Genomic DNA, 72089 nt, shown 5'->3' on the forward strand with positions numbered 1-72089 from the left:
GGTAGGTGTAGGAAGAGGCCAGAGGTCATCTGTGGAACAAAAAGCAGGCTGCCGAAAGGAAGGTATGGGTGTGTCAGATAGAAGCAAGAAACACGACCCATTTTATTGGGGGTAATTTAACAGTGGTGGTTCCAGCAACTTCTGAATCTATACAGCTCACCACAAAAAAAGCTGTCGATTATCCAAGTCAGAGTTCTAATCGGAAAAACTGGCCCAGAAAGGTACAGGGACTTTCCTAAAACAACGAAACAGGTGACCGAGCAGGATCTCCACCTTGCCTTGAGTGAGTTGGTGTCCTGGTCTGGGTAGACCACAACTCCCATTCTTCCCTTCTGGAGCCCCAGAAGACCTTACTCTGGAGTTCAGACCATCTTCTGAGTTCTACAAAATCTAGTCAACACTTTTTGTCCTGCACACAATTCTACATGTAGCAACAGATAACGTAGCTGCTCCTAACTGCTTACCTTAGTGAAGAGAAGAATAAAAATAAATAAAGTCAGTAGAAAGGCAGGGATACTGAGGCAGGAGGCTCCTTCAAAGAGGACTTGGGGGCGTCTCTGTGCTTTGAGTTGGGTACCTAAGCAATTTAAAGAGTCAGAGCTGGGGAGATGGTGGCTCGGATTCCTAGATGGCGCGTGAGGCAGCCCACAACCGCCTGCACCTCTAGCACGGGAGTTTCAAGCGGCCTCTGCAGGCACCTGCACGCGTGTGCACATACCCAAACACGCACACATGACTTAATACAGAAATAAGCACAGAAATACAGAAACAGGCTTGAAGACTCCAGGGAATCGTATCCTAAACTGGGCAAACAGGAAGTTCAAGGGCCCTGGGGCAGTCACGAGCTGGAAGCGAGACACGAGGCAGCTGGGTGCCATGCTCAGCCTCAAGTCAGCAGCGCAGCAGCGAGGGGGCCTTGCCCTCTGGGAGGAGTGGATGGGGGATGGCTGGGGAGGGGCAGAAGGGGTGGGAGGTGAGGCAACCCCTCCCTCCCCTGTTCTTCCCACTGCAGCTGCCACTTGCACGACTCTACACGACAGACCTGTCCTAGCCCAACAGTTTATCCCCAGCGGTTCCTGCACCAGCCTGACCCCAGCAAAGGGAGAGACACATCAAACCCAACCAAGGAAAGTCCACCAGCCCAGCCAAACCCCCAAGCCAAAAGCATCGCAAAGGACCAAGAACCCACTGGTCCTGTGGGAGTGTTCTCGGATGAGAGCTGCCTAGATGAAGCCTGGAACACAGGAATTTTGAACACAGGAATTAAAAAAAAACTGTTATAAAATTTTATCAAAGAATTCAAGGAAGGCTGGGCGGTGGTGGCGCACGCCTTTATTCCCAGCACTTAGCGGCAGAGGCAGGCGGATCTCTGTGAGTTCGAGACCAGCCTGGTCTACCAAGTGAGTTCAAGGACAGTCTCCAAAGCCACAGAGAAACCCTGTCTCGAAAAAAAAAAATCAAGGAATTTAAAGAGGACATAAACACTTCACTGGACTCAGTGATGTTCAAGGTAATACAAGTATATGGCAAATGTTTTGTTTATTTATCATTTTCACTATGCCCTCCAGGAAGTGATTTTACTTAGAGTATGTAGAAAAGAAAATTGAAATAATTGATTTTTACTTATATCTTGAGTAGAGAAAATTGAAATAATTGATTTTTACTTATATCTGAAAAGTGTAAGAATTAGAGTTTGGATCTTCAACCCTGGCGCTTTTCAGAAATGGCGGCCTTTCTAACCCTGCAGGGTCCATAAAGCGTGCTTTCTGTTCTGCCTCAGGTGTAACAGGGCCAGGAGAAAACTCCACAGTATTTAGGGTGTCTGTTAACTATATGATAACTTGCTACACTATAGAAGCCATTTTATAATCTCCATGTTCCCTAGAACACCATGTGGTAACCCTCAGATATACACAATCAAATGTATTTAGGAATAAGAAATAAAAGTGTGCATAAGAAATGCCTGAAGGAATGCATTAAATAGAATAAAATAAAGAAATCTGAGGAGGGCAGTCCTGCTCAGTATTAGAGTACTCACCTAGTATGTATGAGGCCCTGTGTCCAGCCTCCAGTGCCATTCACCCAGAAAATAAATAAGATGTATAGAAGAAAATAAGTACAAAGCATAGTAATAAATATCAAGGTCTGAGTACATGCAATGCTGCATAGCCTCTTTCATCTACAGCTTGTCTCCTACTATTCCCTCAAATTCATCCTTTGTTAGTGTTTCAGGGTGAAGTGTCCAGGAGGTATGCTTGTGTGAGTGTGTGTGTGTGTGTGTGTGTGTGTGTGTGTGTGTGTCTACCACTTCACTCACCCATGTTGTTAAGTACAGAGAGGAAAGCAAGCTAGGGGAGAGAGGGGGGGAATGTTGAAGGAAACTGGTGAAATTAATATTAAAAAGCTGGTAACTGCTGAGAAAGAGGGTCCCCAGTACAACCAACCCTGCATATTCCTGGAAAATATTGGCACAGATTTTGGGAACACTTGTTGTTGAGGAGAGAGTTTTCAATGACAAGAAAATACCACTTTATTAATTTGCTATACCTTGAGAATGTATATTGCTACTACTCCTACTACACCAATCACACATACCCAAGCTTCCAATATTTTCAATATTTTTTTTAGTTTTACATCATACTAGGTTGACCTAATTCATGTTACCAAATGGCAGGAACAAAAGAGACAATCTCTGTTCAGATATTCTGCATTGAAAGAAATGAGTGGTTCCTAATTTTAAGATTAAATTAAAAACACGTAAAAAACTAAGGGGAGACATGCTGGAGCTTTAGTCATCTCGGGAAACTCTGAACCTTCATCATTGCCATCCCAGGGTTCCCTGAAATCAGCAGCAGCTCTTTCTACGTGTTTCCTGTAGCTGTTAGTATACTTACTGATGGGGAAGTCCTGTGTATATGTCAATAAAGCACTGTTGGCCAATAGGAAAGCAAGATAGGTGGGACTAGGAGTCCAGGCGGACTCTGGGTAGGAGAAACACAGGGAGTCAAGATGTAACCCGCCAGAGAAGTAAATGTCCGGAACTCTTCTCCGGTAAGAGACATACTTAGATTAGCAATTATGGGATAAATACTTAAGTCAGAGCTAGCCAGTAAGAAAAAGCAAGGCCAACAGCTTCATAATTAATATAGCCTCCTGTGTGTTTATTTGGGACTGATGCGGCTCTGGAACCAGGCTGGCGGGAAGGCTTCTCTTTACAACTTACCTAGTGTATTTGCCTTCTTTTTTTCCTAAGAACTTTCTTGTTATTGAATCTATACTGCCTAGGGTTCCTCCATCCCCCTGGTACTTGGGATCAAACCTGGGCGTCTTGAATCGCTGGTAGAGTTATTCTAGCAGTGACTTTCATGCCCAGCCCCAGCTCTTGTGTGCTGGAAGCTCAAAGGTGACAGAGAAGATATTGTGTCTCTAGAGCAACACTGTGAGGAACAGCAGAGGCCTTTCCTGGAGCCAAACACACTTATTTCCAGCCTTGAGTTGGGCAATTTCTAAGTTAAAATTAGTGAAAAAAGAGAGCACAGATTTGAAAAAGAGCATGGAAGGGCATATAGGAGGGCTTGGAAGGAAGAAAAAAGGAGGAAGAAATGATGTGATTATATTATTACACTCAAAAACAACGGAAGGGGAAGCAGTTGACTGTGAGATGTCTCAACAGCTACCCCTCACATTTGTCTTCTGAACCCCACACACAATCCATGCCCCAATGTAATAAAACTTTGAAATAGTTCTGTGTGTATGTGAGAGGGAGGGGTGATTTCACCCTGTTTAGCCCCGACGCTTACATCTGTAAACTGAAGTAATAATGCCTTTTTCCCCCTCAGAGAAGTTGCAAACACTATATGAGGAAAATATGGGAAAGCGTTTATCCCGATGACTGGTATACACAGTTTTAAGCCAGGAGTAACCATTATCATATGCCACACTATGAAGCCCAGAAGGATCTTTGCTGAGCAAATAATATCTACAAGGAGAAAAGAAAAGTTTAGGGGAACCCAGGGGCAATCACCCTTGACTTATTTTAAGGTTCTTCTTTATGTTTACTTCTGTGTATATATGTATGTGCGTGCTACATATGCACTAGTGCCCAGAAAAGGGTGTCAGATCCCCTGAAACCGGACTCACATGTGATTGTGAGCCAGCCAACAAGGGTTAGGAACTCATTCGAGGCTGCTGGGGGAGCATCAAGTGCCCTTAACCTCTAAGCCGTCTCCCTTGACTTACTAGGCCTGTATTTTCCCCAATAGCTCAAGATTTGTAGCCAGTGGGGTTGCTATGGAGCTCAATGGCATTATCCTACACCAAAGGAGCCTCCCTGGGGTGGGAGGGGGAAGCCTCAGTCCCAGGGTTCTCTGGAAGCCCCACTCCTCCCACGGAGATTCCTACTCTGTCCTCACAGTTCCTCTGTGCTCAGCCGCCCCTTCTCTCGGTCATGATGGCTTCGGAGAATCACCTGGGATGAGAAATCTTCTCCACTAACCTCCACCTGCATGGGGTCCCTGGGAGTTAGCCACCCTCTTCAACGCCCTCTCCTACAAGAAGCATTTCCCTGTTTCCCTGGGTGTCTCTCCTGCAATAACTTCAATAACTTGCAGCACCTACTGCCTTGCTCCAGCTACCTGCTGCGTGTCACTTCGCCCGGGGTACTGTAAAGTGTCTGGGAGCAAAGTCTGGCTCAGCTTCCTGTTTGGTCGGTACCAGGAGCACCTGTGATCCTCGGTACCAGGAGCACCTGTGATCCTAGGTAATGGAGCTGCGGGACTGCGTTCCTCTGAGGCCGGTCCCGAGGCTGCAGCCTAGAGAGTGACTCTAAACTCAGTCTACTTGCAGAACCCTCCTCTGAGCAACTGATCTGAAGTTGTTTAAGACTCTGTGTGTGTGTGTGTGTGTGTTTGTGTGTGTGTGAGAGAGAGAGAGAGAGAATATGATCAGTGTACATTGTATGAAATGCTCAAAGAATAAAAAATATATTTTAAAAAAGACTCGCTGAAGGAAGTTACCAGAAATAGATTTCAAAACGCTGGCAGGCTTGGGGGTGGGGTGGAGGGGCTCTGTTTAGAAAGCAAAGATTTTCAAGAGGGCAACATCAACCTTTGCCTCGCTACATTTTAATCGTTTTCTCACCACTCACTTATTACCCAGGAACAGGGTAGAAATTCAACACCTGTAACAGTGCAACAGCTGGGAACCATTTGAAAGACTCCTGACTGTATAGCAGACAGGTATTGCTCTAACAGTCATATAAAATTAGTGAACATTTATCCGGCTCAAAACATGACTTTCAAATCATCCAACACGTTAACCTTTTCAAAAGATAAATTCTTCCATCTCAATGACCATTACCCCATAGTTTGCTATAAAGTTCCTTCTTTAGCTGGACGGAGTGAAGTTAACCTCCGGAATAGTTTAGTAACTCAGTAACTCACTTTTTCACAGTACGTGGGAAATAAGACAGAAGTCATCATTGTCTTTCTGAGGCTGAGACGGCTCCGCAGCCTCATTTCTGCTTGAAGAACGCTAAAGTGTCCCTCGTCTTCAGGTGGCTTTTCACAAACTCGGTTAATTTCCTGAAGCCGGCATCCAGCCCTTCCCCGGTGACTGCACAGCAGGGCTGCACGTACCAGTTTCGGTCGCAGCAAAGCTTCTTCACCTTGAACATCCTGGTGATGTCCTCGGCGCTCAGAGCGCCGGGCAAGTCTTGTTTGTTGGCTAATATGACGACCGGCGCGTTTTTGATGTGTTCATTCTTCAGAATGTGCTGGAACTCTTTGCGGGAATCCTCGAGCCGCTGCTTGCCTTCGGAACAGTCCACCACGTACACCAGCCCGTCCGCGTTCTCACAGTAGCAGTCCCAGACAGTCCGCATCTTCTCCTGTCCTCCAACATCCCACACGGTGAGCGGAAGACCGCTGGCCAGCTGGACCATCTCCACGTTGAAGCCGATCGTTGGGATGGTTGTGAAAGTCTCAGCAAGCTTTAGCCTGTACAGCAGGGTAGATTTCCCAGCTGAGTCGAGTCCCAGAAGAAGAATGTGGGCTTGCTGGCCTATGGGATTTTTAGAACTCTGCAATCCCATTTTGGCCTTTTCCTCCTTAAAGATCTTTTCTGGCCAGAGACAACGGGCCCTTCCCAGGTCTTTCATGAAAATGTTTAGGAAGAAAGAGAGTAAGTGCCACAGTTGTAGCCTGAGAACAGGTGCCTGTTTATACTGTACCTTATCGACTTGATTGAAGGCAAACAGTGTTTTATTTGCAGTCCCAGCCAATCCTGAGGAATCTGTGGGAGTAACCAGCAGGTATCACAGTGGCTCAAAGGGGACATTCTTCGTGAGTGAGTAGGATTAGGAGTGGCCTGCTGCTGCAGCCTTAGTCTCTCAGGTGCATACATTTGGAGGAAATCAAAGACTGAGACCTTCACAGGACCACCCCAGCACTGCAGGACCGACACGACCGTTTGTGTTAGCTAGCTAACTAAACCTTTTTGTAGAGCTGTCTTATCTAGCTGTAAATAAGTATCGGGCTGTCTAAAGGCCAGGAGAGTTTATCTCCCCCTTGCTATCTCCATGCCGCTTCCTCTTACCAGATTACTCAGCAGGAAACTTTGAGCCCTCCAAGCTCCGTCTCCTAAGCAGAGCATCACTTCTTGACTCTCCCAGGTAGGGAGTTTACACTATTCACAAAACCAAACTGACCGGGGAAATGTTTCAGCCATACACTTTTCAATAAAGCAGACCTCTCCTTCCCAGCACGTCACCAGAGTCAGGGTAAAGGGAAAAGGGAGCAGGCAAAGTCATCAGAGAGTCCATGGGAGGGCAGCATGGTAACAGATCCCAGAAGACGGAAAATGGGCCGAAGACCACAGATAACTAACTGGCCCAGTGGGTAGAGCTGAGACTTGGGGGCTGGGGCACTGGGGAAAGGCAACAGGAAGAGAAAAAAAATTACTCGTGAAGTAAGAAACTGATAAGATAAAAAGGAACTCAGAAAACAAAGACCAAGTCCTGAAAACTAATTTTGAAAAGTAGATATTTTAAAGCCGGTTGGTGGTGGCTCAGCCTTTAATTCCAGCACCCGGGAGGTGGAGTCAGGTGGATCTCTGAGTTCAAGGTCAGTCTGCTCTACAGAGTGAGTTCCAGGACACCCAAAGTTACACAGAAGAAACCCTGTCTCAGGAAAAAGAAAAGCAAAAGCTGTATTAGAAACTGTATGATAGGTTAAAAGCAGACATCAGAGGAATGTCATAGCATAAAGTAAGAATGAAAACAGGGTGAGGGTCAGCCTCAGTCACAGCCCAGTGACAGGGCCTTATTCCTCAGAAGACAGAAGCAGCCAGCAGAACACTAACAAGTAAACAATATGCAAGTGTTTCCCAGGGCTGAAGAATGGACTCTGGGCTGGCTTGCTCAGTGGGTGACTTCATTTGCCACACAAAAGTCTCTGTGACCTGAGCATGGCCCCAGAACCCACGCAGAGAGAACAACTCCAGTTTCCCCTGGTACCCACAAGTGCATGGTGGCAAGTGTACGCTCACATGCACACACACACTCACACACACACACACACACACTCACACATACAAACTCACACACACAATTTAAGAGCCCCCTCAATGCTTAACAATACAACCTTTATGAAAGGACTTTCTTGGGGTATATCACATACATTAATCTTACTAAAACGTAAAAAAGAAAAAGAAAAAATTTGAGGTAGACTACTGTGTGCACAAAAAATATACCTGTAAAGAAAAAGGGACCTGGAGAGATGGCCCGGGAGTTAAGAATATTTGCTGCAAGCCGGGCTGTGGTGGCGCATGCCTTTAATCCCAGCACTCGGGAGGCAGAGGCAGGCGGGTCTCTGTGAGTTCGAGGCTGGACCGACAGCCTCCAAAACAATACAGAGAAACCCTGTCTTGTAAAACCAAAAAAAAAAAAAAAAAAAACAGAATACTTGCTGCTTTTTTTTTCTTTTTGGTTTTTTGAGACAGGGTTTCTCTGTATTGTTTTGGAGGCTGTCCTGGAACTCGCTCTGTAGACCAGGCTGGCCTCAAACTCACAGAGATCTGCCTGCCTCTGCCTCCCGAGTGCTGGGATTAAAGGCGTGTGCCACCAACACCCGGCTAGAATACTTGCTGCTCTTGCAAAGGAATGGCTTGGTTCCCACCACGTCCTTGGACAGCTCACAAACTGACTGTAACTCCAGCTCCAGAGGATTGGCTGCCCTCATCTGGCCTCTCCCAGCACGCATGCACGTGGCACACACATTCACATAAATAAAAATACAAAGAAAACAAAGTTATGTAATTGGCTTTACAATTTCACTTTTTGACCAACTCACTATGTCGGCAGACAAATATGAAGGCAGCCCACAAAGACAAATTAGACCTGCCTTGAAATGCCTTTCATTGGAGAGAAGACAAAGGAAACATAGATAAATGCGAGGCACATCAACAGGAAAACAAGACACTCCGTAAGAAAAGCTAAGCATCTGCATCTTCGGGGATTGTTCCGGGGTGGAAGGCAGCAGAGAACGGTGAGGTGAATTTCGAACGTGGAAAACCTTGGGATAGAGAGAGAAAAACAACAGTTTATTCACAGGTTGGTGTGGCTGTTCTAGAAACCTGTGTCATAAGAAACCCAGCTAAATCTAACCTGTTGGGCATGAAGTAAGACGTCAGGTCCAGAGTTTACAGTTATGTTCAGGTCATGTCAGAAGTAGAAGAAAAGGAGGAGGGGAAGACATTAAAAGTTCAGCGTGTGATCCTCTAAAAGATACTCTACAAAAAAAAAAAAATACTGATTAAAAAAATTAACCAGTGAAGCAACACCAGAAAGGCAGGTGGATGTCTGTTAGTTTGAGGCCAGTCTGGTCTGCATAGCAAGTTCCTGGGCCAGCTAGAGAGACTCATTTTAAAAAGAGGAAAAATAAATAAGCAGAAATTATCTTGAAAAATAAAGTGGACATGGGTAGAGGAAGACATCCAAAATCAGTCTCCGGCCTGTGCATGCATATACCCAGAGACACCCACAGGGCACTGGTCATCAATGATAAATTCCTTGAGAGCAATGGTGGAGTTGTGGGCATGAAACAGGACACCCTTGTTTTAGGAAGATCCTAAGAGTGATGGCAGCAGTTGAGTCGCAAACACAGGTACATTGCAGATATGCATCTGTGTAAGGGAGGGGTGCATGTAAACAGGGTCATGGTATGCAGCCTGTGGCTTAACTGACCAGTATCTGATTCTTTGTGCTCTTGTTGATGGTTTGTTTCTTCCCCCAAACTTCCTCCCAGCCTTAAAAGCTTTCAGAAACACATGTTGAAAAGAACTGAATTGGAATAAACTGATCAGATTAGGCGGCATTCACGGAAAAATAATCCAGGTCCAGGATGTGAGCAGACTGCTCTTCCTAAGGCAAACGTGGGGACTCTGCTCGCCACTCAAGCTCTCCTCCACCCATATTCCAAATGAGTTAAATGTATCAGGAAAGTTAGAGGTTTTCTTCACATCAGACTCACTGATGTGATAGTGTGTGATTTACTGCTGGTGTTGTGGCATCGACCTCTAGTTTATCCAGACACAGCGAGGATGCTGCTGTGTCCATGTCTCTAAGCTCATTCACACCAAAGCACAGGTCCCTTTTTAGTGTAGTTAAAGAAAAGGGCACTGGAACACTTCCCTCTGTTAACTGCCTTGAACTTTGATCCTTTAATTCTCTCCCAAAATGTGTATGGAGTCTCTTGTCCCAGATAACCCAAGGATGATTGTGTGCAAGTTGTTCTTAAATGATACAAATAAATGGAGGATTGTGAGCAAGTCATTGGCCCACTCTGTGATGTCAGAAATTTGGGGACCCGCGAGATGGCTAAGAAAGTAAAGGCATTTCCCACCAATCCTGGCATTCTGTGTTCAGTCCCTGCATCCACACAACAAAAGAAAGAGCCAACTCCAGAATTGACCCTGGCCTCCAGACACACATCACTGTACACACAGAAATAAAAAGTAAGCAAAGGGCCGGGCATTGGTGGCACACGCCTTTAATCCCAGAACTAGGGAGGCAGAGGCAGGTGGATCTCTGAGTTCAAGGCCAGCCTGGTCTACAAGAGCGAGTTCCGGGACAGCCTCCAAAGCCACAGAGAAACACTGTATGGAAAAACAAACAAAACAAAAAAGTAAATTAACACATTTTTTAATGTTTGTTAAATTTCAGGCATAAAAACATTTTTTTGAAAGTTTCTCTTAGCTTGGGAGGAGAAACAAAAGGTCATAAGCGAGGAGGTCACCTTGTAGTGTACACGCTGTGTGGGCTAACCAAATGAAAAGAAATTTACTTCTTGAGAGAAAATGCCACTTGCCAATTATCCCCTCCACACACTCACAGGTGAAGAGCCTTAATCTGTGGATCTTAGCTTTTGTATACTTAGAGCATTGACTGCTTCTTTTTCCTTTATGGAAAATGACACGTAGAATGCACAACCGACTAAATCATCACAACTGAAAATATCCATGAGCCACTGTTACAAGCAACAGCAAGTTCAGTCTTCCATTTGTTTAGTTTACCTGGTTTAGTTTCTTCCTCCCTTCCTTCCTTCCTTCCTCCCTCCCTCCCTCCCTCCCTCCCTTCCTCCCTCCCTCCCTTCCTTCCTTTCTTTTTAAAACAAAAGTTTCATGTATCCCAGGATAGCCTCGAATTTGCTGGGCAGCTGAAGTTGACCTTGAATTATTTTTATTCGGTTGGATGATTGATTGATTGATTGATTGATTGATTGATTGATGATTGGACACGGGCTCTCACTATATTGTCCTGGCTGGCCTGAAACTTCTTATGTAGACCAGGCTGGTCTCCAACTCACAGAGCTCTGCCTCCTTCGCCCCCTGAGCTGGAATTATGGATCTCTGTGGAGCTGGGGATGGATCCCAGAGTTTCATGCACACTAGGCAAGTACTCTACCAACCAAGCTACCTCCTTAACCCCATTTTTCTTCTTTTTTGGGTTTGGAATCAGGATCTCACTGTGTAGCTCATGATGTTGCCATGTAGCTCAGGCTGCTCTGGAATCTCCCATGGTATTTCTGCTGTAGCCTCCCAGGGGTTGGAGTTTGGAATCAGGATCTCACTGTGTAGCTCATGATGTCACCGTGTAGCTCAGGCTCCTCTGGAATCTCCCATGGTCTTTCCACTGTAGCCTCCCAGGGGTTGGAGCTACATATATGAGTCACCACAGCTGTCTCTCTCAAGGCCCCATTTTATAGAAAGCAAAACGTTCACCCACCCAGTGTTTTCACACCTAGTTCTTGCAGTCTGGTCCAGAGCCCCAGACACTCAGGACCCAGTGAAGAATGGCAGAGTCCAATCTGTGAACTGTCTTCTCAGTGCCAAGTCCTCTGCCAGAACCAACACTTCACCACCCACATCCCTAAAGGTCCACATGGGGAGACTGGCGGATCTAAGTTCATATCTGCTTCTTGGACTCACTAAGCAATGCCTGGTGTAAACCGAGGGATGCCAAAATAATTGTACACTAAATAAATGTGAAAAGATACTCTATAGAGCCTGCTACATAGTTGATATGCTTACCCCTCATTTATGATGACTTTTAAAATATTAGCTAACATTTAAAAACACCCAAGAGGCTGGAGAGATGGCTCAGCAGTTAAGAACACCATTGTGCTCTTCCAGCAGACAAGAGTTCAGTTCCCAGCACCCCTGTCAGGTACTCATAACCACCTGTAACTCCAGCTACAGAGAAATCCAACACCGGGGCCTCTTCCAGTACCTAGACTCACTTTCACAAGCCCACATACATAACCAATAAACAACAATTATGAGCTAGGCGTGGTGGCTACATCTTTAATCCTGACATGCAGGATGCAGAGGCAGGTGGATCTCTGTGAGACCAGCCTGGTCTACAGAGTGAGTCCCAGGATAGCCTGGGCTACACAGAGAAACCCTGTCTCAAAAACAAACAACAACAAAAAATAAATGTGAAACATTTTGAAAATAAATAAAAATAGTGGTGATTTTAGGCTTTTCCAAGAGAGGAACAAGTTGATGATTACCATGAGAGTGTTTCATCCTTGAGAAAATAAATCACTGTACACTGACCCTCCACTCCATCATCTTACACACATGTGGTGATGTGAATGTAATTGGCCCCCATAATCTCATAAAGAGTGGCCTTGTTGGAGGAAGTGTGTCACTATGGGAGTGGGCTTTGTTGGAGGAAGTGTGTCACTGTGGGAGTGGGCTTTGTTGGAGGAAGTGTGTCACTGTGGGAGTGGGCTTTGTTGGAGGAAGTGTGTCACTGTGGGAGTGGGCTTTGTTGGAGGAAGTGTGTCACTGTGGGAGTGGGCTTTGTTGGAGGAAGTGTGTCACTGTGGGAGTGGCTTTGTTGGAGGAAGTGTGTCACTATGGGAGTGGGCTTTGTTGGAGGAAGTGTGTCACTGTGGGAGTGGGCTTTGTTGGAGGAAGTGTGTCACTGTGGGAGTGGGCTTTGTTGGAGGAAGTGTGTCACTGTGGGAGTGGGCTTTGTTGGAGGAAGTGTGTCACTGTGGGAGTGGGCTTTGTTGGAGGAAGTGTGTCACTGTGGGAGTGGGCTTTGTTGGAGGAAGTGTGTCACTATGGGAGTGGGCTTTGTTGGAGGAAGTGTGTCACTGTGGGAGTGGCTTTGTTGGAGGAAGTGTGTCACTATGGGAGTGGGCTTTGTTGGAGGAAGTGTGTCACTGTGGGAGTGGGCTTTGTTGGAGGAAGTGTGTCACTGTGGGAGTGGCTTTGTTGGAGGAAGTGTGTCACTGTGGGAGTGGCTTTGTTGGAGGAAGTGTGTCACTGTGGGAGTGGGCTTTGTTGGAGGAAGTGTGTCACTGTGGGAGTGGGCTTTGTGGGCTCCTTTGCTCAAGTTACCCTCAGTGTGGAACACAGTTCACTTCCTGCTGCCTGCGGATCCAGAGGTAGAACGCTCAGCTCCCTCTCCAGCACAGTGTCTGCCTGCACGCTGCCATGTACCGCCATGATGATACTGTACTAAACCTCTGAAACTATAAGCCAGCCCGGTTAAATGCTTTCCTTGATAAGAGTTGTGTGGTCACGGTGTCCTTCACAGCAATAGAAACCCTATCTAAGACCCCACCCTCCCAATGAAGTAAAAATAACACGGGAAATGCCGCACAAGAGAGGTGGTCTGCAGGCTGTGGCTGGAACCTGAGCGAGGCGGAAGCAACTTTACCCTGATGAAGGATTTATACAAGGACAGTGGTTCAGGCGTCTTTGGCCCCTGCAATACGTGAAGTCTGGCCAGCCAGCAAGCAGCAGGGGGCAACAAAAACAAGAAAGCAGGGTTCTGTAACCCAGGCCACCATTAACCCAGCTGAAGGTCTCCGTTGCTTTAGAGCTCTTCATCTCTACAATCCAAGTTAACTCTAGTGAGCACTGGTGTCTGCTGTTTTCCAAACAGGCAACGGTCCATCCCTTAAGAAGTAACTGAAGGTTGCACTACATTTTGTAATCTTTGAAAAGGGGGCTGGAAGGGGAGAGCTTGGTCCTGCCTCAACTTGAAGGTCTTGCGTTGCTGATTCCTTACCCCTTCTGAATGCGTGTGGAGGAGTGGATGGGGGCGGGGAGAAGAGGGATGGGAAGAGGGAGCAGGAGGAGAGAGGCATGGGAAACTGTGGTTGGTGTGTGAGATAAATTTTAAACGATGAATATAAAAAGGGGTGCTGGAGAGATGGTTCAGCAGTTAAGAGTGCCTGCTGCTCTTCCAGCAGACAAGAGTTCAGTTCCCAGCACCCCTTTTAAACGATGATTATAAGAAGGGGTGCTGGAGAGATGGTTCAGCAGTTAAGAGTGCCTGCTGCTCTTCCAACACCCATTGTGGACAGCTACAACAGCCTCTAACTCCCGCTGTAAATGAGCTGGCCTCCTCTCCAGGTGTCTGTAGGTGCTTGTACACACGTGGCACACGCACACACACACAAACAAAAAGGAACAACTATTTAAAACCTTGGAAATTTGTTTTATTTGTAGTTTTGCTCTTTTGGAAGAGAATTTTTTTTACCTTAAAAACATCTTTAAATCATCTAAACCTTTAAAACTCGGTGTGATTATGAACTGCACTCTTGTCTGTTTTCCTCCAGGTGCACATACAATTTTACATGCTTTAGTCACGTGTCATGAAACATATTGAAGTTGGACTTGGCAGTATACACCTGTAATCCTAGCACCGGGAGACTGAGGTTAAGAAGCCTGAGCTATATAGCAAGACTGTTACAAAAAGCAATTAGCAAGCAACAAAACTCTTGTTGTACTGGACACGCAGCGTTTCTGCACCGCACACTGAACACCGACAGAGTGGATGTACTGCGAAGGATCCCCACTCTCAGGCAACTACCTCTAGGGCTGGGCAGGAGTAAAGATGGGAACAGGAACGTAAGGGAGCAGAGAGGTCGTAAAGAGGAGGGTCAGAGGACGCCTGTGTCCAGCTGAGTGAGAACAGCTGCGGGTCCGGGATCCGAGCCGAGTAAACCTGGGCCCTCACGGGGCTCACCTCATCTCCCAGCCCGAACCTGGACACGTTGGAAAGCCGAAGGCATGCTGAAAACGAGCAGGTGGGGAACACGTGCGAACGGAACTGACCTGCGGAAAATGGCTCACGATCTCTCAAGACACTTGAGACTGGCCTGGCCCGAGAGCAAGGCCGAGTCAGATCCGCGATCAACGCTTAGCGGGTGAGCGACTCCTAAGGCGAAGGACTTAGCCTTCTAGAGAAGAGCCATAAGAGGGCAGCGCGGGGTCACAGCGTGCTGGGTGGCCTGTCGCCGCTTCATGGAGGTAACACGGGAGGGTCAAGGTCAAAGCATGTCACCGCTTCCACTTTCCTCCTTTCCCCGTCTTCTTCCCAGCTAAGGGTGCATGAGTAGTGGCCAGGAATAATAATAATTTTTAAACATTGGATCACTAGACTGTATTACAGGCTAAATAAACATGGTTTTTCCAGCTGGGCAGTGGCGGTGCACGCCTATAGAGGCAGCGGTAGATGGGTCTCTGTGAGTTCAAGGCTAGCCTGGTCTATAGAACGGGTTCCAGAATGACTAGGGCTACACAGAGGAACCCTGTATGAAAACAAAACAAAACAAAACAAAAGGAAAAAACAAAAGGAAACATGTTTTCACCCCGTAAGTTGGGTTTGAGCTTTATTTTTGTTTTATGATATATTTTCTTGAAAGCAGGCCTACTCCTCCCAGATGAGTTGTCTTGTCCCCTGATGCCAGCTTCCTGGTTGTGACATAGTGTCAGTATGCTGATTAGCTTAAAAGTAATTCCAGCCTGGATGACTTAAGCCTCTAGCCCCAGCACTGGGGAGGCAGAAGGAGGAAAATGGTAAGTCTGACTGTATGAAGACTTAGATTCTGTCTCAAAACAAACAAACAAACAAACAAAAAGCCCACAAACATGCAAGCCAACAAAAGTGAACATTTCTGCTCAAAATTACAGTGGTGGGGGGAAATGTATTTATTTATTTACATATCGGCTTTTTTGCTTCGCTGAGTTATCATCTGTGCTCTGTGTGGATAAGTACCTGTGAGTGCAATGCGCGCAGAGACATCAGGTGTCCTGGAGCTGTAGGTGTCAGGAACTGAACTCGAGGCCTGTCCTCAGCAAGTGCGTCCTAACTGCTGAGCCATCTCTCCAGGCCCTACATTATGTCTAAGGAGCATCAAGATATTAGTTGGGAAAAAAAAAGAAACAAAAACAAAACTACATTTCTCTCATGCCCCTATAATTTTCATTAAAATCTGTATTTCTCAGCAACATGGATGTGGAAGCTATGAACTATCACTGACACCTGCCATCAAATACAAGCAATGACGTTTAAGAACTAAAATTACACAAAAGAAATAGCTGTCAGGTTTTCATAAAGACATCTATATGGTCAGGAGAGTTAACTTTTAAATTCTTAGTTTACTAGAACAAAAACTTAGGTGATAGCTTGCTGGCCCAGCTGAAGTTTACCCTGTAGTTTTCTTTCCCAGGACTCTGCTACTATAAGCCAAAAGACATTAGCTCATGTTGTTAGCATTTTCTGTTTTATTTCTTTTGAGAACTTTTGAGTAAAAGGAAATCTAAAACTTAAAAAATGTCTTAGTCGATATCCATCTAAATCTCAAAGCTCCATCATGAAAGAAAAATGCAAATTTGCTCACATGATCGTGCAGGGAAAACACGTCTTTAGCCATCTAAATGTATTCTTATTAAATGATTTAAAAGCACCAAGGAGGCCTGGAGAGATGGTTCACAGGTTAAGAGTATTGGCTGCTCTTCCAGGGGTCCTGAGTTCAATTCCCAGCAACCACATGGTGGTTCACAACTGTCTATAATGAGATCTGGTGCCCTCTTCTGGCCTGCAGGGATACACTCAAGCAGAGCATTATATACATAATTAAAAATAAATCTTTTTTAAAAAGTATTAAGGAGCCGGGCGTTGGTGGCACACGCCTTTAGTCCCAGCACTCAGGAGGCAGAGGCAGGCGGATCTCTGTGTGTTCAAGGCCAGCCTGGTCTACAGAGCGAGTCCCAGGACAGCCTCCAAAACAATACAGAGAAACCCTGTCTCAAAAAAACAAAACAACAACAACAAAAAAGTATTAAGGAAAGGTAATTATATCTGAGTGAAAGCTAGAACTTGCAGAAACAAAGATGCTATTATTCTTCTGGTCTTTCCTATACCTTCAAAAAGTCCTATGATAAGCATAAAAGTAGCAATAACAGTCATAAAAAGGTTGCTATGATGAATATTCTTTAGTCCTCAAAGTCCTTAAAGAATATGCCAAAGTACACAACCAAGTTAAACACTTATGTAAACAATTATCCATGTACTAACACACCCAGAGGAAGGTTCTGATAAGAATTTCAAAGGGAACTTTAAAGTAACTAGTAGTAAAGGAAATGGTTAAGTGAGATGGAAAAGCAATGTTATTACAGTTAAAGAGACATGGATCCAGTAAGTCAGGCCCCCCAGGCATTGCGGGGCTGGGAAGGTGGCCCAGTGGTAAGATCACTTGGGCTCTTGCAGAGGACAGAAGTGATTTCCCAGCATCCACACAGGGCAGCTCACAGCCACCATAACTCCAGCTCGGCATCCACTGCCCTATTCTGGCCCCTGAGAGCACCCATAGACAAAGACACAGATGTGCACATACACAAAAGTAAATCGTTAAAGAAATAGGCAGCCCCTAGGCCCTATGCCATTGCTACAGGATCTCAGGTTTGTTTGCTTTTTTTTCCAGCAATATGAAGCAAGGGTCAGATGAGACGATTATTTCATCAGAGATTCTGAACTTACTTTTTCTTCTGTATTAGAGGCCATCTTACCTCAGTGCAGCCAGAAATTCATGATAAGTTTAAGAAAATAGTTAAGTCTAACTGAAGCATGAGAACTTTCAGCGTTTGGATCAAACACTCTAGAAGTAAATGAGAGTCCCAGATTTGGTGTGGGAAAGCACTGGGCTTCTCAGGCGTTTAAGTCAAGCACAGACTTCAGCTCAGTCTTGGTGTCCAGTCACAACTGCACCTTTTTTTTAAGGCACAAATCTGCACAAGCTGTCTGTCTGCCCCTGGGATTACAATAAAGAGTAAGTGTGATATGAACCAGCCGAGTAAATGTCTTGTCGGTAAAGGTCGGAGCTAGACTCATATCCGCTGGCCAGATAAGGTGCACTGCCAGGCTGTTCTGAGAGTCTAAAGTTATCTCCGTTCCACAGGGCAGAGACACAGCTTCAAGAAGGACTCACTGCGGCACAGTTTCATGGTATCTCAGTCTATCAAGGTGGGGAGGAGAGTGGCTTAGTCCATGTCAGCAGGGGTATGATGCTGCTGTCCACACCACTAAGATAGTAAGCAGCCAAGGATGCTATTCTCCCAAGAGTCTGTCACCAATATCCTACTTCCTCTGCAGATTACAACCTCCCCAAACAGCTCACTAGCTGGAGACCAAGTGTTCAGACATCTGAGCCTACAGGGACTTTCCACACCTAGCACAGAACTCGGTTCCACCTGCTGTAAATGCTGGAGCCGGCTTGCTATAAACTCACTGTCAGATGACACTTCCCAAGTCTATTGCCCCTCCCCACAGCTGAGGCCAACTGATCCTTTTTTTTTATACTCAATCATGATCTGAGAAGACAAGCAATTAATCAGCTCCAATATTGTAGACCAACAGAATTACCCCACTCATTAGTCCAACACAACATGGTATTCTATTTCCATTTTTTTTTAAAGATAGAATCTTTCTGTGTAGCCCAGTGGTTCTCAACCTTCCCAATGCTGGGACCCTTTAATACGGTTCCTCAGGCCGTGGTGACCCCAACCATAAAATTATTTTGTTGCTGCTTCATAACTGTAACTTTGCTACTGTTATGAATCATAATGCAAATATCTGATATGTGACCTCCAAAGGGGTCACAACCCTCATGTTGAGAGCATCTGATATAGCCCTAGCTATCTTGGAACTTGCTATGCAGATCAAGCTGACCTTGAATTTAAAGACATCCAACTATGTCTGCCTCCAAAGCACTGGAATTACAGGAACACACTACCATCCCTGGCATTTTTCATTTTGTAAATGATGCTAGACTTTGTCTCCAAGGGGGTGAAAGGTTCTCTCTCTCTCTCTCTCTCTCTCTCTCTCTCTCTCTCTCTCTCTCTCTCTCTCTGTCAATCTCTGTCTCTCTCTGTGTCTCTCTCTGTCTCTGTGTATGTGTGTCTCTCTCTGTGTCTCTGTGTCTTTCTTTCTGTCTCTCTGTCTCTCTCTGTCTCTCTCTGTCTCTGTCTTTGTCTCTTTCTGTCTCTCTCTCTGTCTCTCTCTCCATCTCTCTGTCTCTGTGTGTGTCTCTGTCTCTCTGTGTCACTGTGTCTTTCTGTCTCTCTATGTCTCTCTATGTCTCTCTCTCTCTCTCTCTCTCTCACACACACACACACACACACACATTATGATGGTTTGAAAGAAAATGTCCCTCAAAGGGAGTGGCATTATTAGGAGGTGTGGCCTTGTTGAAGGAAGTGTGTCACTGTGGGGGTGGGCTTTGAGGCCTCTATGCTCAAGCTACACTCAGTACGGTATACAGTTCACAACCTGTTCCCTGTAGATCAATATGTAGAACTCTCAGCTCTTTCTTCAGTACCATATCTGCCTGCATTTTGCCAGTCAAGATGATAATGGACTAAATCTCTGAAACAGTCAGTCACCCCAAAGAGAGGCTATGGTCATGATGTCTCTTCACACAATAGAAATTCTAAGACACACACACACTCAAATTCTAATGTGATGAAAATGTTTTTGTAATCCTAGTCCTAATGTTCAGTCCTCTACTTGATAATAGGCTCCATGTACTCCAATACCTGACCAACACAAGTGACCCCAAACTATCATTGTCATCCCTAAAACCCCTTCAGGATAAACACTTACTAGCTAACAGTTAACCACAATTTTTGTGAGACAGGTTAACTCTATAGTCCTGGTTGTCCTCAAACTCACTGTGTAGCACCCAGGCTAGGCTAGAACTCACAGAGATGTACCTGCCTCTGCTTCCCAGATGCTGGGATTGAAGGAGTGTGCCACTTATTCTCAGCACCAAGAACTTCTTATCTGTTGCCCACACTGGCTCCTCCATCCTTTTTCTGTATAGCAATGCCTTACTCAGTACTTCTCAATAAAACAAATACATAGAGCTTACTATGAAAATATTTACATTGATTCTGCTGTAACCAGCTTTGTTTGTTTTGTTGAATAGAATCTATGCAGCCTGAAAGACACTCTAGAGTCAAGGATGTCCTGCTTCGTCTGCCTCTCATGAGTTGGGCTCACAGTCTTCACACCCACAGGGCTGAAAGTGCACGCATTTACAAGGGAGAGCTGAAGGTCATAGAAAGTTTGTTTCATAGGATTGTCTCTCAGCTCCATTGTTGACAGTTTCATCTGTTTAGTTCCAAGGGTTGGCAGAAATCACTATTCATTAAGAAAATACCTTTATTCCAGAAATTGGGCAGATATTTATTATTAATCGCTATGTGCCAGGACCTAGGACAGTGGGCACTGTGACTAAGAGAGCCTTGTGGAGAATCTGTGGCTCAGTCTCAGGTCAAGGGAACCTTTCTTAGAACTGTGCTAGTGCCAGATCTGAGGCCAGCAAACATGCGGCAGAGAGGCACAGGGAAATTCAATACCTTTGTGATGACTTGGCCCTGTGTGGAGGCTTCTCCCAGCCCACAGCTCTCCTTACATAGGGAATATTCCTCCTGTGAAGCTCCTTGGGGGTTTGCACAGAAAGGCCCTGCAGGCATCTTAACACCTTTTCTGCTTCAAGCAGATTCTCATCTGTGGGTGAAGGGTTCCCCTGCTCTCTGGGTTATGTGCAGGGATCAGAAAGATGACCTAACCATGATTCCCTCCACTTGGACTGTTAACTCATTGCACTTCCTCATCTCCTTACTGATGGTGGCTTGCTCACTCACCTACGTGGTCTCGGAATCATGCCCTCCAGACGTCCCCAACCCCCCGTCTGTGGCACAGCCTAAACAGACAGCAGACCTGGTTCTCACAGAGGGAGGACAAGAAACTTAGCCACCCAGCCGTAAGCCAGAACATCAAACAAACACAAATTTATAACACTTAATAGTAAATTTTAATTAATATATTATTATATCAAATTTAGTAATACCACTGGGCCCAAAACTGTTAGGGAGTCATCAAAAGGTCTATGTCTAAGTAAAAAACAAAAAAATTACAGATGGCAGCTGGGTGGTGGTGGCGCACGACTTTAATCCTAGGCAGAGGCAGGTGGACCGCTCTGAGTTCAAGCGGCCAGCCTGGTCTACAGAGTGAGTTCCAGAATAGCCAGAGCCACACAGAGACACCCTGACCCAGAAAAAAAAAGAAAACTACAGATGGCATGTCTATCTAGAAAAACACAGACATTGGAATGACTAGCCAGCCACACCCATCAGTATAGAAAGTAGCATTCCTCTTAGTCGACAATAAGGAGGAAGGTTTCCACCCACAGCAGTGATAATAACTATAAATTACGGAGACATATTTTCACTAATACATGCAGAGGATCTGTATGAAGGATATAACACATCTTTATAGCTGTTCTTAAAAATAACTGAATACCAGAGGAGGCATAGCATGAAAAAAAATGAGCTTGCTGCTAATTTATGGGTTAAATTCAATCCTAATAAGAAAGCAATTGGTTGTAAAATATTTATAGAACATTTAATCATCCAAGTTCCCAAGCTGTGGAGATGTGAGGAGCCCCACCTGTCAAGGGTAAGCAGGAAGCGGGAGAGGAAACACACCAAGTGTATCGTATCTGATGATCGAAAGTGCTGCTGGGAGAGTGGTTGACTAAGAGGAGACGGGACTCTCCAGTGACTAGCGTCCTGGGGAGGCGGCAGGCAAAGTCAAGTGTGGTTTGTGACAAAGAACAGAAGTGAGGGCAAAGGTCCTAATGCTACCATGATCACAGCCAGCTAAGACACAGAAGATCAGGCTGTGGCCAGAACCTTGTCAAGCAAGGGAATTCTGGGAGAGATGAGACAGCGTTATTAGAAAGGTCGGTTGTGCAGGAACTGTAGGTCATAAGGAGAAGTTGGGGTTTATTCCAGATTCTTCTGGGAAACCACCGTGACAGTTGTGAGCAGGGAAACATCTACTAAGGACTATCCTGATTGCTGTGTGGCAAGCAGGTAGTGTGTGTGTGTATGTGTGTGTATGTGTATGTGTGTGTATGTGTGTGTGTGTGTGTAGGGGGGGAGACAGAGAGAGGGAGGGGAGAGAGGGAGGGAGGGGGAAGGGGGAGGGGTGGAGAGAGAGAGAGTTCATGAATTTGTTTTGGGTTTTATCTAAGCAACAGAAAGGATGATGCTGCCACTTACTGAGGGAATGGAGGATGGGTGAGGCTTTAGGAAGGAAAACCAGAGCTAAAATGTGAGGTCCTTAAGAAAATTTGGCAAGCAGACAGAAGAAAGAGTGAACAAAAGGAAACAAATACAACCATGAAAAATAAGCAATATTTTTTAAGTCAAGCCAAGTAGGAAACATACCTGCCTTTTACTAAATATTTGACAAGTAAAACACACATCCACATAACTTCATGAAAATGTTTACAGACAGCTCAGAGAGACAATTGTACAGGCATGGATTCAGATACAAACTCTGTCTATATGCCATTATGTCGAATTCTCCAACTTTCTTTTGTAGGCAGAGGTGATTACATATTAAGGAACAGTTGAGCAAGGGAAGCTAGGAGTTTGTTGACATCACAGACGCCATCCCTAGATTGCCTCCCTTTCGTTTCTTCACGTGAAAACAAGGAAAACCTCCTGTTTGTGTGGTTCACTTTCACAGTTTTGGACTTGAAACCAAATAGAATTCCTTTTCTTTTCTTTAAAAAAAGATTATTTTTGATTTGTGGTGTGTGTGTGTGTGTGTGTGTGTGTGTGTGTGTGGTGTGTTCTTTGAGTGTGGTAGTGCCTTTAGAAGCCAGAAGAGGGTGCTGAAGTCACAGGCAGCTGTGAGCCGCTCAGTGTGGGTGCCGGGAACCCACTTCAGGTCCCATCAGATAAGCCATGTAATCTTTTTAAAATTCATTTATTTAGGGTTTTTTTTCTCTTCCTTTTTTTTTTATATGTAGGTTAGAAACAATCTTGTTTCACGTGTCAATCCCAGCTCCCTCTTCTTCCCTCCTCCCCCGCCCTCTCCACCAGGCTCCCCAGTCCCCCACTCAATCTCCATGTAATCTTAAGCACTAAGTCATCTATCTCTCCAGCTTTGTTGTTTTCGAGACAGGGTGCTATGTACCCCAGGCTGGGCCAGAACGTCCTATGTAGCTGAAAATGACCGCAAACATTTGATTGTCTTGTTCCATGTTTGGTGCTGGGACTGAAGGCATGCTCCACTACACAGAACTTACGCTCTGCTGAACCCAGGACGCGGTGCGTGCAGTACACATCCCAGCACATAGGACTATTAACAGACTTTTCAGTCATTAGTGTTGACAAACTTCTACCATGAGTTTGTGTACCGGTCACACCATGGTGTGGGGTAGGGAGATGCAACAGAAAAATTAGATCTAAGGATAAACGCACACCAGGCTTGGGAGATGGCTGCGGATTTAAGAGCCCTGGTTCCTCTAGGACCCAAGTTCAATTCCCACGCTCACATGAGGCGGCTCTCAGGAGGCTTGGCACTTTCTTCTGGTCTCACAGAGACCTGTTTCAGCGTGCACGTACCCACACATGTACGTGTGTGTGTGTGTGTGCACATTAAAATAAAATCTTTTCTAAAGAAAGGAAAAAAGGCATTGTTCTATCAATGTGGTAGGGAAGTCATTAGCGCTGTTGCCAAATAGGCCTGGTTCACGCCCTCTGGGTGCCTGCCTTAGGAGTCTGCTTCCCACCTCCTGGTGCTTAAGTTAGGAGCCAGCCGCTGGCTCTGGCCGGTGAGCTCTGAGAGGAAGTGGGTGGGCAGAGCTTCTGGTGCGAACATGAATTGCCTGCCTCAGATTCAGCTCTACCCCTCAGTCTAGTACTGTTCGCTGCAGTGGCCTCAGCATCCAGCTGAGTGCTGGAGACCAGAAACACAGTTCAGAGCGTTCCATCAGCTCACAGGCTGCATGAGGGTGAAAATTAAAGTTTTGTGACTAGCTACCAAGAATCTGAATGTGTTACTATTACATGACCTCACTTCTGCCTGATCTGAAGAGTCCAGTTAAATAATGTTCCCAATCACATCATACTGTGAAATGACAGAAATGAAACATAACAGATTGATGCCCATGTGCTTATGTGAGAACCTTACTAGAAGGTATTGTTAAAGGTGGAAAGAAATTGCAAAATTCAGACAGTAATAGCATGTGTGTTAACTTATACCTCCACAAAAATAAACTATGTATTTCTGTAAGTGTATGTACACTAAAGCCTAGTGTACATTTAGAAACATATACATGAAATTCAAAAGAATATTTACCCCAGGGAAAGGGGGTGTCTTTACAAGACTTTTTTTCTTTCCTTTGTCTGTGTTACAGGATTTTGTAATAATAAAAAAAAAGAGGTTGCAGGAGGCAAAGGTGGGCAGATCTCTGTGAGTCTGAAGACAGTCTGGTCTGCATAGTGAGTTCTAGGACAGTCAGGGCTATGTAGAGAATTCTGACTCAACTGCCCTGCCCCCTCAAAAGAAGGTCACATATGAAAGAAAGCTTCAGATGTATAAATACATTTTAAGAATAGAAAATTTCACTAAAAATGTAAATGATCCCAAACTACATGTTTGTGAGTAGTATTAGCGACTCTCCTGTAGCTGTGATAAAATGCCATGACAAGGAGCAACTTACAGAAGACCGTTTATTGAGGCTTATGGGTCCTGAGGGCGAGAGTCCACAACAGTGGCACAGCAAGGCAGCAGGAGACTGACTGACCACATCTTTCTTTCACACGTAGGACACTGAGAATAAGCAGGCAGCAGGCTATAAACTCTCAGAGCCCGCCCCCAGAGAGGACTTCTCCTGCAAGCCTGCATCTCCTGAAGGCGCCATAGCCTCCCGAAACTGCTGTGCCCACTGGACCAAGTATTACATCCGTGAGTCTGGGGGCATTTCTTATCTAAACTACAAGGCGTGTGTGCATGTGTGCATATCAGTCAGAAAAAGAACCGGAACATCACTAGCACCACCAGCAACCTCTGTGTGGTCCTCCCTGGCTGCCTTTCTCCATTCTCTCAGTTGCCTCAGCACTAAGCTGCAGCCAGGTAACGGCGTTCCTTCCTTACGGCTGTAGTCCCCCGTTTCTTGTTTTGTCTTGTTTTTAAGACAGAACCTTTCTATTGCATAGCTATGGCTGTCATGAAACACTCTGTAGTCCTGGCTGGCTTCGAACTCACAGAGGTCCACCTGCCCTTGCTTCCCAAATGGTGGAACTAGGCATGCCCAGCTAGTTTTTCTACAGAAGATAAGTCCTTAAGTAATATATTACTTATTTTCATTGTCTTTTAGATTTATATGATGTTATGCATGCTAGTGTTTGTCAGCTTCACACAAATTAGAGTCACCTGAGAAAAGGGACTTCAGTTGTGGAGCTGCCTCTCTCACCGGCCTATGGGTGTGTCTGTGGGGTATTTTCTGAGTGGCCAATTCGTGTAGGAGGGCCCAGTGCCCTGTAGTGGTTGCCTGAGTATTCCAAGGCTATATAAGGAGCAAGCCAGAGCGAGCGAGCCAGTAAGCCGTACCCTCCATGGTGTCCATTTCAGTCCCTGCCCATAGAGTCCTGCCTTGAGCTCCACCCCGACTTCCCTCGGTGATGGACCACACAGCCTGAAATGAAGGAAACCCTTTCCTCCCCCCTTGTTTCAGTCAGTGTTTTACCACAGTAGCAGAAAAGCAGAGCAGGACCTGCAATTCCTCTTCTGATTCCCAACCGCAAGCCAGGTGTGCCTGCCATCCGAGCAACTGGGAGGCTCGGGCAGGAGTCATGGAGAACTGAAGGCCAGCCTGGGCTATCTAGCAACACCTCGTCTCAAAACAACAAGGCAGGCTTGTCCTCCCAATAATCTCTAATGCTGCACACAGACGTTGTTTCTGTACTCTAGACTGCTACTTCAGTAAGTACTCATTTTTGTTAACAAATATTCAAGAGTCTTTTCAAATTTTTTTCTGTTATGAGTACTGATGTTGTTAATACTCTTGTTTATATACCTTACTTAACACTGTCAAGTTTCTCTGCTGTGTAAGCATGCACGAGAGTGTATACTGGGAAACAGGTTTAAATGTATTCAATTTTCTTTTCTTAAGACTTGTGGGGTGTGGTGGTGCACGCCTTTAATCCCAGCACTCTCGAGGCAGAGGCAGGCGGATCTCTCTGAGCAAGTGCCAGGATAGGCTCCAAAGCTACACAGAGAAACCCTGTCTTGAAAAACCAAAAAGGCATTTATTATGTACCCAGTGTTCTGCCTGTATGTATGTCTGCACGCCACATCTCATTATAGATGGTTGTGAGCCACCATGTGGGTGCTGGGAACTTCAGGACGTCTGGAAGAGCAGCCAGTGCTCTTAGCCTCGAGCCATCTCTCCAGCCATACATTCAGTTTCTTAGCTATCTGGTTAGTGTTTGCTTGCCTGATTTACTTTCAGCTTTCAAAGACCTTTTCTTTAGGTGTGTCTTTAGTTAAAGGTGGAGAGTCTGACCACTTCATAAATGCCCTCGGGTGCATCTGGAGAAACTTGTTTTAACATCAAGGATGACTTATGACATATGTCTAACATTTTATATTTTTTGTTTGACTTCCTTACCTACTTACTTCAGTATTTTAACCTTTCCCCCTCCCCAAGTGTTACAGTTTTTTTTTCTTTTTCTTATTCCTTTTTTGAAATTTCAGTTGGTTTGGAAATTGAATAATCTAATTCTAGTTTTAAATATTAGCTGTAGCTGTTGGGTGATGGTAGTACATGCCTTTAATTCCAGTACTCTAGACACAGGGCAGACAGATATTTAAGTTCAAGGCCAGCCCAGTCTACAGAGCAAGTTCCAGGATAGCCAGGGCTACACAGAGAAACTCTGTCTCAAAAAACTGAATTATTTTGTAACTGTAGTAGGCAGAACTCAGAGAAGCCCTAAAATTATCTCTGAGCTGACAAGACAGCTTGATGGGTAAAAGCCCTTGCTGCCTTTAGCTTGATCCCTGGAGATCTACACAGTTGAGGGAGAGTACTTACTCCTGTAAGTTGTCTCTGACTCTGCATGCATGCACGAATGCACATGTGCGTGCGTGTACGTACACACACACTTTTCAATGTAATAACGTTATTTCCCCCTTTAGTATAATTTTCTTCCTACCCCTCATGGGTGTCGGTAGGGCCATGAATGTGACAGATGCCATGTTTGCGGTTACATTATATGACAAAGGTGGATTGCTTTTGAAGATCTAAAGTCCCACATTCCCACATTGGGTAGCTTTGACCCAATCAGAAGGGAAATTATCTGGGTGGGCCTGTTTAATCAGGTGGCTTCTATGGAGGACTGGGGTATGCTAGAGAAAGATTTGGAGATTTTCCTGCTGGCCCGAGAAAAGGTGGGGTCCTTGTAAGTTGTCCATGAAGAGGGGCAGCCTTAACAGCCCCTGGACTGAAGCCTCCTGCCTGGGACCACAAGAAACAATTCTGCCAATAACACAAATGAGATCAGAAAGAATCTCACCCTGGCCAAAACCCCAGCCACTGCCCTGGAGACTCTGGGCAGAGGATTCAGTTGAGCTGCTTGTGAACTTCTGCCCATCTCAGGGAAACCGAAGCACACAAAGTTCTGCTATATTTATTGTACCTCATTTTGCAGTTATAGCAGCAATCACCTTAGAAATTTCAGCATTTAATATCTTTAATTTTTGAAAGTCATGATCTTCACTTGCAGAAAATTTCAAGGATGTTAGCACTTTATCAATGCCTTACCATCTAGTCATAGCTAGTTTGATATTCTAACCCACAAAACAAACATTACTGCATACATCAACTGAGTAAATTCACTAAGATTTAGCCACATTTATCATGTAACCTGTTCCTCCTCCTCCTCTCTCTCTCTCTCTCTCTCTCTCTCTATATATATATATATATATATATATACATATATATACATATATATATATCTTTCTTTCTCTCAGTTTTGGATATTTATCATTCTTATTCCCACCATTTTGTTTTTATTTATTTTTAATTTTAATTTTTACTATTCTATGTGTATAGCTGTTTTGCCTATAGATATGTCTGCACACCACTTACATACCTGGTGTACAGGGAAGCCCGAGAGGGTACCAGATCCCCTGGGACTGTAGTTGCAGAGATGTGAGCCACCTGGCGAGTGCTAGAATTGAACCCAGGTCCTGCGGAAGAGCAACAAGGGCTCTCAACCACTGATCCACTGCTCCACCCTTGATCTATGCATTTGTCATTGGCATTACGTCTGTGTGAGTGCATACACCACAGTGTACTGTGGGCTCAAAGCACAACTCTGTGCATCTGATTCTCTCCTCCCGCAGATGGGTCTGAGGATCAAATCCAGGTCATCAGGCTAATGTGACAAGCGCTGCTGGCTAAGCTGTCCCTTCACTTTTAATACTGGCATTGCTTAAGTGACTTGCAATAACACTTCCTGAAGGTTGACTAGTTGACTCTCCTGAATAGGGGTAAGGCAGCTCCCCAGAGTCATTGCTCTGAGCCCCAGGAGGCGGGGCCATGGTGTCTGTCTTCAAGGCCTGGCCAGACTGGTGGCACCGCTGGACTGTCTGTTCCTGAACTCTTCTGGAATATTTGTGGCAAAACCGGGGAGAGGAATCCTGAGGCTGACTGCCACTCTCCTTTAGCTACAGGCTTGGAAGAGAGAAAGGGAGGAACAAAGGGAGACCATGCTCTGTGGCTCAGCTGTCTACTCAGCTAAGAAAAGGGGCAAATCCCCCTCTTCTGCACCACTCTTTGGTGTCCCCCCCCCAAGCCCAGGCCTCAGAGGGTGACTGCTTCCACAGCTTCCACAGCAAAAAACAAGCAACAGAATTACCAAGCTGATTCCTGCAAGTTTCAAAGTAGCTTTGTGTAATTCCTGCACAAATAATAGACTCAGCAATTAGGTTATGGAGGATCAAGAACTAAATTCAGGGGCCAGCAATCTTGCTGGACTCATGGGGTAAATGCAGTGTAAGCCTGCCTGGGCTTTCTGAGTCTGGCCCCCAGAACCCATGGCGAGCTAGGAGAGACCTGACTCCTACAAGCTTTCCTCTCGTCTTGACACATGTGCTGTAGAACACGTGTGCCCAAACACACACACAGGCACAGAGACACAGACACACAGACACAGAGGCATACAGACATACAGACACAGACATACAGACACAGACACACAGACAGACAGACACACAGACAGACAGACAGACAGACAGACAGACACACACACGAACTTAATAAGATACATTTTAAAGAGCAAAACTGAATGCCATAAATATGTTTTTTCAGGAATATATGCATTTCCCTCTGGTAATAGTCTACCGGGTTTGCCACAACAAAACACCACAGATTGGGTGTCATAAGTGACCCAGATGAATTTATTTTCTCATTCTCTGAAGCCTGGAGTCCAAGATCAAGGGTCCCTGGAGATGGTCTTCGGTGAGCTTTTGCTGTGAATTGTGTGATGATTCATCTTGCTTGTCAGCTGAACGTGATTTAGGACCACCATGGAAATGTACACCTCTGGGTGTTTCTTTGGGGCTGTTTCCAGCAATGCTAAACTGAGGAGAGGAGGTCCACCATGAGTTGGAGCAGCTCTACACTGTGAGCAGAAGCCACCGTCTAAGTAAGAGGGAAAAAGAACTCATTCCATCTTGTGTACTCTAAGTGCCTGTTTCTCCCCCGCTGTTTCTGCCTTCACAACCCAGAATTGTTCCTCTTTGAACACTCTGGGAATGAGAACTGTAGGGAGTCCATCTGAGCTGTGAAACTGCTGGAATTTAATGTCCTAAAGTTAGAAACAGTCCACACAACAAAGACAAACTTCTCGGCTTCATGTGATGGGGTTCACTCCTGTTCAAACTCTCGCTCTTGCAAAATTCCTGCTTTTGTGGCTGGTTGCCTGCTTTCTGGTGTGAACCTTGCTATGACTTTTTCCCAAACCAGTGCTGCTGAGAAACAAAAATTAAACAGTGCTCTCTCTCCCCCTCTCTCTCTGTCTCTCTCGTGTGTGTGCGTGTGCATGTGCATGTGTGTGTGTATGTGTGTGTGTGCATGCGTGTGTATGTGTGTGTAAGCCTCTTTAAAGTGTGGGGTCAGGTACCTTGGTGTGCTCACCCTAGCCTAGACAAGAGGAAATAAACTTTCTACCACTCAGGGGCCTTCTCTGGACTGTCATTGATGGAGGTTTGTTAACCCTTGCAGAATAACAGTGTCTTCAGTGCCCACAGAGTATTGCAGACATCACCAGGGAACTTAGCAACCCTGGTTACCATCAACCACACCCACAGGCAAGGGAAGGTTTTTTTTGTTTTGTTTTGTTTTTTTGTTTTGTTTTGGTTTTTTGTTTGTTTGTTTTTTGTTTTTGTTTTGTTTGGTGTTGTTGAACTATGTAGCATTTTGGATTATTTTAGTTTTGTTCTGTGGCTGTGACACAAACATTCTGACCAAATCAATGTAGGGAAGAAGAGTTTATTTGGCTTACATGTTCGTGTCATAGTCTAGCACTGATGGAAGCCAGGGTAGGAGCCCCGAGGGAATGCTGCTTCCTGGCTCACTCCCCGGCTTGTTCTCTGGTTTCTGCTAGCTGACTGTCTTGTCCAGCCCACATGTGCCTAGGGCATAGTGCCTTTCACAGTGGTCTGCGTCTCCCCCATCCATCATCAGCCAAGACAATCCGGCACAAACATGGTCACACTTGTGAGCCTGGTGCCCAGAGAGGACAGAAGAGGATGGATGCTGAATCCTCTGGAACTGGAATTACAGATGGCTATGAGGTGCCATGTGGCTGCTGGGAATTTAACCTGGGTCCCCTGGAAGAACAGCCAGTGTTCTAACCACTGAGCCGCCTCCTCAGCCCCAGTGACCACATAATCTTATGCGCTGCTAATTTTCAACATTTTGAGACTTTGCATTTATTCTTTACTGCGTTTGTCTTACTTTGGAAATTCTCAGTACATTAATGAAGACATCTCTGTAATTATGGCTTAGAGAAGAGTCATTCCCAGGATAGTCACGTGTTTGGGGAAAACTGTTCCTGTATCAGCTAAAAACCTGGAGTTGAATGTAATGGAATCCTGTGTGTTTCTGCCTGCTCTTAAGGACTTGGTGGGATCCAAAGCAATGTTGAGCTAAACAATATGAAGTTAAATTATAAAGTCTGCAGAAGGAGCCAAATATATAAAAATATAAAATGTCCAAAGGGTTGGGATAGGCAAGTCTGTATGCAAGAAAAGTAGGGCTTAGCATGTCATTTCACTCCAGGTTACAGCAACATGGGCTCTGTCTCTAGAAAACTCTCTGTCCTGAGAAATCCACTGAAGGATAGTAATGGGGAGACAGCTTTTTATCTCTCTGTCTGCTTATTATCTCTCTTAACACTTCAGGACTTGTAATCTCCATCACATTCTATGAGCACTTGAGAAAATGCCCTTCCCAGACCTCAAAACTTAAAAATACCACAGTAACATTTAATGGGTGTGGAGCTGACACACAGACATCAGGTGACTCATCATCACAAGAGCCGGAGTTGGAACTCAGCCATTCTGCTCTCCAGTCCAGTGAGTCCTTCCTGTGGACAGTCTCTGCCAAGAAACATGTCAATCAACAATCTGATGTGATGAGCCGGAGTTGGAGCTCAGCCGCTCTGAGTCCAGTGAGTCCGGTGAGTCTAGTGAGTCCAGTGAGTCCTTCCTGTGGACAGTCTCTGCCAAGAAACGCGTCAACCAACAATCTGATGGCAGAGACATGGTTTTGCTAATTCACTTTTCTCTACAGATACCGAGGTAGGCCACACTTAGCCTATCACACAGATATAGTCTTTATGTTTGTATAGGTTATACGTGTGAGTACACACACATGTTAAATTTCTAAGCTGCTTAAATTTACTCACACTTGATCTGCATTTCTCAAGAAGTTTCACCTTATTTTTAAAAAATAATTTAGGGGCCAGTAAGATGGTTCAGAGTCTAATAACACAAGATGCTAAGAGTTTGATCCCAATGACCCACATGGTAAAGGGAGAGACCCAACTTCTACAGGTTGCCCTCTGACCTCCACACACATGCACACATACCCATGTGAACACAAAGTAAATAAATAAAAAGCCAATAAAATTTTTAATTATTTTTTCTTTGGTTATTCTAAGACAAGATCTCATAATATACTCCAGACTGGTCTGGAAGTCACTATATAGCTCAGTTTGACCTTGAGCTCACTCAGTTGTGGTAATATTTAGTTTATGATCTAATAAAGCTTGCCTGAAGATCAGAATGTAAAGTTAGTCACAGTCTTTGAGGCCAGGAAGTGGTGGCACACACCTTTAATCCCAGCACTAGAGAGGAATATAAGGCTGGAGGAGCCAGGAGTCTGAGCATTGGCAGAGGTGGCTGGCCCATTTGCTTCTCTGATCTTCAGCTTTAACCCCAATATCTGTCTCTGGGTTTTATTATTCATGCTACATTCGGTCCTCTTGTTTCAGGCTCTCACGTGCAGAGGTATGTCAGGTATGAGTCACCATGCCTAGCTCAAGCCGCCTGCGCCCGCGCGCGCGCACACACACACACACACACACACATACACACACACACACACACTGTTTTATTTCCTGTTTGTTTGATTGGTTTTGGGGGTTTTGGGGTTTTGGATTTGGTTCAGTTTAGTTTTGGTCTTGATTTTTCAAGACAGAGTTTCTCTGTGTAGTTACCATGGCTATCCTGGAACTCATTTTGTAGTCTGGGCTGGCTTCTAACTCACCTGCCTCTGCTTCCTGAGCACTGGGATTAAAAGCCACTACACCTGGTTCTCCAAAAATGTTTTTTAAAGAATAGTTTACTTAAACAGTTTAAGCTAGCTGGGTGGTGGTGGCACATGCCTTTAATCCCAGTACTCAGGAGGCAGAGGCAGGTGGAGTTCTGTGAGTTCAAGGCCAATCTGGTCTACAGAGCTAGGTCCAAGACAGCTAGGACTGTTACAGAGAAAAACCCTGACTGGACAAACCAAAAAAGAAAAAAATTAAGCTGATTAGATAAAATATTTTCAGGTTTTCATTTTATTTTTAAGTGTGTGTGTGTGTGTGTGTGTGTGTGTGTGTGTGTGTGTACATAAGAAAGCACACGTTCAGGGTACCCACTATCCCTAGAGCTGAAGTTACTGGCAATTGTAAACCACTTGGCTTGGATGCTGAGAATCCAACTTGGGTTCTTGTAGTTGTTTCTTTTTTATTCTTTAGTCTTTGGGGGGCCGCCACCCAGGTCCCAATAATCACACAGAAACGATTCTTTCTTTTGAATGTCCGGCCTTAGTTTGGGTTATTTCTAACCAGCTTTTCTTAAGCTATTCCATCCACCTTTTGCCTCTGGACTTTTACCTTTCTCTATTTCTGTCTGTCTTTTCTTTTCTTCTTATTTCCTGTCTGCCTGTGGGGCTGGGTGAATGGCCCCTGGCATCCTCCTCTCCTTCGCCCTCCCTTGCTCCCCGATCTTTTGTCCCAGATTTCTCCTCCTATTTATTCTCTCTGCCTGCCAGCCCCACCCATCCCTATCCTGACTAGCTATTGGCTGTTTAGCTCTTTATTAGACCAATCAGATGTTTTTAGACAGGCAAAGTAACACAGCTTCTCAGAGTTAAACAAATACCACATAAAAGAATGCAGCACAACTTTACATCATTAAATAAATGTTCCACAGCATAAAGAAATGTAATACATCTTCAACTAATATTCCACAACCAGCTCTCTGCAAGAGCATCACATGCTCTTAATCTCTCCAGCCTTAGTAAAATAAAAATTTAAAACTCTAACAATTGTGTTGACTCACAACTACAATCTCAGTAAACAGGAAGCTGCTACAGGAGAGCTGCTCCAAGTTCTAGGCCAGCCAGAGCTACATAGCAATAAGTAAACAAACAAATAAATAAATAAATAAATATATAAATGAATACACTTAAAGGACAGTTCAGAACAAACCTGCCTCAGAGGAAGCTGCCATTCTTTGATGTGCAAGACCTGTCTCCTGAAGCATCAAATTATATTTCAGAGAAATTAATAAATGTCCCATCTGTGAAATTACCATAAATTAATCAAGATGTTTATTCAAATTTTACCTAATAAAATATGCTCATGGGTCTAGGACTGGAGTTTTGCTTTTCTGATTATAAATGATTGTAGGTGACTGGCATGGCACAGCATCTTGAATAGATTCTGCTAGTGTTTCGTTTCCTTCAGAGCTATTCGAAAACTTATGTCAAATGACCTTATGATCTGACAGAAAATTCCAAATAAAGTTGGCATTTCGTGTAGATGATGCTGGAGAGTCTGTTTTTCAACTCCAAATCCAGAGCATGAGAAATCAAGTGTGGAATTGCAGTCTTGTTTATTAGCCACATAGGGATTTGCTGCCTCCTTTTAGCTGCATAGCTATTCACTCAGAGCAGAGGCAAATTTGGCTTAGTCATCAGAAAGGTTAAAAGACAGAAGCATCTTTTGCCAGGAGTAAACAGTGAAATAAATCAGAAGACAGCAAGCTGGTACCAGGAACCTGTGTTCAGGAGGGTCAGCCTTGAAGCCAGGCACCGAGCATAGCTTCAGGGGAGAGAAGCAACCGCTCTCCCATGCTTCTGAGCTGGAGTCAGCTCATTAGGAAGACCAAGCCCAAGTGGGGGCGAGGCAGCCTGTTGAGCAGGCTGCAGTGCTGCACGTCTTACTTTAAAAACATGTCATGCACTATTAGTGCAATGGATGTGTTCATGTCAGAGTAGGGGACCTGTGCCGTGGTTAAAGGACAACTTTCAGGTCTTGGTTCCCGCCTGGGGGCTCAGGGGTTGAAATTCAGCCCGTCGGTTAGGCTCGGTGGCAAGTGACTTTGCCCTCTGGACCATCTCACCCATCTTGCAAATCTCTTTCTTTACCCTTTTTATTTTATGTGTAGGGGTATTTTGCTCATATGCACACCACATATATGACTGGTGCCCATGGAAGCCAGATCCCCTGGAACTTGAGTTGCAGACGGTTGTTAGGCAGTTGTTCCTGTGGGTGCTGGGGACCTAGTCCTCTGTAAGACCAGCGAATGCTCCCGACTGCTACAGTGTCCCTCCAGGCTCAGCCCTACACATCTCATTGTTAAAGAAGTGGGACACGGAGAAAAAAAGAAAGAGCTAAGGCAGCCTTTTGCCAATTGACTCAAGGCAAGACCCCTGAAAGGTAACTAGAAAAGCAGATTTATCCATTCTGGGTAGCAAATTAGAAATCTAGAATATTCTTTAGGTACCCTATCATCAGCTCATTTATAAAATACATGGAATCCGTGCACTTGTTAAGCATTATATCAGCCACAGAGCAGGGTTCTGGTCTAATAGCCCAAGATTGCCTCAAGTTTCCATCAACTGTGTCCGCAGTCACCATGGCCCACTAAACTAACACCTCCACCCCATTCTGCTCCTCCATAAATGCTGGTCCCCCATATGCTGGCCACTTGAAGAACTGGCTGTATAATAGTTATAAAAGGCTTATATAATCAGAAACCTTAATGTACTTATTAGTTGTGGACTACGCAATAATTTAAAGTGGGATATTATTCAAAGAAACAGAAACTACTTTAAGATCTTCGTTGGAGTTTCTATTGCTGTGAAGGGACTCCATGACCTGTACAATGAATTCTAATTGTTCTTAATAATAAAAAACAAAGACAGATATTTGGCTTAAAGCTGAAAATCAGAGAAGCAAAGTGTCCAGCCGCTAGAGAGTTCTCACCTCTACCAACGCTCAGACCAAAGGGGCGACCCTGTCCTCAGACTGCTTCTCCACACTGCCTCTGTCTCCACCAAACCTCAGACTGCACTGACTCCTGTCTCCTCCTGCCTTACATTCCTCTCTAGTGCTGGGACTCAAATCGTGGGATGCCAAGTGCTGAGATCACCTTTGCGATCTTTTAGACTGGATCAATTTTGTGTAGCTCAAGGTGGCTTTGAACTAACAGAGATTCATCTGCCTCTGTCTCCTGAGTGCTGGGATTAAAGGTGTGCCACCACCGCCCAGCCTCTGTGGCTAAACAGTGTGGCTAGCCCTGCACTCCAATCTTCAGATAGGCTTTATTTGTTAGATCATAAACAAAATATCACCATGACCGCAGCAACTCCTATAAAGAAAACATTCACAGCTCAGAAATTCAGTCCATTAGCACCATGGTGGGACACGGTGTTGGAGAAGTAGGCGCCAGAGTCCTGAATCACGCAGGCAACAGGAAGTGGTCCGAGACACAGGGTATGACCTGAGCATACAGGAGACCTCAAAGCCCACCCCCACAGTGACACTTCCTCCAAAGCCATGGCTTCTCCAACAAAGCCACACCTCCCGATAGTGCCACGCCTCTTAGGGGCCACAGGATCCATCTGAAGATGAGACTCAGGAAACAGCTCCCACTCATCAGAGCAGTTAAGTGTTCAGAGGGAAAAGCCCTTTGCATTTCTAGACCAGTGCTTCTCAACCCTCCTAATCTGCAACCGTTCCTCATTTCATTACTACTTCACAACTGTAATTTTGCTACTGTTAGGCATTGAAATATAAATATCTGATACATGACAACCCACAGGTTGAGAACCACTGATCTAGAAAGAGCATGGGAAAGAGCAAAACGACATAAAAATTTTAATAAGACACTTTCAGCTAATAGGTTAGACCCTAAAAATAAAGCTCTGCATAAGAATTCGAATAATTTTTAATTATTTCACTATTTGAAAAATCAACTCAATTCCCTACATAATTTTACCTTTTAGCCACACCAAAATATAATAACAGGACTTGCTAAATTATCTCAGATATGATATGGTTGTCAGTGTAAGAGGAAATTCAATATTAGAGCCACAGAGAAGCATACAAAACAGGTTGTAGTGCACAGAGCCAGGCCCTTGTCAGACAGGCCAGGCTCAGAAAAGGGGTCCTTCCCCTTGCTGACTCTGCAGCTTTCAGAAAATTATTTAACCCTTGAGTTTCAGTTCCTTTGTCTATAAACAAACTAACACATCTCTCTAAACATCCTCCACAGACCCTTAGTATAATGTTCTTTTAATGACTTTGAATAAAATTTAAGTCCAATATACTACTGCTTTAAGAAAAAAAAACCCTGGTCAGGCTCACTCCTTTAATCCCAGCACTCAGGAGGCAGAGGCAGGTGCATCTCTGTGAGTTTGAGACCAGCCTGGTCTACAGAGCGAGTTCCAGGACAGGCTCTAGAGTAATACAGAGAAACCCTGTCTCAAAAAACTAAAAAAAAACTTCTGATGTGATTTTGAACATTTTCCTTGTGGAATCATGCTATCCATTTTTATATTCACAGAGGACCTAGTGGAGTTCTTTGATGTAGGGGGTTACTCAAAACAGACATTTCCAATGAATGAATTTTTATCATTATTTCTCTCCTTTTCTTTCTTTCTTTTTTTTTGGTATATTTGACAAAATTGGATATTACTTTCTGTTCATATCATGATTTGAAATCACATTTAAGTTTATGAGGGAAATCTAAAGATTATGTTTTTGTACTTACGAAGTGATTGCCCTAAATCTTCATGCTCCTTTCACTATTTACATCCAGTGTTGGCTTGTGTTTCTAGAAACCCATATATTCTGAGGAAACCTGGAAAAGAAGGTAACCATAGAATGTTGGGCTAATTACAGAATAAACAAAAGTAAAAAGCATATTTCCGATCAGAGAAGTTATACCTACCAAATTACATCACTATATTACATAGTAACCATTCCAGCTCTTACAATACTGCCCACCTACAGAAATTCAAATGCAGCAACATGAAAAAATAATTATATTCTAGCAACTTGCTAGAAAATGTGTATTTTTTATAACTTTATATAAATAGTTCTGCATAGATAGTGGGACAAAAAGAAACTATACAAATGACCAAAATGCAGTATATCAAATTCCTTAAGAATTCACAAAAATTATCTTAGAAAAAAGAAGGAAAACATAAAAAACAATAATAGTAGCAGGGTCAGGATGAGTGACGGTTAATTTTAATTGCCTAGGCTATGGTAGCTAGAAGACAGGCCTTTGGGCATGCCTATGGGGCTGCAGTAAGGTCAATGGCCCCTCCATGGGCGGTGCACACATATACAAATGAGTATTCTCTCTGTCTCTCTCTCTCTCCCTGTCTCTGTCTCTCTCTATCTGTCTCTCTCTGTCTCTGTCTCTCTCTGTCTGTCTCTCTGTCTGTCTCTCTCTCCCTGTCTCTCTCTCTGTCTCTGTCTCTCTCTCTCTCCCTCTCTCCCTCTCTGTCTCTCCCTGTCTCTCTCTCTCCCTGTCTCTCTCTCTCTGTCTGTCTGTCTCTCTCTCTGTCTGTCTCTCTCTCTCCCTCTCTCCCTCTCTGTCTCTCTCCCTGTCTCTCTCTCTCTCTCTCTCTCCCTCTCTCTCTCTCTCCCTCTCTCCCTCTCTGTCTGTCTCTCTCTCTCCCTCTCTCCCTCTCTGTCTCTCTCCCTGTCTCTCTCTCTCTGTCTGTCTCTCTCCCTCTCTCCCTCTCTGTCTCTCTCTCCCTGTCTCTCTCTCTGTCTCTGTCTCTCTCCCTCTCTCCCTCTCTGTCTCTCTCCCTGTCTCTCTCTCTGTCTGTCTCCCTCCCTCCCTCCCTCCCTCCCTCCCTCCCTCTCTCTCTCTCTCTCCCTCCCTCTCTCTCTCTCCCTCTCTGTCTTTCAAGATTTATTTATGTTCATTTTATTTTACGTGTCTGAACGTTTGCCTGTGTATACATGTGTGTATCACCTCTGTGCCTAGAGACTGAGGAGGCCAGATGAGAGTTCAGCTTCCTCTAGAACTGAAGTAACAGATGGTTATGAGCCCCCATATGGATGCTCTGGAACGGAAGTAACAGATGGTTATGAGCCCTCGTATGGATGCTCTGGGAGAGCAACAAGTGCTCTCAACCTCTGAGCCTCTCCGGAATCATCAAATAATTCCTAGTGAAGTATCTTCAGAGACAGACTCCAAATTCTATGGACCGACTTTAGACAGAAGCTCATCATGGGCCTCTCCATCAAACTGAGTCATCCCTGAGCAGCGTATAGCAGGGGCCACTTGGAGAACAGCAGGTATCCCCCAGATGGTCCCTCAGCAGCAGACACTGTTCTCTGGCTCTCTCGTCTCATCCCTTCTTTTGTTTCCGTCCTAGTCTACCTGGGTTATCACTGACTTCTCCTTGAATCTTGCATCCATCTTCCCTCTGCAGGACATTGGCAATCCACTGCCCCCTTTCCTGTGGCCCAGAAATTCTCTCAGTACCTGCAATGATCTAAAACAATTTTTTAATTCTCTTCCTTCAACCTGTTCCCATTGATGAGTAAGAAGCAAGGGGAAGTTTATACTGTGAAGACAGGACATTGATTAGAAATGACACTGTAATGTAGGGGTGGTTTTGGAGCCTCTCTTGGAGAGCGAGGGTCCCAGAAACTCATAGGCCACTGAAGCTTCCCAAGCCAGTGGTTTGTCTCACAAATTCCAAATATAGAATTCATGGGCCATAGAGGGTGAGTGTTTCTCATAGATTCATAGACTGGAGCTGAAGAGGGAGAAACAGCCACAGTATCAATCTGAGTTAGGCATGGAGGTCAGCCACAGGGCCGCCACAACCACAAAACAGACAAGGCAGTGAGGGGAGTTTTACAGGAAGAGTGAAAAGAACCAGAAGTACCAGGGGAAAAAATATACTTATGTTCTGGTCAGCACCCAAAGAAAGAGGAGAAAAGAAGGGGGAACTGCACCTTTTCTGAGTCAGGACTCTGAATAGCAGGCAGACCCAGCCGAACCCCATGGCAGCTTGTAGGGACTATGCTACCGCAGAGGGGAATTCTGGGAAGAAAGAGTGCACTATCTCAATAAGGGATAATTATCCAACTATCTTTTTAGCATGATTTAAGGTGAACCTGCCTTCCCGAGGGTGGTCCCTTGGCCTGCTGATTAGATTAACTCCTAAGGGGCAGGCAATGTTGTCTCTACCCAGAGACAGACCATACTCCTTTGACAACAGCTTTCCCTTCCTGGGCCTACAGTGCTAGCATAACGGAAGGGCACAGACTAGACGGTTTTCTTTACGGAAGGGCACAGACTAGACGGTTTTCTTTACGGAAGGGCACAGACTAGACGGTTTTCTTTACGGAAGGGCACAGACTAGACGGTTTTCTTTACGGAAGGGCACAGACTAGACGGTTTTCTTTTCTTTTCTTTTGTGCCCTGCACGGCTTTGCTAGCGCACTAAAAACTTCAGACCTTTGCCCCATCTCTACGGACAGCTCTCAACGGGTTGTTACATGCAAATCATATTCCTCCTGCTACTCTGAACTGAAAACCATTTAACAGGGCTTTCCCCTCGACCTTGGGCCTCCTTTATTAAATCGTCTTAGAACCAGCCATTGGGCTCTGCTGAGGGTTGGGAAAAGACAGCCTCACCCACACACAGTTGCTGCAGGTCAGCACGGCACCTAAGGCCTGTGAGCCAAATGCGGCTCTTTGACTGGTCTGTAAGCAGTTTTCCCGGAAGACAACTATGACCACTCATCGATTGACTACATCAGCTTCTGTTCAAAGCAAAGCTGCGTTGTTGCAAGAGTGTCCATGCGGATGTGAAACCTTAACTACTGTTCATCTGGGTCCTCAGAGGAAAAATTTCCCAACCCCAGACACAGCTGCTCCTGCCTAAAAGCAAGGCTACCTCAGCTGGATGTGGTGGTGTATATCTTTAATCCCAGCCCTTCGGAAGTAGAAGCATGCTGATCTATGTGAGTTCCAGGCCAGCCTGGTCTACAGAGTGAGTCTCAGGACAGCCAGGGCTATACAGAGAAACCCTATCTTGAAAAAAACAAAAAGAGAGAAAAAAGAAAACAAGAGGGGGGAGGGAGGGAGGGAGGAAAGAAGGAAGGAAGAAGGAAGGGAGGAAGGAAGAAGGAAAAAGGAAGAGAAGAAGGAAGGAAAAAGGATAAAGGAAGGAAGGGAGAAGGGAGGAAGGAGGAAATGAGGAAGAAAGAAGGAAAAGGAAGGGAAGAAGGAAGGAGGAAATGAGGAAGAAGGAAGGAAAAGGAAGGGAAGAAGGAAGGAAGGAAGGAGGAAGGAAGGAGGAAGTGAGGAAGGAGGAAGGAAGGAAGGAAGAAAAGGAGGGAAGGAAGAAGGAAGGAAAGAGGAAGGAAGGAAGGAGGAAGGAAGAAGGAATGAGGAAGGATGGAAAAAGGAAGGAGAGAAGAAGGAAGGAATAAAGAAGGGAGGAGGAATGAAGAGAAGAAGGAAGGAACGGAAGGGGGAAGGAAGAAAGAAGGAAGGAGAAAGGAAGAAGGAAGGGAAGGGCATTCCCCACACAAAGGCTCCATCCTGGCCATTCTAGCTGCTGCTCTGCTCTGACTTCTCACAAATATAGACTTGGGCTCTAGATAAATTCATCTTTTTATTTCTCTTTCCTGAATCTTCCATGCCTTGACTGAGGATAGAGGTGTAATATTGAAGATGGCGGTGTCTATAAAAATTAGCATTGTGCAAACCTGATCTTTGCTTTCTATGGGCAAGTTCATACACGTGAAACCTTGATGCCTCTCTTGATTCCCTATCCCCACCCTCTTAAGCATATCCAACTGGTCATGGACAGCCAACATCAACCCCCTTCACTGTTTACAGAACTCTGCTTCTATCCGTACTCATCAGTGGGCTTGGCCTGGTCATCATACCCCCATAACCCATTCACCGCAGGCATGGTTTCCTCCAAGGCAGAGTCGTTCTCAACTAAGGTAAATCTCTACCTCATAATCAGGGTTCCTGCATCACTGAATGATAGCCGCACCATTTTCCTACTCGCTCAAACTAAAGCCTTGGAATTGTCTTTTAGCTTGTCATTTTTTCTCCATATCTTACACTGTACTTAATCAGCAAGCCTTGTCACCTCTACTTAAAAACTAAAAGAGGCAGACACCCACAGCCTAAACACTGAGCAGAACTCAAGGAACCCAGTGACAGAGAGGGAGGACTGATGAGCAAAGGGGTTAAGACTGGGCTGGTTTAACCCCCAGAAACAGCTGACCTGACAAGGGTTAGCTCTTGAATCTCAGACTGATGGCTGGGAATCCAGCATGGGACTGATCAAGACTCCCTGAATGTGGGAGTCAGTGAGGAGGCCTAGGCAATCTATGAGGCCTTGGGTAGTAGATCAGTATTTATCCCAGGCATACAAATGGACTTTGGGTGCCCATCCCACAATGAGAGATGCTCTTTCAGCCTGGACTCTTGGGGTAGGACCTAGACCCTGCCCTGGATGAAATGACAGACTCTGGAGATCCCCCATGAAGGGCCTCACCCTCCCTGGGGAAAAGAGTGGGTAATGGGGGAGAGGGAGGGAGGTTGGAGGGAAGGCGTGGGAGGAGGAGAGGGAGAGGGAGAGGGAGGGATTGACATGTGAAGCAACCTTGTTTCTAATTTAAATTTAAAATAAAAAAAAAGACATTGCCTGGCGTTGGTGGCCCACACCTTTAATCCCAGCACTAAGGAGGCAGAGGCAGGTGGAACTCTGTGAGTTTGAGGCCAGCCTGGTCTACAGAACGAGTTCCAGGACAGCCTCCAAAACAATACAGAGAAACCCTGTCTCAAAAAAAAAAAAAAAAGACATTAAAAAAAGAAAGAAACTAAAAGAGGATCCAGGTGCAATGACACACACCTGTGACCCCAGCGCTTAGGAGGAAAACACAGGAGGACCGAGGGTTCAAGGCTGGCCCTGTATAAATAGGCAGTTCCAGGCCAGCCCGACCTTACATGAGACCCTGTCTGATGATGATGATGATGATGATGATGATGACGACACACTCCAAGTTAATAACCAATTGAAAACAACCCAAAAGAGAAATGGATATAGAACATTTCCTTTACAACATATTACCTGAAAACGGAGCTGCAGTCCATGCCTCGTTCTTCTGCCCACGGGTGAGAAGGCAGCATACTAGTGAATCCGGCAATTCTGGCTTCCATTCAGACCCAGCTGCACGGACCACGGTGGGCTGGGCATCCCTGTATGGGCGGAGCTAGACAGACAGCAACTCCTTCGCTACTTCACAACATAGGACTAGGGCAAAGGCACACTCTCGGCACACAGTGAGGGGGTAGAGCCGGAACAGGGGCAGGAGCAGCATGGGGTAGAGCCTGACCGCTGACCGCGAGAAGGAGCAGCATGGTGGCATTCCCCGGTACTGCCTGCTCTGCCGCCAGACTGACACCTTCTGAAAAAGGGAAATGGTGACAAAAAGAAAACTAGGTTCCCTGCGGATCACGGTGGAGATCTGTCCCTTTACTCCATTAGGGTTAACCGTTAACTGGTGGTATGGCTGCCATCTATGAGGGACTTGATTAAAAGTCTACTCAAACAATCCTAGTCCCACCTTCAAACAGCTACACCCCAGAGTCAGGCCTGATTCCTCCGGGTTCCTGCTGGCTGGCATTTATTAGAAAGAAGATGCCAAAATGGATCAGAAAATTATATAAATTACTTGAAAGCCTGTCTACCAAGCTGGAGATCCCTTGGCCGTTCTGTTTCCCTATCACACTGTGCACTGAGATGAAAATAACAACATAAAAATATGCTAATCTTAAAAATGCCAGCAACATACCAAGTCCCGGATTTGAATATTAACTACCTTCTTACATGGATTTTCCCAGAAGGAAATTAAAGTTAAAAATTAAATCTGCATGCAAATTAATCCAAACATTTCAGAGGTCAGCAGAATCAAAGTCCAAAAATCTCACTGTCAGTGCTTGGGACGTGGATTCAAAGAAACTGAAGTTGAGCCGAGCTTTCTCCTCCCAGGCGCTGCTTCTGCCTAGACTGCGAGGGTTGGGCTGTAGGCAGAGGTGGGCAGTAACCTCAGCCTCCCTCATCCTCAGCGGCACAGAGGGAAGGCTTGAAGGATTTTAGATGATGAATGCTTCTTCTTTCTTTACGCTACAGTTGAAGATGTTACAGTACACTAAAGATTATCACAGACTTGAACCAAGCGCACCGCATCTAGAAAACACACTACTTTTATCTAAGGCAGAATGTTTTCAGCACTGGCAACAATTAAGTGGGACTAGACGGAAGGAGGTCAGAGCACGAGAAGAGCTTTGGGTTGACCTCTCCGAGACGCCGGCCAGCCTGGGACAGTTCTCCACAATCCGGTCTCTGCATTTACAGTCTGAATCCCACGTTCTGACACGTCTACATATCTGTTGATGGGAGTGGGGCTGAGATCTCTAAGCAGCCCTCTTTCTCTAGTAGAATTTAGGTCCATGCAACCTTCTTATAGAGTCAGAAGCGTAAATCACAAGACTCCGTTTGATTTCTCCTTGCTTCTGTTTATCTGTAACTCTGACTCCCTTGATCCTTTTGAACACTCTTCTTCCAGCATCCTGACACGGAACTGAATTCAAGCCCCATCAGCCCGAGCCGGAAGGGGTGTTTCTGTCGGCAGCCGGCAGCCATGGGACAGGAGGAGCCAGGACACAGGGACACAAAGCTCCCCGCTGCAGCCACCTGCAGCAGCCCGAGCACTTCTGTTCAGAGAGCTCTGCTCAGGTGAAAACGCCATCCTCACGGCATTGGCAGTAGCCTGCAATTATTGCGGTGGTGTCTATGGGAAACCTTTGACCAATGACTCAGCAAGAGGTTACCCATTCCTGGCATAAGACGTATACTTGGGCACTACGTTCCTGAGTACATGGTGACCTCTCATCACATTTGAGGACATTTCGTCAGCAGCAGGTTCCACACAACTTTTCAAAAGCTCTTGGGTGTCAATTATCCCACTCCACATTCCCTTCTTCCCCTACCTTCCTGTCTCCTCCCCATCTGACCCTCCCAGTCTAGTTTCCCGGGGCCTCTCTAAAGCACCAGATTGCATTTCCCCTCCTTCCTGCCGGTCTCTTAGCTCATATAACCTGTTGTTATTTGGACAAAAGTACCAATAACCAAAGCTTAAAAATTAACATCCACATACCAAAACAAAACATGCAATGTTTGTCTTTCTGGATCTGGGTTTCCTCACTCAGGGTGATTGCTTCTAACTTCATTTACCAGAGAATTTTGTAATTTCATTTTTCCTAACAGTAGAATAATATTCCATCGTGTAAATTACCACATTTTTATTATCTACTCATCAGCTGATAGACACTAAGCTGTTTGCATTTTCAGGTTTTTGTTTTGTTTTGTTTGCTTGTTTTTGTTTTGTTTTGTTTTGCTGTTTGGTTTTTCGAGACAGGGTTTCTCTGTATTGTTTTGGAGGCTGTCCTGGAACTCTCTCTGTAGACCAGGCTGGACTCAAACTCAAGAGATCGCCTGCCTCTGCCTCCCGAGTGCTGCATTTTCAGGTTATTATAAAAGAGACACAATGAACATGGATGAACAAGTGTCTTGGTGGTAGGATGCAGAGTCTTTTGAGTATACGCCAAAGAGTGGCAAATCTATGTCTTGTGGTCAATAAAATCTCCGCTTTTCGAAGCACCTCCACACTGATTTCCATAGTGTCTGTATAATTTACACTCCCATCAGAAATGATTATGTGCCCCCCCCTTACCGCTAATCCTCACTTGCATAAGCTGTCTTTCTGTCTGGGGGAAGATGAAATATCAAATTAGTTTTAATTTTCATTTCTCTGATGGCTAAGAATGATGAACATTTTAAAACTGTTTCTCAACACTTTTCATCTTTTGAGAATTCTGTTTAGTTCTATACCTCATTTTTAAATTGGGCTTTTTTTTTAGTTCTTTGTACATTCTAGGTACTAATCCTCTGCCGGATATGTAATTGGCAGGCTTTTCCCCCATTCTGTAGGCTGCTGCTTTTCTCAAATGATAGTATCACTTTCTATACAGAAGCTTTTAAGCTCCACGAGGTCTCATTTATTAATTGTCGACGTCACCTTCCAAATTCAGATGGGAAGACCCTATTGCTGAAGACACCACCTAGTCATGTGATCAAACACAGAGAAATGGAGCTGATAGCCCAGCTTCACTTTATTTCTACATGTGCTAGAAGGTATCAGGCACACTACCAGAGGAGACAAGTAATTATCAGTAAACTCTGAACCACTGGACCTACAAGAGTGACCTGCCTGCAAGATATACCGACTGGCACAATAGTGACAAAATGTTAAGGGAGTGGCCAAACACATTTTTTATTGGATTTAAAGTCCACTGCCCAAGATGGAAACCATGCTTGACATGCTAACATGAAAAAGAACCTAGGAATAGTTAGGTCACGTGCCCCAGGAGAAAACCTACTACTATTATCCTGATAAATAAACAAAGCAATCAAACAACTCCCAATGACAAATATTATTACACTCAGCCCTGTCTTTTCTGTAGCCTGTCATGGCTGCTAAAGCAGGGGACTGAGTGAGGGTCTGGTCCCTTTATTTCTACATTATTAGAAGTGAAGCCTTTGAGTTTAGTTTACCCCTTTCATTAATCATCTTGTTGCTTTGCTCTGCTGTATCTCTGTTTCCTCCAGGGTTGAGGTTCCAGAATTCATCCCATTTGTTAAGTGGTTCCCTTCCCTTTCTAGTGCATTCTGAACTAGAGCTAATGGTCTTCCTTCCTCGATTTTCTCCATGCCTTCTGGTCCAGAAAATGGTTTTTTTCTACTGTATCTCTGTAGCTTTGATACAGTGGACCACCTTAAAGAGGGATATACAATAAAGTTTAGGACTATTTTGTATAACTAGACCTTGGGTCTATTTAGGGCTATTTTATTTAAATAAACCTTGGGTCTCTCTCATAGAAGAGATGTCAAATCTGTGGGAACACCAGACCTTGAGCAGAGACCCACTTCCCCTTCTGCCTGGGAGTAGGCAGCTGTAAGACAATGTTTAGTAAAAACATGTTTACTAAAAATGATACAATAAGTTCCTGGCCACTTCCCCTTCTGCCTGGGAGTAGGCAGCTGTAAGACAATGTTTAGTAAAAACATGTTTACTAAAAATGATACAATAAGTTCCTGGGAAAGGCCTTCCCACGGAAACCGCCCTGACCTCGACCTTGTCCAGAGACTAACCGCACCTTCAAAAACCCACACACATCCACCTCTGGGGTCAGAGCAGAACCAGCCAGGGGAGAGGAGAGAGCAGAAGCTTCTCTGGTGGGAGCTTTTCTTAGGAGGTTTTTCTTGAACCTTTTTGGAGCCTGTTTAAAGTTCTCTTTATATCGTTGAACGAGTCTCTGTGTTGTCAATCCCCGACACCCTCCGCACGTTCTCGGACACAGGCCACGCAGCAGACGTGACAATTGGAGGTCCCACTGAGATCGTGAAAGCGAGGTAAGTGGACGGGGTTAAGAAACTATGGGGAATAGTTCTGGGAAGCTAGAATCATTACAGTATCAACTAAAAAAGTTACTTAAAGAACATGGGACTGCAGTCAAGTCTAAAACCCTAGAAGGCTTTCTAAAATCGATCGAACGAGCCAGTCCATGGTTCATTACTGGGGGAAGCTTAAATATTCCAGATTGGGAGGAGGTTCGCCGTGATCTTCATAGACTTTTACGAAAAGAGGGATCTGAGTCCTTGCCCCCTACGACATTCTCCTTATGGAGATTAGTGAGGGAGCACTTTTGACAGATAAGGTTCGTCACCGCCAGGTAGTTCAGGACACAAAAGAGGCTTTTTAGAGTTACAAGAGACTGAGACTCAAGCCTCCTTGAGTTCAGGGGCAGAGAGTGATGATGAAGAGACCGTGATTGAAACTAGAGGCTCCATTGTTAGTGAGGATGAGGAGGAGTCTCTTAGTAACAACAAAAAACGGGTAGACATCTCCGGGCGCGACCCAAAAGAAGGACTCCGGTCAGAATCGGTTATATCCTTCTCTATCAGACCTAGAAAATGGAAGTAGCTCAGACTCAGACTCTTCACAGTCTGAAAAGGAACGGTTACTTGCTGAGATCGCGGCCCTTAAAAAGAACTAAAAAAGATTCTAATTAAGGAAAGACAGGACAGGGAGAGAAACCCTTCCCCATACTCTGAAAAAGGGACTCCTCCTATGAGATAACCCAGTCCTTCTCAGACCTGGAGGGAAGACCCAGAGGAGGGGTCCAATGCTGCCCGGTGGTGGCCCCAGTAATGGAAGTTACAGATCTGAACAATTCTGGACAGGTCATTAGGCGTCATAACCCTTTAAATTTTAAGGATATAAAACAACTTAAAGAGGCAACTTTAAATTATGGAGCACAGGCTCCCTTTACACTTTCCTTAATGGAATCTTTTGCGTCTCTTAATTTGACACCTGGCGATTGGCAGCAGCTTTGCAGAGCAGCTCTGTCGGGGGGAGATTATTTGATTTGGAGAGGTAAGTTTCAGGAAAGATGCAGCCAGACAGCCCAAAGAAATGCACAGGCCGGACAGCCCCAGAGAAATGTGGAGATGCTTACAGGAAGTGGTCAATATGCCACCATTCAGCAACAAATGCAATATGACATCGCAGTCTATGCCCAAGTGGCAGCAGCAGCCCAAGGGGCTTGGAAAGCATTGCCTTCCAAGGAAGGAGGGGATCATCTGTCCAAAGTCCTTCAAGGACCTTCCGAACCTTTTCAAGACTTCGTAGACCGTCTCAGTCAGGTAGCAGAAAGAATATTTGGGGGCATTGGGCCTGCGATGCCAGTCATAAAGCAGATGGCATTTGAAAATGCAAATAAATATTGTAAGGAAGCCCTTCGCCCCTATCGCAATAAAAGTTTAAATGACTATATCCGGATCTGTAGGGACATTGATGGGAACTTCATCCAGGGCCAAGTGTTAGCTGCTGCTATTCGGCCCCAAGTGGGGAAAGAAAGACCTACTCTGGGAAGGAGAAAAACATGTTTTAGCTGCGGTAGGGAGGGACACTTCCGTAGAGAGTGCCCTCAAAATAGTACTACAGGTCTCAAGAGACCTGGTTTATGCCCCGTTGTCGAAGGGGATATCATTGGGCCAATAACTGCTACTCTAAAACTGACAGGGAGGAAATTTCCTTTCTGCTAATAATAATCAGGGAAACGGGAGGAGGGCCCCGCCCCAGGGCCCCAAAACCAATGTGTGCGGGCAATGACCCCTGCTCTGGGCAGTGGCAGGACTCATTTTCTCCCCAGAGCAACCCCTTCATATCTCAGACCTCCTTAGAGCCACCTCGGGAGTGCAGGATTGGACCTCGCTCCCTCTGCCCGGGCAATCCTAACACCGGAAATGGGGATCCAGGCCCTCCCTACTGGGGTGCATGGGCCATTGCCCCCAGGCACGGTCGGACTACTTTTGGGACGGTCCAGTACTATTCTTCGAGGCATCCAGGTACACCCCGGTGTTATAGACCAGGATAGTGAGGGGAGATTAAAATAATGACATCAGTGGGCAGTGGGGTTGTTGCCATCCCTGCAGGAGAACGGATTGCTCAGATACTCCTTCTCCCTACAGCTCCTTGTGAGGCTAGAAAAATTAAAGAGAAAAGGGGCAACCAAGGTTTTGGAAGTACTGGCCCGGTAGCATTTTGGGTAGCCACTATGGAGAACCGCCCCCAGCTTACATTAAAGATAGAAGGCAAGTCCTTTAGGGCGTCTTAGATTCTGGGGCAGATTTTTCTGTCCTCTCAGATAAATTTTGGCCCCCGCCTGGCCGAAAGAGGAAGGGACAGTGACCCTCCAGGGAATAGGACAGGCTGTACCCCAAAAAGCCTCAGAATCCTAAAGTGGCAAGACTCTGAGGGCCACACAGGGCTTTTCCAGCCATATGTTTTGCCTGGCCTCCCTATTAACCTCTGGGGACGGGACCTCATGCAAGAAATGGGAGTGGTCCTCACCACTCAGGCACCCAAGTCCAAAAGCAGGGGCCCCCAGATGACGCAAGGGAGGGGCTGGAGCCCGGGAGGGAACTAGGTAAACTAGAACAGGGAGAGGTTTGCCCTGTGGCATCCCTCCCTTTGGAGACCAGGGCCCCAGGGGATAGGAAGGGTTTTGGCCATTTTTGATGAGGGTCACTGTTGCGCCGCCAGCCCCCATACCCATCACATGGCTATCAGATGATCCGGTATGGGTGGAACAGTGGCCCTTACCAGCGGAGAAACTAAGGGCGGCTCACCAGCTAGTTCAAGAACAATTGGAGGCAGGTCATTTGGTTCCTTCCACGTCCCTTGGAATACCCCTATATTTGTAATAAAAAAATCTTCAGGGAAATGGAGGTTACTACAAGACTTGAGGGCCGTGAATGCGACCATGCAGCCTATGGGGGCTCTGCAGCCTGGCTTGCCCGTGCCTGTGGCCATTCCTAAAGACTGGCATTTGATTGTCATTGACTTGAAGGATTGCTTCTTTTCTATTCCCTTGCATTCTCAAGATAGTCCTCGGTTTGCGTTTAGCCTTCCTGCGATTAACTTTAGGGAGCCTGCCCTTCGTTTCCAATGGGTGGTGCTCCCCAAGGGATGGCTAATAGTCCAACTATATGCCAGATTTATGTAGCTGCCTGTTTAGATCCCCTCAGACGTAAGTTTCCTGATCTTTACATTATCCACTACATGGATGATATTCTTTTGGCCGCGGCCGAAGAAAGACAATGTTACATAGCCTTTGCAGAGCTACAGGAACTTCTGGAGGCCCGCGGATTTATTTTGGCTCCTGAAAAGATCCAAAAGAGACCCCTTATACTTATTTGGGTCATCAAATTCAACAAACTGGCCTCCGGCCACAAAGACTCCAAATTGATTGTTCAAATTTAAAAACACTTCATGATTGGCAGAGATTCTTGGGAGAGGTGCAATGGTTTCGCCCTTCTCTTTCTATTAAAACAGGGGCCCTTAAAGCGCTTTATGATATTCTTCCTGGAGATCCTGCTCCAACTTCCCTAGACAGATTACCCCAGAGGCCAGGAAGCCCTACAATTGCTGTTAAGAAGTATAGAGCAAGCCCACCTTTGGCGTATAGATTATGGGCAGCCCCTTGTTCTGGTTGTACTTTCATCTAGCTTTTCGCCCACTGCCGTGTTTTGGCAGACTGGTCCTATTTATTGGGTACATTTGTCAGCCTCCCCTAAGAAGGTAGTGACCCCTTACTATGATCTCATTTTACAATTGTTGTGGAAGGCACACAAGTTTAGCATTCAAACCTTTGGAAAGAGTCCTGATAAAATTATCCTTCCTTATGGTAAGGAGGAGGTGGAACATCTACAGATCTTCCATGATGGGTGGACCCTGTTTATTACATCTACAGGCGCACAGTTTGATAACCAATATCCCAACAGCCCCTTGATGTCTTTTTTCAAACAACACCCTGTGATCTTTCCCAAGATTTTAAAGGAGAACCCTCTAGTTGGAGCTCGCTCAGTCTTTACAGACGGCTCCTCCAAGGGTTTCGCGGTGGTGGTTTCTTCTCAGGTGCAGAAGAGGTACCCACAGGACAGATGTCAGCACAAGCCGCCGAGTTGTTTGCTTGCTTGATGGCTTTCCAAATGTTTGAGGGAGAGCCCTTTAATTTATATACTGATAGTGTTTATGTTGCCAACATTGTTAGACCTTTAGAAACTTCTCCATATGTTCTTCCAACCTCCCAGGTTCGTTCCTTATTAGTTCAGCTCCAACATCTTATTTGGCAGCGCATCCACCCTGCTTATGTGGGATTTATTCGTGCACATACTAACCTTCCAGGACCCCTTGCCCAGGGCAATGAAATTGCTGACTCCTTGACCCGCCCTAGGGTCTTATTTACTCAGGAGCAGCTGGCCCACCAGCTCCATGAGAGGTATCATCTAAATGCCCGCTCCATTAAATTTCACACTGGGTGCCCCTTATCCATAGCTACACAGATTACCTCTCAGTGCCCTGATTGTGCCCCTTATCATAATTCTCCCAATGAGGGGGTAAATCCCCGGGGCCTCAGGGCCAACCATCTCTGGCAAATGGATGTCACTCACCTGCCGCAGGCAGGGAAATTAAAATATATGCATGTCTCTGTGGATACGTATTCTAAACTGATTTTTGCCTCTCTCCACTCAGGAGAGAAGATTAAAGATGTTATTTCTCATTGCCTGCAGGCCTTTGCCTACATGGGCGTACCCGATGCCCTGAAAACGGACAATGGCCCTGCCTATGCCAGCAATCGCTTTGCTGCCTTTTGCAGGGAACATCACATTGTCCATTCTTTTGGTATTCCTCACAACCCCACGGGACAGGCTATTGTGGAGCGCACCCATGCCACTCTCAAACAGTATTTTAAGAAAATAAAAAAGGGGAGTATGTTACCTCCCCAATATTCAGTTATCCACCATACTTTACATTTTAAATTTTTTGACCGTAGACCATAATAATTTGTCTGCTATGCAGAGACATTGGAACAAACCCTCCCAGTCCTTGGGATGGGTCAGATGGAAGGATTTGATTACAGGAAAATGGCAGGCACCCACTCCCCTACTAGCTAGGGTCCGAGGGGCTGTTTGTGTTTTCCCTCCAGGAAGTGAGAAGCCCATTTGGGTCCCCGAACGGTGCATCAGGCATGTTGACCCCAATACTACTCCGGATACTAGGAATGCTCACCATGCTAAAGATGATCCAACCATTGCTGAACACTCAGGTAAGGGAAATATGGGCGTTGGTGAGGATTCCCCCCCATGTTAATGCCAGTTAGTCATTCCAGCTCCCTGTTCATCAATTTTTATAACACCAATAATACATTGGAGCGGCTGCTGCCAATGAGATTAAAAAGTCAGAAACTAGACATTCTGAGTTTCCCCCTCCTAAGCCTGATACCAGGGTCAGGAAGTAGGGGAATCCAAGAGATTCCCAGCGGCATACGCCTTTAATCCCAACACACCTTTATGCAAGTTCCAGGACAGCCTCCAAACAATACAGAGAAACCCTGACTCAAAAAAAAAAAAACCAAACAAACAAACAAAAACAAACAAACAAAAAAACAAATTGGTAACAGTAAATAGGTACTGGTAAAGAAAAAGAAAAGGACGAAGGTATATTGAATGAAAATTTTTGTTTACATTTAAGTTCTATTTTGTGAGTCATCTCTAAAAACTTTTGGCCAAAAGCCTGGCCTCTCCACCTTGCATCTACAGAGTTACAAGTAGTAGGTACAGCTGTACCCCATGACTGTAGCTCAAATGGAGGAATGATAAAAACATATAGGACTTTTTAACCTTTTTAGTTCAAGGATTGGCTGGAGTTCTTTTACATAGATTTCAATTAAGGAAGCTTCATTGCAACAGACTAATCACGACCTAGGGAAAAAGGATGACTGAAAGATGCATGTATGTTCTGAATGTATGGTGTGGCCACACCGGTATGTATGAAATGTGATTGTGAATGCGTGAGTGTGAACTGCTTATATGATTAAAAGGATACTTAAATCCCTTCAAAAATAGTTAAGAAGCTACCTAGATTGCTTTAAATATAGCCAAAAGGAACATTCAGCCAGTCTGCTAATGTTTTAACAAAAAAAAAAATTTAAGATGCAAATGAGGCCTTGTCAGCTAGTGAGAGCTCTACAGGTTAGATTGGGAAAGACTACTCACAGACTTCCAATAATTTTCAAAAGTTATTTGGACACAGTATAGTTTACAATCTTTGAGTGATTTTCAGAAGTTTTTGGGAAATATTTAATGGATATGTCCTTTTTAATGGGCATCTACAAATAATCTAAGTAGTAATCCCAATTTACCTAGATAGTTAACCAAGGAGGGTAGACAAATCCTTCTACTGTTATGGTCCAGCTTCAACAGTTCAAAAAAACTTTTTTTTTAGAAAATAAAAAAGGGGGAATAATGTCCCCAGTCCCCACATGACTCATCAAATAATACACTCCTCATTTAAAAATTTTATAATGTGAATGCCAGTGAGCTTCAGACAGATTCTGGCATGATGGAACTTGAGCAACCATTGCTCAGGTCAAATGGAGACATCCATGCACTAGACAGTGGAGAAGACCCTAATTTGGGGTCGAGGGCATGTTTGTGTTTTCTTGCAGGAAAAGAATAAAGCTTCGGCAACTGTCAGACCATTTAGTGAGATGCATGGAGCAGAGAAAAACTGGACCTGAGACCATGGGAGCCTACCTAAGCCAGTTTGAGTGAGATCTCCTAAATCAGTGTTCTTGACCCTTGATGTCATCGAATCTACAGCCCAAGAAAGAAAGAAAACAGTTGGTTCGAGATTTCCAGTTTCTCAACAGACCTGCTGCATCAACCTTCCAGACCCATGAGTTTTCATCGTGAAGCCAACAGAGAAAAAAGGACCCATTTAAAGCATTTGGACATTGGTATGGACTATGAGTGGCAAAAGCCTCTTTTCAGTATTTGAACAGGACATGGTCACTTGAAATATCAGACTTGATGGTTCCTATTTCTGGAATCACGACTAGGCCAGTGTATTTTCTGGAGAAATGCAACTTGTCCTAATGCGACAACTATTGTTCATATTTTTCGTAATGCTACATGTGTAACATCAATGATTGTACCTAATGTATCTGTGCAAGTGCACTTTCTAAATGCTTTCCTGAGCAGATCTTGAAACGATTGGAAACTTTATCAAATTGTAAATGTAAATCACATGCGGGTTACCCTTGTAACAGAATGTAAATCACGTGCAGGTTACCCTTGTAACAGACGAAGGCTGGTAGAATGTTATGGCCCAGATCTGGTGATGGGTATGGTAATGGAGAGGCGCTATGTCAGTGGGGGTCCTGGAAATGGTGGCAGTGGCGGTAGGCATTCTGGCTTTATGCCGAGCTCAAACGTGCCTTGTTCCAGAGACAAGAGATCCGTAACCAAGTATTGCTTAGCTTAGCCCATGGCAATCCCAATAGCCATGAATGTTGGTTACAGATGATTTAAGGTTGGGGTATCTCCGATGACGGGCAACCTGTGGGGAAGACCCCTCCCACCTAAAACAGGGGTTCAAGGTCCCCCAAAGACGGGAAAGGGAGGGTGACCCTACTTGACCTAAGCCAGGAGTGCCTCATTTGAAAATAAAAAGGGGTGAATTGTGGGAACACCAGACCTTGAGCAGAGACCCACTTCCCCTTCTGCCTGGGAGTAGGCAGCTGTAAGACAATGTTTAGTAAAAACATGTTTACTAAAAACGATACAATAAGTTCCTGGCCACTTCCCCTTCTGCCTGGGAGTAGGCAGCTGTAAGACAATGTTTAGTAAAAACATGTTTACTAAAAATGATACAATAAGTTCCTGGGAAAGGCCTTCCCACGGAAACCGCCCTGACCTCGACCTTGTCCAGAGACTAACCGCACCTTCAAAAACCCACACACATCCACCTCTGGGGTCAGAGCAGAACCAGCCAGGGGAGAGGAGAGAGCAGAAGCTTCTCTGGTGGGAGCTTTTCTTAGGAGGTTTTTCTTGAACCTTTTTGGAGCCTGTTTAAAGTTCTCTTTATATCGTTGAACGAGTCTCTGTGTTGTCAATCCCCGACACCCTCCGCACGTTCTCGGACACAGGCCACGCAGCAGACGTGACAAAATCAATCCAACAGACTTGGCTGATTACTGTCTGTCTGTTCTCCACTTAATTTTTCCTCTCTGCCATGTCTTAGTATGACAGCTTAGTATAACAACTCCATAAATATCTGATATACGTGTTGAAGGCACAGGCAACACTAGCTTGCTGACTGCACCTCCAGGTTCTGGATCTAACCCACTCGGTAGCTGCTGGGATGTTTCCCGTGTACCTGCATGCTCTTCCCATCTTGAGTCTGTCCATGTTCCTTGTAAACACTTGGTAGAACTCTACCCCTCCTCAGAGGCTTGTGCGAGTGCTCACACTGTGGGTTCTTCACCCGGATCGTTCGCAGGATGCTCTGTCGGCTCCTGAGTCAGACTTCCTGTGGATGTAGGACAGGTGTCCCTGTCAGACATCATAGCTGCTTTCTTTCGTTTGTCTTGGTCCAGTTGCTGCCGAGCCAGTGATTGCCAAAACACCTCCAGCTTTTCTAATCTTCCCTTTCCAAACAAGCAGACCTGGATCCAACTCCTCCCTCTGCATATCTCTGTCTGCCTCTGAGAACTCAGCTGACTTTCCTAGAGATCCTGTCTCTCCACTCGCCTCACCCTGCTTCCCTCCAGCTAATCACCTTACCCTTTTGTATTTTGTTTTTCTTCTTATATTTCCTCTGTTCCTTTAGACAAACTGAAATACAACTTCCAAGTCAGCCCAGTTAGTCTTGATTTCCTAAGAAAGCCTCCTTGCTAACCTCCGGGACAGGTCCAGAGCTGCTTGAGATGGCATGACAGGACTGATGAGCGGTCCACAGGCAAGCTGCATGGTCAGCTGGTGTGACCCTGCTCAGCTGTAGCGCAAGACAAGAATCTAAACTCAACCTTTTCCTCCACAACCTTTGCCAGCTCTTGCTTGGGCCATTGCAGTAGTTTCTAAATTGTCTCCTTGCCGCCTCACCCAGCAGTGGAACTTCTACGCACCTGCGAGTGATGTTTTTTAAACAAATTGACATCGTCTAAGTATGGTGTCTCATGTCTGTAATCCCAGCACTCAGGAGGCCACAGCAAGGGGATGAAAGTGGGGTGGTTGCGTTTCCTGTCAAAAGTCAAACCTGTTTTCCTTTGCTTGACAGGTCTGGGGAAGACCCACCTACGTAACACATCTGTTTCAAAAAGGAAAAGGTAACTTACAGAAGATAAACCCTGCTTTGAAAAAATAATAATTTTTACAAATAATATATCTGACAAGGGTGGAGAACCTTAAATATATAATGAACTTTTGTAACTCAACAGTAAAAGACATTTTTTCCCAAATTTTAAGTCAGGGAAGAGACTGCAGAGCCTCTCTTCAGAGAAAGACATACAAATGGCCTGTCCATAGGAAATGATAGCACTGTTAGTCACCAGCGAAGTGCGCATGTCCTGTATATCACCGCAATAATCACCATGACCAAAAGCAACTGGAGAAGGAAAGAATTTACTTGGCTTGCTGGTTACAGTCAACCACTGAGGGAAACCAAGGCAATAACTAAGGACATGGCCTGAAGCAGAGACCACTGGGGAACATTACTTATTGGTTTGTCCCCATCTGCCTGCTCAGCTACCTTTGTTACACAGTCCAGCTGCCTAGGGGTGGCCCACAGTGGGCTGGACCCTCCCACATCAATCCTTAATCAAGAAATACCCACACACATGCTCACAGGCCAGTCTAATGCAGGCAATTCCCACACACACATGCTCACAGGCCAGTCTAATGGAGGAAATTCCTCAGCTGAGGTTCCGGCTTCCTAGGTGACTCCAGCTTGAGTCAAACTGATACAAACTAACACTAACAGTAAGCTAAAATGACAATGACATGCTCTCTCATACCCATTGTAATGGCTACAAATCACAAAGCCAGGAAATATGTGTCAGGGTGTTGGAATCTTCTTCCACTATTTCTGGGAATTTAAATTGATACAGCCATTTTGGAAAAGAGACTAACAGTTGCTTAAAATACACTTACCCACAGTTACAGAGAGAAACAAAGATCCTATCAGAATGTTCATGGTCATTTTCACAAATAGCCAAGGTGTGGAACAGTCCAAGTGTTCATAAGCTCATTGACTGAGAAATAAAATGTAATACACACATACACTGGAACAAAGTATTACTATATGCTGTGGCATAGATGAGCCTTAAAAACCACTGTGCTCAGGGCTAGAGAGATGGCTCAATGGTTAAGAGCACTGGCTGCTCTTCCAGAGAAACCAGGTTGGATTCCAAGCAACAACATGGCCACTTACAACTGTCTGAAACTGGCCGGGCGTTGGTGACACACACCTTTAATCCCAGCACTCGGGAGGCAGAGGCAGGTGGATCTCTGTGAGTTTGAGACCAAGCCTGGTCTACCGAGCGAGTTCCAGGACAGCCTCCAAAACAATACAGAGAAACCCTGTCTTGAAAAACCAAAAATTAATTAATTAATAAATTAAAAATAAATCAACCGTCTGAAACTCCAGTTCTTGGGGTCCATCACCATGGGCATGCAAGTGGTGCACAGACACACGCTTAGGCAAAACACTCACACACATAAAACCAAGCAAAGCATTTGGCTGGGTGAGTCAAAAGCAGGCTGAGGAAACCTTGGAGAGCAAGCCAAAGCAGCAGCCCTCCGTGGTCTCTGGTCTCTGTGTCAGTTCCTGCCTTGGCTTCCCTGAATGATAGATTGTAACCTGTAAGCCAAGTAAATCCTTTCCTCCCCCAAGTTGGTTTTGGTCAGTGTTTGTCACAATAACAGAGAAACAAACTACAACAGGTCCCATGCTTCATTTACCTGAAATGCCCAGGACACGCAAATCCACACAAATGGGCAGTAAAGTGGCTGCCAGGAGCCGAAAGGAAAGAGGAATAACTGCCAACAGGGACAGGATTTCTCATGGAAATGCCCTGGAATCTGTGGTTGTGGCTGCACCCATGGTAAAATGCTAGAACAAACGTCCAACGAAAAGTTCAAAAGAAACAAATGAAAATAGTAGATTATGTTGTGGGAATTGTATCTCCCAATTTTAAAAAATCACTTAGAGGGCGCTGGAAAGACGTCTGAGTGGTGAAGAGCACTACTGCTCTTACAGAGGAATGAGGTTTTGTTCCCAGCGCCCACGAGGCTGCTCACAACTGTCTGTAACTCTGCGGGCATGGTATCGTGGGAGCATGGCATCGTGGGAGCATGGCATCGTGGGAGCATGGCATCGTGGGAGCATGGCATCGTGGGAGCATGGCATCGTGGGCTTTTACTCCTCCCCTTCCCTCTGCGGGCGTGGCATCGTGGGCTTTTCTTCCAACTCATGTCTTCACACAATATTTCTCCTCCTGCCTGGAGCATTAGCTACCCCAGGCTTCTTACGGCTCCCTTCTTTCATATCACGGAGGCCTCAGACCACTGTCAACATCTTTTGAGAGGCCGTACTAACTGCTCCCATCACGCCTCTCATGATAGATACTTTGTATTTCTGTCTGTGTAGCTATTATGGTTAATGTTGGTTGTCAATTTGATTGGATCGAAGGATGCCCTGGAGTTTAGTTAGTGAAGTGCACCCTGGGTGTGTGATAGACTGGGTGTCCAGAGGCAGTTGGCATGGGTACAGCAGCCGAGGTGAGGAAAGACACAATGTCAGTGTGGGTGGTTCCACCCAATAGCCGATGGCTGACGGAGTGGAGCACGGCGAGAGCCGGATAGCGTGTGCGAGCTGCATTCTTCCCGGGCCATGGCCGTTGGTGCCCTGTCACCATTGTGCACACGGACCTCTCCAGCCTTAACTCGGAACCGTGTCATTGGTTGCCTTTTTTTCTGAGGCTTTCAGCCTGTTGAGCTGAGCGGCTATGCAGTGTGCAGATGGCCGCTGAGGGATCGTTCAGCCTCTAATCATATAAGTCAATACAGCAAACCTCCTCTCATAAACATATTCTATTCATTCTGTTCCCCTAGGGAGCCCTAATTAATACAATAACACTGAAATTGTACGTTTGCTTATTTGCCTTCTCATCTGTGAGTACACACAGAGCTTTGGTCTGCCTTGCTCACTGCTGTAATCTAGGAGCTTACAGCATTGTTTGGCACCAAGCGTGTGATCAGAAATGTTTTCAGTGAATGGCGAGAGCTCCACCGGTTTGGTATTATGATGGTATTTAAGTGCTGACAAATCCGACGTGTTGGAAATGAAGACCTGGAAACCACAGTCTCGGACATATTAGGCCACTGTGGGAAAGGGTGAGAAGCGAGGAAAGTTTCTAAACTTCCCCAAAGCATGTAGAAGCTGTTAAATCTGTCCAACGTTTACAAAACCAGCTAGAGAGGGGGAGTAGGAAACATTTCGTCTGGAAAGTTGCCTAGACTTTGGTAAACAACCCCTCGCCCATGCTCATATAAGCAATCCTAAACTCATTAGGAAACACACACTTCCAGCAAGCTTTTTCCGCAGCCAGCAGCTCACAGATAATGACACAGAAACTTATTGTTAGTTATGGAAGCTTGGCCTTGGCTTATGCTCGTCTCAACTGGCTCTTATAACTTAAACCCACCCATTATACCAGCCTGTGTCCTGCCACACGGCCTCTCTTCCATCTGTACCTTCTGCGTCCTCTGAGTCTGCCTCCAGACACTGCCTTTCTTCTTCCCAGAGTTCTCTGCCCAGAAGTCCCGCCTCTGCCTCCTGCCTTGCTATTGGCTGCTCAGCTTTTTGTTACCCCAATCACGACAACAGAGTTTCACCGCACACACTAATGCACACACATGCACACTCACTCACAAGCACATACACCATGTGGGGATAGAGAGAAGAGCAAGTCAGTGGGCATGAGGGGACAAAAGGAAGCAAATATAAAAATGTATTATATACGTGTCTGAAAAGCCAAAGTATTAAAAGCAATCATCAGGATAAAGCATGCAGCGTAATGCTGGATTCTGTTTGTTCCCACATGGAGGGTGTAGTTGCTTGATTTGTGACATTAGGAAGAGATCAAAGAGAGGGGCCATGGCAACCCAAAGGGTGTCCCTGTGACAGCTGCTCAGACCAAGCTCAAGCTTTGCTCATGGAGATGAGCAACAAAACAGAACAGAACGCCCACAGACCACAGAGCACCAGCACATCTGCTCACACAGACCACAGAGCACAGGACACCAGCGCATCTGCTCACACAGAGCAGAGAGCACAGAGCACCAGCACATCTGCTCACACAGACCACAGACCACAGGGCTCAAGCACACCTGCTCACCACAGACCATAGAGCACAGTGCACCAGCACATCTGCTCACACAGACCACAGAGCACAGAGCACCAGCACATCTGCTCACACAGAGCACAGAGCACACGGCACCAGCACATCTGCTCACCACAGAGCACAGAGCACAGGGCACCAGCACATCTGCTCACCACAGACCATAGAGGACAGGGAACCAGCACATCTGCTCACACACAGACCATAGACCACAGGGCACCAGCACATCTGCTCACACAGACCACAGAGCACAGGGCCCCAGCACATCTGTTCACCACACACCACAGACCACGGGGCACCAGCATATCTGCTCACCACAGACCACAGGGCACCAGCACATCTGCTCACACAGACCATAGAGCGCCAGCCCATGTGTTCATACAGACCACAGACCACAGAGCACCAGCATATCTGCTCACACAGAGCACAGAGCACAGGGCACCAGCACATCTGCTCACACACAGAGCACAGAGCACAGGGCACCAGCACAACTGTCCACACACAGACCACAGACCAAGGGCACCTGCACATCTGCTCACACAGACCATAGAGCGCCAGCCCATGTGTTCATACAGACCACAGACCACAGAGCACCAGCACATCTGCTCACACACAGAGCACAGAGCACAGGGCACCAGCACATCTGCTCACACAGACCACAGACCACAGGGCTCCAGCACATCAGCTCACACAAGACCACAGACCACAGGGCACCAGCACATCTGCTCACACAGACCACAGACCACAAGACACCAGCACATCTGCTCACCACAGACCATAGAGCACAGGGCACCAGCACATCTGCTCACCACAGACCACAGAGCACCAGCATATCTGCTCACACAGACCACAGGGCACCAGCACATCTGCTCACACAGACCACAGGGCACCAGCACATCTGCTCACACAGAGCACAGAGCACAGGGCACCAGCACATCTGCTCACTCACAGACCACAGACCGCAGGGCACCAGCACATCTGCTCACACACAGAGCACAGAGCACACGGCCCCAGCACATCTGCTCACACAGACAACAGACCACAAGACACCAGCACATCTGCTCACCACAGACCATAGAGCACAGGGCACCAGCATATCTACTCACACAGACCACAGGGCACCAGCACATCTGCTCACACAGACCACAGGGCACCAGCACATCTGCTCACACAGAGCACAGAGCACAGGGCACCAGAACATCTGCTCACACAGACACAGACTACAGAGCACCAGGACATCTGCTCATACAGATCACAGGGCACCAGCACATCTGTTCAAACAGACCACAGACCACAGGGCACCAGCACATCTGCTCACACAGACCACAGAACACAGGGCACCAGCACATCTGCTCACCACAGACCAGAGACAACAGGGCACCAGCACATCTGCTCACACAGACCATAGAGCACAGGGCACCAGCACATCTGCTCAACACAGACCACAGAGCACAGGTCACCAGCACATCTGCTCACACACAGACCACAGAGCACAGGGCACCAGCACATCTGCTCACACACAGAGCACAGAGCACAGGGCACCAGCACATCTGCTCACACAGACCACAGACCACAGGGCACCAGCACATCTGCTCACACACAGAGCACAGAGCAAAGGGCACCAGCACATCTGCTCACTCACAGACCACAGACCACAGGGCACCACCACATCTGCTCACACACAGAGCACAGAGCACACGGCACCAGCACATCTGCTCACACAGACCACAGACCACAGGACACCAGCACATCTGCTCACCACAGACCATAGAGCACAGGGCACCAGCACATCTGCTCACACAGACCACAGGGCACCAGCACATCTGCTCACACAGACCACAGGGCACCAGCACATCTGCTCACACAGAGCACAGAGCACAGGGCACCAGAACATCTGCTCACACAGACCACAGACCACAGAGCACCAGGACATCTGCTCACACAGACCACAGGGCACCAGCACATCTGTTCAAACAGACCACAGACCACAGGGCACCAGCACATCTGCTCACACAGACCACAGAGCACAGAGCACCAGCACATCTGCTCACACACAGAGCACAGGTCACCAGCACATCTGCTCACACGGAGCACAGAGCACAGGGCACCAGCACATCTGCTCACACACAGACCACAGACCACAGGGCACCAGCACATCTGCTCACACAGACCACAGAGCACAGGGCACCAGCACATCTGCTCACACACAGAGCACAGTGCACCAGCACATCTGCTTGCACAGACCACAGACCACAGGGCACCAGCACATCTGCTCACCACTGACCATAGAGTACAGGGCACCAGCACATCTGCTCACACACAGAGCACAGGGCACCAGCACATCTGCTCACCACAGACCACAGACCACAGGGCACCAGCACATCTGCTCACACAGACCACAGGGCACCAGCACATCTGTTCACACAGACCACAGGGCACCAGCACATCTGCTCACACAGACCACAGAGCACAGGGCACCAGCACATCTGCTCACACACAGACCACAGACCACAGGGCCCCAGCACATCTGCTCACACACAGACCATAGACCACAGAGCACCAGCACATCTGCTCACCACTGACCACAGGGCACCAGCACATCTGCTACCACAGACCACAGGGCACCAGCATATCTGCTCACCACAGACCACAGGGCACCAGCACATCTGCTCACGACAGACCACAGGGCACCAGCACTTCTGCTCACACACAGAACACAGGGCACAGGGCATCAGCACATCTGATCACACACAGAGCACAGGGCACCAGCACATCTGCTCACACACAGAGCACAGGGGACCAGCACATCTGCTCACACAGACCACAGAGCGCAGAGCACCAGCACATCTGCTCACACAGACCACAGACCACAGAGCACCAGGATATCTGCTCACACACACCACAGAGCACATAGCACCAGCACATCTGCTCACAGAGACCACAGACCACAGGGCACCAGCGCATCTGCTCACACACAGAGCACAGAGCACAGGGCACCAGCACATCTGCTCACACACAGACCACAGACCACAGGGCACCAGCACATCTGCTCACACAGACCACAGAACACAGGGCACCAGCACTTCTGCTCACACACAGAGCACAGTGCACCAGCACATCTGCTCACACAGACCACAGACCACAGGGCACCAGCACATCTGCTCACACACAGAGCACAGGGCACCAGCACATCTGCTCACACAGACCACAGCACACCAGCACATCTGCTCCCACACAGACCACAGACCACAGGGCACCAGCACATCTGCTCACACAGACCACAGGGCACCAGCACATCTGCTCACACAGACCACAGGGCACCAGCACATATGCTCACACACAGAGCACAGTGCACCAGCACATCTGCTCACACAGACCACAGACCACAGAGCACCAGGACATCTCTCACACACACCACAGAGCACAGAGCACCAGCACATCTGCTCACAGAGACCACAGACCACAGGGCACCAGCGCATCTGCTCACACACAGAGCACAGAGCACAGGGCACCAGCACATCTGCTCACACAGACCACAGACCACAGGGCACCAGCACATCTGCTCACACACAGAGCACAGAGCACAGGGCACCAGCACATCTGCTCACACACAGAGCACAGGTCACCAGCACATCTGCTCACTCAGACCACAGACCACAGAGCACCAGCACATCTGCTCACACAGACCACAGACCACAGGGCACCAGCACATCTGCTCACACAGACCACAGAATACAGGGCACCAGCACATCTGCTCAAACACACCACAGGGCACCAGCACATCTGCTCACACAGACCACAGGGCACCAGAACATCTGCTCACACATAGACCACAGACCACAGGGCACCAGCACATCTGCTCACACACAGAGCACAGAGCACAGGGCACCAGCACATCTGCTCACACAGACCACAGAGCACAGGGCACCAGCACATCTGCTCACACACAGAACACAGGGCACAGGGCATCAGCACATCTGCTCACACACAGAGCACAGGGCACCAGCACATCTGCTCACACAGACCACAGACCACAGGGCACCAGCACATCGGCTCACACACAGACCACAGACCACAGGGCACCAGCACATCTGCTCACCACAGACCATAGAGCACAGGGCACCAGCACATCTGCTCACACACAGACCATAGACCACAGGGCACCAGCACATCTTCTCACACAGACCACAGAGCACAGGGCACCAGCACATCTGCTCACAGAGACCACAGAGCACAGTGCACCAGCACATCTGCTTACACACAGAGCACAGGGCACCAGCACATCTGCTCAAACACAGAACACAGGGCACAGGGCACCAGCACATCTGCTCACACAGACCACTGGGCACAGCACCAGCACATCTGCTCACACACAGAGCACAGGTCACCAGCACATCTGCTCACATGGAGCACAGAGCACAGGGCACCAGCACATCTGCTCACACACAGAGCACAGACCACAGGGCACCAGCACATCTTCTCACACAGACCACAGAGCACAGAGCACCAGCTCATCTGCTCACACAGACCACAGAGCACAGGGCACCAACACATCTGCTCACACAGACCACAGACCACAGAACACCAGCACATCTGCTCACACAGACCACAGGGCACCAGCACATCTCCTCACATAGACCACAGGGCACCAGCACATCTGCTCACACAGAGCAGAGAGCACAGAGCACCAGAACATCTGCTCACACACAGAACACAGAGATCCAGGACTTCTGCTCACACAGACCACAGGGCACCAGCACATCTGTTCAAACAGACCACAGACCACAGGGCACCAGCACATCTGCTCACACAGACCTCAGAATACAGGGCACCAGCACATCTGCTCACCACAGAACACAGGGCACCAGCACATCTGCTCACACAGACCACAGGGCACCAGCACATCTGCTCACACACAGAGCACAGACCAGAGGGCACCAGCACATCTGCTCACACACAGAGCACAGAGCACAGGGCACCAGCACATCTGCTCACACACACCACAGAGCACAGGGCACCAGCACATCTGCTCACACAGACCACAGAGCACAGGGCACCAGCACATCTGCTCACACACAGAACACAGGGCACAGGGCACCAGCACATCTGCTCACACAGACCACAGAGCACAGGGCAGCAGCACATCTGCTCACACAGACCACAGGGCACCAGCACATCTGCTCACACACAGAACACAGAGCACAGGTCACCAGCACATCTGCTCACACACAGAGCACAGGGCACCAGCACATCTGCCCACCCAGACCACAGAACAGGGAACGAGCACATCTACTCACATAGACCACAGACCGCAGGGCACCAGCACATCTGCTCACACACAGACCACAGACCACAGGGCACCAGCACATCTGCTCACACACAGACCACAGACCACTGGGCACCAGCACATCTGCTCACACAGACCACAGAGCACAGTGCACCAGCACATCTGCTTACACACAGAGCACAGTGCACCAGCACATCTGCTCACACAGACCACAGACCACAGAGCACCAGGACATCTCTCACACACACCACAGAGCACAGAGCACCAGCACATCTGCTCACAGAGACCACAGACCACAGGGCACCAGCGCATCTGCTCACACACAGAGCACAGAGCACAGGGCACCAGCACATCTGCTCACACAGACCACAGACCACAGGGCACCAGCACATCTGCTCACACACAGAGCACAGGGCACAGGGCACCAGCACATCTGCTCACACACAGAGCACAGGTCACCAGCACATCTGCTCACTCAGACCACAGACCACAGAGCACCAGCACATCTGCTCACACAGACCACAGACCACAGGGCACCAGCACATCTGCTCACACAGACCACAGAATACAGGGCACCAGCACATCTGCTCAAACACACCACAGGGCACCAGCACATCTGCTCACACAGACCACAGGGCACCAGAACATCTGCTCACACATAGACCACAGACCACAGGGCACCAGCACATCTGCTCACACACAGAGCACAGAGCACAGGGCACCAGCACATCTGCTCACACAGACCACAGAGCACAGGGCACCAGCACATCTGCTCACACACAGACCACAGAGCACAGGGCACCAGCACATCTGCTCACACAGACCACAGAGCACAGGGCACCAGCACATCTGCTCACACACAGAACACAGAGCACAGGGCATCAGCACATCTGCTCACACACAGAGCACAGGGCACCAGCACATCTGCTCACACAGACCACAGACCACAGGGCACCAGCACATCTGCTCACACACAGACCACAGACCACAGGGCACCAGCACATCTGCTCACCACAGACCACAGAGCACAGGGCACCAGCACATCTGCTCACACACAGACCATAGACCACAGGGCACCAGCACATCTGCTCACACACAGAACACAGGGCACAGGGCACCAGCACATCTGCTCACACAGACCACAGAGCACAGGGCACCAGCACATCTGCTCACACACAGAACACAGGGCACAGGGCACCAGCACATCTGCTCACACAGACCACAGAGCACAGGGCACCAGCACATCTGCTCACACACAGAACACAGAGCACAGGGCACCAGCACATCTGCTCACACACAGAGCACAGGGCACCAGCACATCTGCTCACACAGACCACAGACCACAGGGCACCAGCACATCTGCTCACACACAGACCACAGACCACAGGGCACCAGCACATCTTCTCACACAGACCACAGAGCACAGGGCACCAGCACATCTGCTCACAGAGACCACAGAGCACAGTGCACCAGCACATCTGCTCACACACAGAGCACAGGGCACCAGCACATCTGCTCACACACAGAACACAGGGCACAGGGCACCAGCACATCTGCTCACACAGACCACTGAGCACAGGCACCAGCACATCTGCTCACACACAGAGCACAGGGTCACCAGCACATCTGCTCACATGGAGCACAGAGCACAGGGCACCAGCACATCTGCTCACACACAGAGCACAGACCACAGGGCACCAGCACATCTTCTCACACAGACCACAGAGCACAGAGCACCAGCACATCTGCTCACACAGACCACAGACCACAGGGCACCAGCACATCTGCTCACTACAGACCATAGAGCACAGGGCACCAGCACATCTGCTCACACACAGACCATAGACCACAGGGCACCAGCACATCTGCTCACACAGACCACAGAGCACCAGCACATCTGCTCACACACAGAACACAGGGCACAGGGCACCAGCACATCTGCTCACACAGACCACAGACCACAGGGCCCCAGCACATCTGTTCACCACACACCACAACCACTGGGCACCAGCACATCTGCTCACCACAGAACACAGGGCACCAGCACATCTGCTCACACAGACCATAGAGCGCCAGCCCATGTGTTCATACAGACCACAGACCACAGAGCACCAGCACATCTGCTCACACACAGAGCACAGAGCACAGGGCACCAGCACATCTGCTCACACACAGAGCACAGAGCACAGGGCATCAGCACATCTGCTCACACAGACTGCAGACCACAGGGCACCAGCACATCTGCTCACCACAGACCATAGAGCACAGGGCACCAGCACATCTGTTCAAACAGACCACAGACCACAGGGCACCAGCACATCTGCTCACACAGACCACAGGGCACCAGCACATCTGCTCACACAGCCCACAGGGCACCAGCCCATCTGCTCACACAGACCACAGGGCACCAGCACATCTGCTCACACAAACCACAGAGCCCAGAGCACCAGCACATCTGCTCACACACAGAGCACAGGGCACCAGCACATCTGCTCACACAGACCACAGAGCACAGGGCACCAGCACATCTGATCACACACAGAGCACAGGGCACCAGCACATCTGCTCACACACAGAGCACAGGGCACCAGCACATCTACTCACATAGACCACAGACCGCAGGGCACCAGCACATCTGCTCACACACAGACCACAGACCACAGGGCACCAGCACATCTGCTCACACACAGACCACAGACCACTGGGCACTAGCACATCTGCTCACACAGACCACAGAGCACAGTGCACCAGCACATCTGCTTACACACAGAGCACAGGGCACCAGCACATCTGCTCACACACAGAACACAGGGCACAGGGCATCAGCACATCTGATCACACAGACCACAGAGCACAGGTCACCAGCACATCTGCTCACACGGAGCACAGAGCACAGGGCACAAGCACATCTGCTCACACAGACCACAGAGCACAGGGCACCAGCACATCCGCTCACACACAGAGCACAGAGCACAGGACACCAGCACATCTGCTCACATAGACCACAGAGCACAGGGCCCCAGCACATCTGTTCACCACACACCACAGACCACTGGGCACCAGCATATCTGCTCACCACAGAACACAGGGCACCAGCACATCTGCTCACACACAGAGCACAGGGCACCAGCACATCTACTCACATAGACCACAGACCGCAGGGCACCAGCACATCTGCTCACACACAGACCACAGACCACAGGGCACCAGCACATCTGCTCACACACAGACCACAGACCACTGGGCACTAGCACATCTGCTCACACAGACCACAGAGCACAGTGCACCAGCACATCTGCTTACACACAGAGCACAGGGCACCAGCACATCTGCTCACACACAGAACACAGGGCACAGGGCATCAGCACATCTGATCACACAGACCACAGAGCACAGGTCACCAGCACATCTGCTCTCACGGAGCACAGAGCGCAGGGCACCAGCACATCCGCTCACACACAGAGCACAGAGCACAGGACACCAGCACATCTGCTCACATAGACCACAGAGCACAGGGCCCCAGCACATCTGTTCACCACACACCACAGACCACTGGGCACCAGCATATCTGCTCACCACAGAACACAGGGCACCAGCACATCTGCTCACACAGACCATAGAGCGCCAGCCCATGTGTTCATACAGACCACAGACCAGAGAGCACCAGCATATCTGCTCACACACAGAGCACAGAGCACAGGGCACCAGCACATCTGCTCACACACAGAGCACAGAGCACAGGGCACCAGCACATCTGCTCACACAGACTGCAGACCACAGGGCACCAGCAGTTCTGCTCACACACAGACACAGACCACAGGGCACCAGCACATCTGCTCACACACAGACCACAGACCACAGGGCCCCAGCACATCTGCTCACACACAGACCATAGACCACAGAGCACCAGCACATCTGCTCACCACTGTCCACAGGGCACCAGCACATCTGCTCACCACAGACCACAGGGCACCAGCACATCTGCTCACGACAGACCACAGGGCACCAGCACTTCTGCTCACACACACAACACAGGGCACAGGGCATCAGCACATCTGATCACACACAGAGGACAGGGCACCAGCACATCTGCTCACACACAGAGCACAGGGCACCAGCACATCTGCTCACACAGACCACAGAGCACAGGGCACTAGCACATCTGCTCACACACAGACCACAGACCACAGGGCACCAGCACATCTGCTCACACAGACCACAGAACACAGGGCACCAGCACATCTGCTCTCACAGACCACAGACCACAGGGTACCAGCACATCTGCTCACACAGACCACAGCACACCAGCACATCTGCTCCCACACAGACCACAGACCACAGGGCACCAGCACATCTGCTCACACAGACCACAGGGCACCAGCACATCTGCTCACACAGACCACAGAGCACAGAGCACCAGCACATCTGCTCACACAGACCACAGACCACAGAGCACCAGGACATCTGCTCACACACACCACAGAGCACAGAGCACCAGCACATCTGCTCACAGAGACCACAGACCACAGGGCACCAGCGCATCTGCTCACACACAGAGCACAGAGCACAGGGCACCAGCACATCTGCTCACACAGACCACAGACCACAGGGCACCAGCACATCTGCTCACACACAGAGCACAGAGCACAGGGCACCAGCACATCTGCTCACACACAGAGCACAGGTCACCAGCACATCTGCTCACTCAGACCACAGACCACAGAGCACCAGCACATCTGCTCACACAGACCACAGGGCACCAGCACATCTGCTCACACAGACCACAGAATACAGGGCACCAGCACATCTGCTCAAACAGACCACAGGGCACCAGCACATCTGCTCACACAGACCACAGGGCACCAGAACATCTGCTCACACATAGACCACAGACCACAGGGCACCAGCACATCTGCTCACACATAGACCACAGACCACAGGGCACCAGCACATCTGCTCACACAGACCACAGAGCACAGGGCACCAGCACATCTGCTCACACACAGAACACAGGGCACAGGGCATCAGCACATCTGATCACACACAGAGCACAGGGCACCAGCACATCCGCTCATACACAGAGCACAGGGCACCAGCACATCTGCTCACACAGACCACAGACCACAGGGCACCAGCACATCTGCTCACACAGACCACAGACCACAGGGCACCAGCACATCTGCTCACACAGACCACAGAGCACAGGGCACCAGCACATCTGCTCACACAGACCACAGGGCACCAGCACATCTGCTCACACAGACCACAGAGCCCAGAGCACCAGCACATCTGCTCACACACAGAGCACAGGACACCAGCACATCTGCTCACACACAGAGCACAGGGCAAAGAGCACCAGCACATCTGCTCACACACCACAGACCACAGGGCACCAGCACATCTGCTCACACAGACCACAGACCACAGGGCACCAGCACATCTGCTCACAGAGACCACAGAGCACAGGGCACCAGCACATCTGCTCACACAGACCACAGGGCACCAGCCCATCTGCTCACACAGACCACAGAGCCCAGAGCACCAGCACATCTGGTCACACACAGAGCACAGGGCACTAGCACATCTGCTCACCACAGACCACAGACCACAGGGCACCAGCACATCTGCTCACACAGACCACAGGGCAACAGCACATCTGTTCACACAGACCACAGGGCACCAGCACATCTGCTCACACAGACCACAGAGCACAGGGCACCAGCACATCTGCTCACACACAGACCACAGACCACAGGGCCCCAGCACATCTGCTCACACACAGACCACAGACCACAGGGCCCCAGCACATCTGCTCACACACAGACCATAGACCACAGAGCACCAGCATATCTGCTCACCACTGACCACAGGGCACCAGCACATCTGCTACCACAGACCACAGGGCACCAGCATATCTGCTCACCACAGACCACAGGGCACCAGCACATCTGCTCACGACAGACCACAGGGCACCAGCACTTCTGCTCACACACAGAACACAGGGCACAGGGCATCAGCACATCTGATCACACACAGAGCACAGGGCACCAGCACATCTGCTCACACACAGAGCACAGGGCACCAGCACATCTGCTCACACAGACCACAGAGCACAGAGCACCAGCACATCTGCTCACACAGACCACAGACCACAGAGCACCAGGATATCTGCTCACACACACCACAGAGCACAGAGCACCAGCACATCTGCTCACAGAGACCACAGACCACAGGGCACCAGCGCATCTGCTCACACACAGCACAGAGCACAGGGCACCAGCACATCTGCTCACACAGACCACAGACCAAGGGCACCTGCACATCTGCTCACACAGACCACAGAGCACAGGG

The 72089-nt window shown here is 47.3% G+C and overlaps 1 protein-coding gene and 1 long non-coding RNA gene across 3 annotated transcripts; both read right to left on the reverse strand.

The window, feature by feature from the left end:
* Positions 1-5103: 5103 nt before the first annotated feature.
* Arl14 (ADP ribosylation factor like GTPase 14) lies at positions 5104-7105 on the reverse strand. The gene has a single exon (XM_005085691.4). It carries the CDS (start codon positions 6155-6157, stop codon positions 5513-5515), a length of 645 nt encoding a protein of 214 aa, XP_005085748.1. The 5' UTR covers positions 6158-7105; the 3' UTR covers positions 5104-5512.
* Positions 7106-8306: 1201 nt separating this feature from the next.
* On the reverse strand, positions 8307-46519 carry LOC106022479. Of its 2 annotated transcripts, XR_005879526.1 has the most exons (5): positions 42651-46519; positions 37289-37378; positions 15581-15708; positions 8663-8787; positions 8307-8570 (listed from the first exon to the last, which is right to left on the reverse strand). It is a non-coding gene; the product is annotated as an uncharacterized LOC106022479 (long non-coding RNA). The 2 variants fall into 2 exon arrangements; XR_005879525.1 differs by lacking the exon at positions 15581-15708 and having other exon boundaries at positions 42651-46515.
* Between the last annotated feature and the right edge of the window lie 25570 nt (positions 46520-72089).

This window comes from Mesocricetus auratus, unplaced genomic scaffold (genome assembly GCF_017639785.1).
Source record: "Mesocricetus auratus isolate SY011 unplaced genomic scaffold, BCM_Maur_2.0 Super-Scaffold_100009, whole genome shotgun sequence".
Lineage (NCBI taxonomy): Eukaryota > Metazoa > Chordata > Mammalia > Rodentia > Cricetidae > Mesocricetus > Mesocricetus auratus.

What these genes read in the sequence shown, in the direction of transcription:
- Arl14 (XM_005085691.4), bottom strand. Translation starts at nt 6,157, where the DNA reads ATGAAAGACCTGGGAAGGGCCCGTTGTCTCTGGCCAGAAAAGATCTTT.